General features: G+C 47.5%; 2 protein-coding genes across 2 annotated transcripts in view; one reads left to right on the top strand and one right to left on the bottom strand.

Moving 5' to 3' along the window:
* The first annotated feature begins 12,593 nt into the window (after positions 1 to 12,593).
* Positions 12,594 to 66,686, top strand: DENND1C (DENN domain containing 1C). Its single transcript, XM_083185388.1, has 22 exons — positions 12,594 to 12,816; positions 25,258 to 25,322; positions 29,906 to 29,949; positions 30,866 to 30,915; positions 32,913 to 33,029; positions 33,325 to 33,394; positions 33,483 to 33,563; positions 34,350 to 34,403; positions 35,749 to 35,859; positions 36,318 to 36,418; positions 36,504 to 36,549; positions 36,643 to 36,744; positions 39,662 to 39,787; positions 43,053 to 43,154; positions 45,229 to 45,316; positions 46,973 to 47,013; positions 50,842 to 50,913; positions 51,005 to 51,061; positions 54,220 to 54,327; positions 55,449 to 55,507; positions 56,908 to 57,100; positions 62,781 to 66,686. The coding sequence occupies exons 1-22, from the start codon at positions 12,800 to 12,802 to the stop codon at positions 63,711 to 63,713; spliced, it is 2,637 nt and encodes an 878-aa protein (XP_083041514.1). The 5' UTR covers positions 12,594 to 12,799; the 3' UTR covers positions 63,714 to 66,686.
* Positions 66,687 to 69,978: 3,292 nt separating this feature from the next.
* Positions 69,979 to 72,089, bottom strand: part of CRB3 (crumbs cell polarity complex component 3) — a 23,850-nt gene continuing 21,739 nt past the window's right edge. Inside the window, exon 4 of the mRNA XM_083185386.1 lies at positions 69,979 to 72,089. This exon is cut by the window's right edge and continues 129 nt beyond it. Within this exon, the coding sequence (XP_083041512.1) occupies positions 72,015 to 72,089 (75 nt within the window). The 3' untranslated portion in view covers positions 69,979 to 72,014.

The raw sequence follows: 72,089 nt of genomic DNA, 5'->3' as shown, positions 1-72,089 counted from the left end.
CTGCCAGTGACCCCTCCAATTGGGATTTGGGCTTCTGCGGCACTCGACACGTCGGTCACGGTCCTCTGGTTAGGTTTCCCTTTATGAGCTGGTGGCGGGGAGATAGGCAATATGGAGGAGCGGTCGTCTAGCCGGGTCGGTATTATACGGTCAGTTAGGAGCCCAGGGGAGAGGCAACGAAGGTCCAAAACAAGCCGGGTCATACACGGGAGACACTGGTTGTGGTACACTGGGATGAGACGGGAGAGTAGTCGAGAGCGAGCTGGGGTCATACACGGGAGGTCACAGGCGGAGTACAAGGGGTTAAGCGGAAGAGTAGTCAGTAACAAGCCGGATCAAATAGTAGCAATAGGGACAAACACTAAGGCACAATAACGCTGGAGTAGGTGTGAGCCTATACTCTGGCGGGGTTTGCCTGTCAGGGACTTCCTTTTATCCCTGCAGGCAAAACCCCCTAATTTCCTGTCTGTCCCTTTAAAAGTTCATGAGAGCGGCGCGCGCGCCCCTAGTGAGCGCGCGCCCGCCTGCCCGACAGAGCCCCGCTTCCTGTTTCCTCGGCACCGCCGGGAAACCACTGCTGGAAGCGGGGACTCCAGCACCCTGACGCGGCCAGCCCTGCACGCCGCCCCAGCCCTGCCGCCATTGCCGCTGACCCCGGAGGGAGCGCCCGCGCCACCCACGCCCCCGGACCCGGTAAGTGATCACCGCGGTCCGGGAGGCTGTGACATTACCCCCCACCCTAGGGGTGGGCACCGAACACCCTATGAAAGGTTTTTTGGGGTATTTCTGATGGAACTTGCGGAGTAACTGTGGAGCGTGAATCTCAGAGGCCTTAACCCAGCAGCGCTCTTCAGGACCGAATCCTTTCCAGTCGATGAGGAACTGAACACGACCCCGGGAAATTCTTGAATCCAGAATCTGCTTTACCTCATATTCCTCCTGACCCTCCACAAGGAGAGGCGTATGAGGGCGTTTGAAAGAGGAAAACTTGTTGAGAATAAGTGGCTTTAGGAGTGATACATGAAAGACATTGGGAATCTTAAGAGAACTGGGAAGTTTGAGCCTTACAGCCACTGGGTTAATTACTTGAAGGACATGAAAGGGACCGATGAACCTTTGAGCTAATTTCATAGACGGGACTTTGAGCCTTAAATGTTTTGTGGAGAGCCATACCCTATCTCCGGGTTTAAATTGAGGAGCCGCTTTCCTTTTGTAATTGGCAAAACGTGTGTAGCGGTCAGAGGTTTTAGTGAGGTTTCTTCTTACCTCAGACCATATATTCAAAAACTTCTCAACCGTGTGTTGGACGGCTGGCAGAGTACTGGAAGACTTGGGAAAAATTTCAGGAAGTTTGGGATGGAATCCATTTTGAATGAAGAATGGAGACTGACCGGTGGACTCGTGGTACAGATTGTTGTGGGCAAATTCTGCCCAGGGAAGCAAAGACACCCAATCGTCTTGATTGGCTGATATGTACATCCTTAAAAACTTTTCAAGATCCTGGTTAACCCTCTCGGTCTGCCCATTGCTCTGGGGATGGTAAGCCGAAGAGAAGTTGAGTTTGATATGAAAAGAAGAACATAGAGCTCGCCAAAATTTGGAAGTGAATTGGACTCCTCTATCTGACACAATACTTTGAGGGAATCCATGTAGTCTGAAGATATTTTTTATAAAACTGTCGGCCAGCTGAGAAGCAGATGGAAGGCCCTTGAGAGGAATGAAGTGAGCCGCCTTGGAAAAACGATCCACCACCACCCAGACAGTATTAAAACCTTGGCTAACAGGGAGTTCAGTGATGAAGTCCATCGAAATATCAACCCAGGGGTGAGTTGGGACTGGAAGGGGCTGAAGTTAGCCAGCTGGAGCTCGAGGTATGGACTTGTGTTGAGCACAAGTATCGCAAGCAGCTACAAAGTTCTTAACGTCTGTTTTGACTGAAGGCCACCAGTAACTGCGACAAATGACTTCAGTAGTCTTTTTGACACCGGCGTGTCCGGTGAATTGAGAGGAGTGGAACCAACTTAGCAGTTTGGTTCGAGACTTTAATGGCACAAACGTCTTCCCTACGGGGATTTTGATCTTTTTGGAGGATGCAATGAAACAGGAAGACTTTAGAATGGGTTTCTGGTCATCTACCTCCTCTGAGGATGCTGGCCCAAATACTCGTGAAAGTGCATCGGCCTTGACGTTCTTGTCTCCTGGACGATAAGTTAGCACCAGATCGAATCGGTCAAAAAATAAGGACCATCGAGCCTGTCTTTAATTTAGGCAATGAGCCGTCTTGAGGTACATTAGGTTTCTGTGATCCGTATAGACTGTTACTGGGAATTTTGCGCCCTCCAATATATGACGCCATTCCTGTAAGGCCAGTTTAATAGCTAACAGCTCCTTGTCCCCTACAGCATAATTTCTTTCTGCAGGTTGGAACTTTTTGGAGAAGAAACCACAGGCGTACCATTTGTTAGCCTCATCCTTTTGGGAAAGAACTGCCCCTACGCCTACTGAAGATGCATCTACCTCCACAAAGAAGGGTTTGTCAGGGTTGGGCTGCCTTAAAATGGGTGCCGAAAGAAAGAGTTGCTTGAGCAATGAAAAGGCCTGCTTAGCCTCAGCGGACCACTCTTTGGTATTCTCGCCTTTGCGAGTGAGCTTGGTTATAGGTGCTACTACAGAAGAATAACCCTTTATGAACTGTCTGTAGAAGTTGCAAAAACCCAAAAAACGTTGAATGGACTTTAACCCTACTGGTTGTGGCCAGTCAGAGATTGCAGACAACTTCTTTGGATCCATCCGTAATTCTGACCCAGTAACAATGAATCCCAAGAAAGGCATCTCTTGTTGTTCGAATGAGCATTTCTCCAGTTTGCAGTACAACCTGTGCCTACGAAGGCGAGTTAGAACTTCTTGAACATGCTGCTGATGTACATGAAGGTTTCTTGAAAAAATTAAGATGTCGTCCAGGTAGACAATTACAAACTTGTTTAAAAGATCTTGGAAGATATGATTCATGTATCTTTGGAAAACTGCCGGGGCGTTGCTCAGGCCGAACGGCATCACCAAATACTCGAAGTGTCCGTCTCGCGTATTGAAGGCTGTTTTCCACTCGTCTCCTGACCTAATGCGGATCAAGTTATATGCCCCACGGAGATCCAGTTTCGTGAAAAAATGAGCCCCTTTGATCCTGTCAAAGAGTTCGGAGATGAGGGGAAGGGGGAAACGATCCTTCACCGTGATGGCATTGAGACCCCTATAATCAATACAGGGCCTGAGACCCCCGTCTTTCTTTTTAACAAAGAACAGACCCGCTCCCGCTGGTGACTTAGATTCCCTGATAAAACCCCGCTCCAGATTATCCTTAATATACTCGGAAACTGACTGAGACTCTGCCATGGACAATGGAAACACTCGACCTCGAGGAGGACATTTCCCAGGAACTAAATCTATGGCACAATCCCAAATTCTATGGGCTGGTAGCTTCTCTGCTTCCTTCTTGCTGAACACATCCGCAAAGGCTTGGTAAGCGATTGGAAGCTTGGGGCTGGTTCCCAGTTTAGAGGAGGATATAGAACATGAATGACGTTTAATCTGTTCAAGACATCGCCCCTGACATTCCTGCCCCCATGCCAATACTTGAGGATGCTTCCAGTCCAGAACAGGTGAATGCAACTGTAGCCATGGCAATCCCAATATTACAGGGTTCTCTGCTGATGGAAGCACAAAGAAGGGGATGGACTCTTGATGGAGAATCCCTACTCTCATCTGTACAGCTGCAGTATTGGAACAGATGTTTGAAAAGGGCAGTCTATTACCATCTATTCCGATGATGTGTAGGGGATTCTTCAGTCCGTGACACGGAACTCCTAAGCGCTTGGCGGTATCTGCGGTGATGAAGTTACCATCTGCGCCGGAATCTAGAAATGCCTTGAGGATCAAGGAAGAGTTTCTATAAGTTAGGGTTACATCGATGGTAAACCCAATTGCGGATACTTGAGAAGAGGTATACGATAATGTGCCTAACCTGACCCCCTTACAATCAGTTAGGCCTTGTCGTTTCCCGGGCGCTTGGGGCAAGCGGAGAGGAGATGACCTGACTCCCCGCAGTACAGACACAGTCGATTCTTGAATCTTCGCTCCCTTTCTGCGAAAGGAAGGCGAGCTTTCCCAATCTGCATGGGTTCCTCTGACTGTTGACTTGCCCCGGAGGCTGATGCCGACGGTGGGCTACTTGGAGGAATAAATCGAGGTGCCAACTTGAAACTGTACTTCCGGGACTGTTCCCTCTCCTTGTCCCTCTCTTGGTAACGGAGGTCCACACGTGTACATAAAGAAATGAGGTCGTCCAAAGAAGTCGACGGCTCTCGACCTGCCAACTCATCCTTAATTTTCTCGGATAGCCCCTGTGTGAAGGTAGCTATCAGGGCCTCCTCGTTCCACCCTAGCTCGGATGCGAGGGTCCTGAACTGAACCGTGTATTGTCCCACAGTCTGGGTTCCCTGCCTCAGCCGGAGGATGGCCGAAGCGGCGGACGTCACCCGACCTGGCTCGTCAAACACTTTACGGAACTCGGTGATGAATTCAGTGATGTTATTAATCACCGCGTGATCCTTCTCCCAGAGTGGAGAGGCCCAGGACAGGGCTTGACCCGTGAGTAGCGAAATCATGTAGGCCACCTTCGCCCTATCTGACGGGAAGGATGCCGCCTGTATTTCGAATTGGATGAGGCACTGATTTAGAAATCCCCGACACTCTTTGGGATTTCCATCAAATTTGGCAGGATTCGGAATGCGAATCAAAGGTGCACTTGCTGCGACCACCGGAGGAAGTGGTGCCGGAGGCGGCGGCGCCGGGGGGGCTTCTATTCGTTGCATCAGGGTCTGCAGACACTGCATGATCTGTGCCTGATCCTGTTCCTGCTTGTTCACCCTGGTAAGCAGATGTTCCAGAAGCTCCTTCGGAGACGGACCGGCCGCTGGATCCATATTTAAGGGCCAGAGTATTCTGTCACAAGTTTACTAGGATCCCTGCCTATTCAGCTCGGGAATTGGCTCGACCTAACGCAGAGGTGTGGAGTCTAACCGTGCCGAGGGTTTTCTGCCAGTGACCCCTCCAATTGGGATTTGGGCTTCTGCGGCACTCGACACGTCGGTCACGGTCCTCTGGTTAGGTTTCCCTTTATGAGCTGGTGGCGGGGAGATAGGCAATATGGAGGAGCGGTCGTCTAGCCGGGTCGGTATTATACGGTCAGTTAGGAGCCCAGGGGAGAGGCAACGAAGGTCCAAAACAAGCCGGGTCATACACGGGAGACACTGGTTGCGGTACACTGGGATGAGACGGGAGAGTAGTCGAGAGCGAGCTGGGGTCATACACGGGAGGTCACAGGCGGAGTACAAGGGGTTAAGCGGAAGAGTAGTCAGTAACAAGCCGGATCAAATAGTAGCAATAGGGACAAACACTAAGGCACAATAACGCTGGAGTAGGTGTGAGCCTATACTCTGGCGGGGTTTGCCTGTCAGGGACTTCCTTTTATCCCTGCAGGCAAAACCCCCTAATTTCCTGTCTGTCCCTTTAAAAGTTCATGAGAGCGGCGCGCGCGCCCCTAGTGAGCGCGCGCCCGCCTGCCCGACAGAGCCCCGCTTCCTGTTTCCTCGGCACCGCCGGGAAACCACTGCTGGAAGCGGGGACTCCAGCACCCTGACGCGGCCAGCCCTGCACGCCGCCCCAGCCCTGCCGCCATTGCCGCTGACCCCGGAGGGAGCGCCCGCGCCACCCACGCCCCCGGACCCGGTAAGTGATCACCGCGGTCCGGGAGGCTGTGACACATGCAGTATCAACCAGCCATTGGTGCTGCATGGCCAACAGGGCTACTGTCATACACAGGAGGATGGAACTGTGGGGTGTATTGGCATGATTGGGCCTGTTTACCTTTGCTCAGGTGTGTGCACAGCCAAGTCATTGGTCAGCACCATCTAGGTCAGGGGTGGCCAAACCTGTCCTCAAGATCTACCAACGGTGCATGTTTTCCAGGCAACCTGTGGATCCATAGTAGGAATGAAAGCAGCAGGTTTGAAAATGTGACCGTTGGTATTGACTGACTACAGCTGTACACCAGCTAGGTGATCTGGAAAACATGGGCCGTTGGTAGATCTCAAGCACCGGTTTGACCACCCCTGATCTAGGTATTTTGAAAGAACTGGACTAAAGGTCCATACACACTGGGTGTTTTTGCCCAGTGTGTACGGTGAGATATGGGGAAAATCGCTGGAATGAAAACCACACATAGGTTTTTGCCTATTTTGATGATTTTTCCCATGGGGGAGGACAACTTTATGTAGTAGGACGCTATGGAAAGCTGTCCGCTCCATCTCTCATCTGCTGGTAATACCAACAGCTGGGCCAGCAATGATGTGGGAGCAGGCATCAGCGGTCATCGCTGCCCCGCACACACTGTGTGGCTTTCAGCTCAAAGTCGCCCAGTGTGTTTGGGCCTCTAAGGGTGAAAGCAAAGCAACTGTGACCCGTGCAGCACATCTTTTGGAACTTCTGCAACAGTTGGGAAGAACTTCTTGGACGGTACTTGATATTCATGTAGAAGGATTGCCACGGGTGTGTTTAGTGGTTATAGCCGCAAAAGTTAGATCTTGGACCAGTTTTTACCAGTACTCCTTCAACATTAACCCTTTCAAGTCCAACGTCTAGTCAGGTTCAACAGCCCTAGCGCTAGTAGCAGATCCACTGGTGATCTAATAAGAACATCAACATTCAATGTAGGCCATTTCTGAATAAAAAAATGACAGTTAATTTAAACCAGACTGTTTGAATTGGCAAAAAAAATTTTGGGCTGCAAAAGGTTAAGTTCTGAAAACTCTTACTTATACAGCTTCAGTCAGAAACGTTGACATTCATGATGAAGATATTGGTGACCCAGTATTATTTCCCTGCTTTTGGGGGCTATAGTGGAACCAACAGTCTAACCATGATGTTGACCATATCATATTTAGCTGTCCTTTTGGTGACAGTGGCATATTTATATAAATGAGTCAATGAGAAAATGTGATCTGGAAGAAGTGCATGAAAAAAAAATGGGGATACCTTACTGAACCTCCCAAAACAGTCTGAAAAATTACTTTGGGGGTTAATGTGAGACATCCTAATACTAGTAAAAAAAAAAAATATTTTATAAATACTTTCATTAAATTTGTAATCTAAGGAATAAATCAATGAAATACACCTTTTCCACCGACTTAAATTACAGACTTTTTTTTGCACGTGAATGTGCACCGACCTGGGATTTTTGTCAGTGTAAATGGTGACTAGGTAAAAATTCCTGGTCTAGTGACCCGGGATTCTTACCTGGAAACCTAGCAGGATTTTTAGCTGGTTAACACCGGGTAATGTTTCAACACAGACAGGGGAGGGAGGGGGGGGGGGGGGGGGGGAGAGAGAGGAGTTCCAAAGGATTCTGAAGCAAGTCATGCTATTTTCACCTCAAAATATTTTATACTCCATCAAGTTCTTCCAAAACCAGCAATGCGAGTTTGGAATTTGGTGGCACGTTGACATTATGAAAGTGAATAAGTTGCCAACCTTTTTACTACATCCTGCTTTGTATACGGGGGAAATTATCATTGGCACGGGCCTAGAAGTGGCATTGTCAACTGCAAGATATTTCCACTTTGTTGTAATTCCTTAAATTAGGGCTTATGACCAAACAATAAACATAATAAAATTAGGCAGGAGAGGGGCGGTCCTTACTGTTGTGCCCAGATGCACCCTCACCCCTAAATAGTTGTGATCTTTACACCATGTACAGAGATTTTGGCCCGTTTTCACCCTGCAGTTCTGGAGGATCGGGCTGAAAAATCGGGTGAAATTGCATGGGGTATGATCTGATCCAATCCGGAGGTTGTACGGTCTGCACATAAGATTAATCATATGTGCAGCCGTCAGTGAGGCGTACTGAATTAAGAAGAGGATTCTTCACCATTAGAGCAGTAACATTCTGGAACTCATTTCCGGTGGGGGTGATTACAGCAACTACTGTTAATGAATTGAAATCAAAACTGGATGCATTTTTGGCCAATAAGGGAATCCTATAGATAGGTCTTACTCTAGTCCAGGGCTGGGCAACACCGGCCCTCCCAGATGTTAGTGAACTACACATCCCAGGATGCTTTGCATTAGTTTTGCTATGTGGCCATGCTGAAACTGATGCAAGGCATGCTGGGATGTGTAGTTCATTAACATCTGGAGGGCCGGTGTTGCCCAGCCCTGCTCTAGTCAGTAGTTACAAGTCACATAGGTTGAACTCGATGGACTAACTTCTTTTTTAAGCCTTAATTACTATGTTACTATTCAAAAAAGTGGACGGCCACTGATTGGCTGAGCTCTCAACCAATTAGCAGCCGCCCAGTCTTTTTGAACAGGATTTTTTGTATTCTCCTGCCACTCGCCCGGACCCTGTGGCAAGCCGGAGAATAGAAAAAATCCTATTCAAAAGACTGGGTGGCCAAGGGATTGGCTGAGCGCCCAGTTTTTTTAGTAGGTTTTTTCTTTCTAGTCGCTTGCCACGGGGAACGGACTCCACTACCCGCCACAGACCCGGACCCTGCTGCTACCACTTCCGCTCCCTCTCCTGCAGCTGCCCCGGGGCCCTGCTCTCCTGCAGCTCCCCGGTTTTACATGTGATAAATCAAGCCTGGGGGAAGCTGCCGGGGGAGCTCAGGGGAAGATCGGAGCCGACTTGTCCTTAGGACAAGTCGGCCTAATGTATGGGGGCCCTTAGAGTTGGTGAGTTATTTTGTTTCTGTGCAGAGTAAATACTGGCTGCTTTATTTTTACACTGCAATATTGATATCAGTTTTAGGTAAAACCCCACCCAAATCTAATTCTCTCTGCACATGTTACATCTGCTACACCTGCAGTGCACATGGTTTTGTCCATTTGAGAAGGAATTTGCGTTTGCGAGTGAACCAGAATAAGGGCCTAAATATACTTATACTTACCATCCTAAACATTTAAAGCACAGATGGTGTAATGGTTAGCATTACTGCCTCACAGCACTGAGGTCATGGGTTCTACGCCCTAACTTGTATGGGTTTCCTCCGGGTACTCCGGTTTCCTCCCATACTCCAAAAATATACTGGTAGGCTAATTGGCTCCCAACAAAATTACCCCTAGAATGTCTGTGTGCGTGTACATGTGGTAGGGAATATAGATTGTAAGCTCCACTGGGGTAGGGACTGATGTGAGTGTCCAAATATGCTCTGTAAAGCTCTGCAGAATATGTGTGCGCTATATAAGAAACTGGTAATAAATAAATAATAATTAAGTGTGAAACAAGGAACTTTTTTTCCCTAAATGCTAGCTGAACATTTCTACCTAATGGGAGGTTGATGGGGGTGTGGTACAGGGGTCCGACAGTCGGGATCCCGACTGGCCGGATCCATACAGCATGGCGAGCGCAACAAAGCCCCTTGCGGGCTCGCTGTGCTCTCCACGCTGCGGGCATGCTGCGCTCTCCACGCTGCGGGCATGCTGCGCTCTCCACGCTGCGGGCATGCTGCGCTCTCCATGCTGCGGGCATGCTGCGCTCTCCACGCTACAGGCACGGTGGCTCACTATGCTATCCACCTATACCATTCTCCGCACGAGGGAAAATAGCCGACGGCTGTCGGTATTTTGACAGTCGGGATCCCGACGTCGGGTAAATGCCTGTCGGGATCCTGACTGACGTGACCCCGCCCGGCACCCGTTGAGCATAGCACTCCATAACCAGTAATCAAATTAACAATTTCATATTGAATTATATGTTTTTTTTTTTATATATATATTTTTAATTTAACTATTGTTACTATCAGGGCTATTTTTCAGCAGTAAGGAGCAGGAACTGAGGCCCTTATTCTAGTTCACTCTTTCTGACAAAATCCTTCTTAGATGGACAAAACCATGTGCACTGCAGGGGGGGGAAGATTTAAAATGTGCAGAGAGAATTAGATTTGGGTGAGTAATTTTGTTTCTGTGCAGGGTAAATACTGGCTGCTTTATTTTTACACTGCAATATAGATCTCACTTTGAAGTAAAACCCCACCCAAATCTAATTATCTCTGCACAAGTAACACCTGCCTCACCTGCAGTGTACATGGTTTTGTCCATCTAAAGGTGCGTACACACGGGGGCAATTTTGTGTAAAATCGCGGGAAATATGGTCGCTAAGCGACCATATTGCCCACGATGGGAGTGTGCACCGGCGATATATCGCCGGGTGCGCGCTCCCGTATTTACCCCTGTAGTGATCGCTGGTCGCAGGAACATGCTCCTGTGACCAGCTAATTACCTCTGCGGCTCCCCCGGCAGTTTCTTTTTCATCAGAGACCATCTCTGGTCGCTGATGAAAAGGATAAACTGAGCAATATATCTCCCCCGTATGTACGGGGCTTTAGAAGGATTTTGTCAGAAAGAGTGAACTAGAATAAGGGCCTCAGTTCCTGCTGGAGCCTGCTGAAAAATAGCCCTGGTTATTATTATTTGGTTAGTAAATGTATATATTTTTTAATATAATTCGATTTTTACATGTATCGTGCTTCAGCCCCAGCTGCCGTCGCCGCCGCGCTCTGTCAGATTAGAGGCTCTGAGTAGATACAGAGACGGCTTCCTGTGACACCTTGAAAGCCACAGAGCTCCTCAGTGCGGCCTGTTCTGCTGCTTTGGCTTTGCAGGTCTTCAGCAACATTTGAAGATATCTCATTAACTCACCACGAAAGAAGGGAGTCTATAGTGATAACGGTGATGACCATAGACCGGGGGAGATGTATTAACGCTTGGAGAGAGATGAAGTACCAACTGATCAGTCCCTATTTGTCATTTTTGTTTCAAAAACTGCCTGTAACATGGCAGTAAGGTGCTGATTGGTTGGGACTTTACCTCTCTCCTTAATGCCTCACATAGGTTTGAAACATCTCACCCACTGTGGGAGTGTATGCACTGTCAGATCCGAATACATAATAACAACACTTTGGCATGCTGAGAGATTTTTTAATGTTTGACAGGCAACTGGCGCTCGGTTGTAGACAACTACGTGCAATTATAGGCCCGATCAGTGTATGACCATCTTTATCGATTTCAACCATGGCCCTAAATGTGTGGAACAACTGAGGAAGCCGCTGATGCTATACACAGGCGGAGAAACGCGTATTGTGCCTGTCCACCAAGGGGCGTTTTATACAAGTAGATCACCTGTGGCTGTGGTGTGGACATCTCCCTCTCTGAAGAAAACTTCCGGAGAGCACCTCTGGTAACACTGAGTGAGGAGTGTTGCCTTAGACCCCATACATAGTGGACTGTATCCCAGGGGAACAAAATTATTTCCATTGCCACCAAGGATGACTGAATATAAAATGCGGGACTGGTAACTATATACATATATATGCCTTGCCAAAAGTGAGACTTTTATGCCTATAAGTCAGAGCCTTATTTCCAGCCTCATAGAATAAGCCTCTATATGTTGTGTGTTGTTTGTCTTGTCTGTCCTTGTTAACAATTGTAAATGAAGTGCACTTCCAATTTTTTTATGTTATGAATTTTTAAATAAATTCTGCTATTGTAGCAATATACATACTCATTATTATTCTTGCACTGAGCACGACTGCGCCCGTTGATAAGTGCATGCAATCTAGGTTGCATGTCCTTTCATTTTTTTTCTAAGGAAATAGCCTAGCCTAAATCGCTTAGCACAAAAGGCTAGCACACATTCCAGCGTGTGTATGACCCTTAACCGAATGGACAGGCTGCATTCACAGGAACCTTGGTGTTGCTGTTACTATGTCCAGGCAGCAGGGGGCGCTTTCTAAACTTTCTGTGCAAATGTGTTAGGATTTGAAATAAAGCTTTATAAAGAACACTTACTGTCATTGTTTGGTTGATTATCGCTCTCCATTTTATCACTTTTGAAGCTTAGTGCACCTGGCTCTTAATCTGATTGGCTGCCCACAGCAACATCCATCCTCAACAGAACTCTCCTCTTATTAGATAAATGTCTATGTATCTGTGATTGGCTGGTACTTTATTGCCTTCAACTAGATCTCTCTTAGTGCGTAAAACTCAAAGTGTGGAGAGATAAAGTAGCAACAAACCGGCCTGTAAAACATGACAGTTAGGAGCTGAGTTGCTGGTATTTTATCACTCTCCACTTTATCTCTATCTAAGGCTTAGTAAATAGACCCACAGTCTGCTGACCCTCTTATTGCACCAAACAGTCATTCTCCCTTTTCAGTGCTACCGGTCCTCTGTCTCTTCCCCCTCCCCCCCCCCCCCCCCCCTCCCTTGTCTCAAAAGAAACCTCAGCTTGAAGTTGCTATGGTGCCGATTGCAAAGTGCCTTTAACCATCGGAGCCTTAGGGTGCAGGTAACAGTGCCTTAGCAGAAAAACATGATGGGCCGCTAGTCCCTGCTGGGCCCCCTAGGATTCAGCCTAACAGATAATATGGCCCTGTGTCTGTCTGTCCCGGCTTTGCACAGGTACGTACAGCTACAGCATATTCTGCATTTTAATGCCATGTCACACAACTTCCTCTTCAAACCCACACAGGAAATTTGACAAGCTGCGCTCGCCACCGCTGTGTCTAAAACCTCCACAATCTGCAAACCTGGTCCAGCAGTCAGGACCATTGCCCTGGGACCTAGTGAAGAGGCTAGACTTTGCCATGACGAGCGCGCCACACAGGGGCACAGCAAGACCAGACACAGCGACGATGATATAAGCCTGTAAGATTCACACGTCCACAGGAGACCGTGCACCAACATCATGGGCTCCAGAATTAAGTAAGAACCTGTCACCCCATTTAGATTTATTTCTGTTCCCTTCTAACAAGAGCTCGCTCACATCTTCCTCTTTCACTTTATTCTGCTGATTCCTAGTCCAGCCATTGACTGTACACTGATATACATCTGCAGAGAGTTATGGTGTTCATTACGGAGGTGTGAAGCACCGTGTATCACGACGGAACACAACCGGTCACGGTTATGCTTTGCAAAATAGCCATTGCACAGAGCAAAATCCTTGGTGGTGCACCTAGATTCTCACCAAAGAGCCTGAAGTTACGGAGTAGATACTGCAGAGGGGGAGTTGGGTGGAGTAAGGTATAAGCAGTGAGTAATAGTGTCATCCTCTGGCGCTGTAAATAAAAAAATATATATAAAGTGTCCAAAAATTGTGAATACAATTTGTCCCTTTGCAGGTTTGGAGAAATTCTTTCAGTGATGAGGTTTGTTTTTCCAAAAGATGTGAATATGTCCAATTCAATAGGATCATTTTCATTAATGACTTATTTTATGCATGAAATAAAAAGAGAAAAAAAAAAAACAATATGTGTGAACCAATCAAAAGTATTAGTGCACAAACAAATAACACTTAGCACAAATAAGTCTGGTTTTCCTGTGTTTTTTAATGTCGTGTTTGTGGTTTCGTACCTTGTTCACCTCGCGGTGAGGGTCGAGGAAACATATAAAGGTATCTTTATTTCCTACAAGTATATGTTATATATATTCATGCTGATGTTGTTATCAAGGTAAGACGGGCGTACCCCACTCACGGTAATTAATGTTCTTTTCAAACAAGTAGCAAAATAAATATAAATATAGAATAGCATAAGGGTATATATATAGGTATACCTATATATATACCCTTATGCTATTCTATATTTATATTTATTTTTAGTTAAAAACTTGAGCTTTTAAACGGACCTTGTACTACTGCAAAATAGCAAGACTTTTGTTCCGATAAAAGACCTATTAAGGGTACAGTAATATTCTATATAATCACTTAAAAATGGGTGGTGATATGAACATTTAATACCAATTTTGGATGCAGAGTCTTTCTTGTTTCCTCACCTCATTCCAATATTTAAATCAACATGGTTTGCTAAATGATATGTGTATATATGCACTTATTGTCCTCTTCTGTTCTCCTCCCTCCTTCTATAAATTCGCTTTGAATTATAGTTGTAAATATGCTTATATTTGTCTTTCCTATGAAATTTTAAAATTATATTCTACTTTGTAGATCTGATATTAAATTGTTCACCCCTGATGAAGTCTCATAAAGAGACGAAACGCGTTGGGTAACCTTTGAAAACCATCACGATCTGTAAATCTAAAGAAAACGTCTGTATTAGAAAATTTGTCTCAAAACTTGCATTTGCATTTTGTTTTAAATGTTTTAATAAATGTTGTATATTGAAAAATGTTGATGGTAATTGTATTATAAAGGAAAGACTGGAAGTATCTTGATCAATTGTATAGGGCGCTACATAACACTATTGGTTTGACTATTGGTTGTGGATCTCTCTAGTAGGAGATCAAGTGTTATAAAGCGACCGACTCTGCTTAGCGCAAACTCTAGAGATATTGTGTATTATATATATATATATATATATATAGAGGGGGGGTGGCGGCACTCGTAAATAACTGGAGACCACACTGGGAATTGACCGACGTTTCTGTGCCGTCTGGCACTTTTATCAAGGTGCAGGTTCCTGCACCTTGATAAAAGTGCCAGACGGCACAGAAACGTCGGTCAATTCCCAGTGTGGTCTCCAGTTATTTACGAGTGCCGCCACCCCCCCTCTGCATTTTTGGCTACCAGCCAAGGTTTAACCAGGCGGGCACCGGAATATTCAAATACCCATTGCAACCCATCAACGATTGTTTCATCGGAGTGCCTCCTCACGAACTTGCATATATATATATATATAAATCTTGTAGGAAATAAAGATACATTTTTATGGATTCAGTATTGAATCCCGGCGGTCGGGATCCCGGCGTTCAGAATCCCGACGCCGGAATCCCGACAGCCGAAATGCCGACAAGGGGGGGACGTGGATCGCCCCCCCTTGCGGGCTCGCTGCGCTCGCCACGCAGCGGGCCCCGTGCCTCGCTACGCTCGGCACACTAATTTATTCTCCCTCCAGGGGTGTCGTGGACACCCCAGGAGGGAGAATGTGTCGGCATTTCGGCGGTCGGGATTCCGGCGTCGGGATTCTGAACGCCGGGATCCCGACCGCCGGGATTTTAACTGCATCCCCTTTTTATGTTTCCTCTACCCTCAACATGAGGTGAGCGAGGTACGATACCACAAACACAACATAAAAAAAACACAAGAAAACCAGACTTATTGGTAAAATTTAGATTTTATTTTTTATGCACTAATACGTTTGGTTCACACAATGGTTTTTTTCTCTTTTTATTTCATGCATAAAATGAGTCGGTACTTATGTATTATCTGGGCTCCCATGTTAAATGCACCCCATTTTTTCATACCCCTACTATCCAAGTACGCATGGAGTTGATATTATATAGTGTGGCGAGCGCAGCGAGCCCCGCGAGGGGACGCGGTCTCATAAAAAAAACGGGAGCCCAGATATTACATAAGTACCAATGAGTCATTCTCAGGTATATATGCAGTAGCTACAGTGCAGTGCAAAGTACAGATTGCACTGTGCGGGGCGAGGTTACTGGAAGGAGATAAAGCGATGGGGAGGGGATATTTTGAAGAGCACTCCTTAATGTTCTGGTGGGGCACAGCCAAAAAGGAGATCTAGTATCGCCCTATACTGTAATATGATTCATTGGGCATCTGCAGGTCTCATTTTTTGGGGAGAAGATAAATTGCAGGTGCATTTGGGTCAAGGCAAAAAACAAAAAAAAACCTGAGAAGTATTACAGAACAAAGGTATTTTTGCTAAATTTTGCAAAAGTACAACTGGCGGCAGTAGGGGGACCCGCAGCACAGGGCGAGGCCCTCCCACCCAACGGTCCCTCCCCACAATGTGCCCACAAAAATTTGCAGCACATTGCTAAAATGCAAGTGCTTCGCTCCGCGTGACAGTTGCGAAGACAGGTTTAAGCCGCCCCTGTTTAGGGTTTTAGCAGCTGCTCAGCCCCCACAGCCCTCCCTGAGGGGCCGGACATCCTGTATTTTCCAGGCCACGCCCAGAAAACGGTTGGGCCTGCCCCGTCAATGGTCCATTGCATCGTTGCCGCCCCTTGTTGGAACTTAAACTGCATTTGCGAGGCAAAAGCAGATTAAATGTTCTTTCTCAATAACTCCTGGGGATCTCTTTGTCAAATACCTTTTTTTTTTTTCTTTAAAAGAACAAGTGCGTAATTTTATGAGCCCAAAAGCAACATTTTGAAGGGGCCATTGATGTCATCACAGATCACAGTATGCCACAGTGCCTTCCCAGATCGCAGTATACCACAGTGCTACCCCAGATCACAATATACCACAGTGCCTGCCATTCCAAACTGCACCAACTGCAAGTGAGTCAGTTTGGAATGGCAGTTGGTGGCTGGGGCCACGCTGTGCTTTTACTGACTGACAGCCAGTAGTCCTTAATAATGATGGGGGGGGGGGGGGCGTGCCTTGGTGCACTACCCCCCCCCCCCCCTGAATCCACCACTGCAGAGAGGTACACCATAAGAATTGCCTGCTGGAATACTAAACAGAAAGAGGATAAGCAACCGACACCTAGGTGTATGTTGCTTTTAAGAAGCGCAGTTCTGTTCAGTAATTATGACACAGTGATATTTAGTAAAAAATGAAAAAATATTTATTTAAAATATCAGAAACATATATTATTATTTCATTATAGAATTGTGCACAATATCAACATAGACAGACTAGACACACAATTCTATAATGAAATAATAATATATGTTTCTGATATTTTAAATAAATATTTTTTCATTTTTTACTAAATATCACTGTGTCATAATTACTGAACAGAACTGCGCTTCTTAAAAGCAACATACACCTAGGTGTCGGTTGCTTATCCTCTTTCTGTTTCGTTTTTAAAAAGGCCACACACCTTTTGATAAGAAGCTGCAAACCTGTTTCAGTAATTAACAATTGATGTGTAAACATTACACTGTGAATCCTTTTAAGAGTATATATTCTATTCGGTGTGACTCTGTGACCCTGCTTAGCTAGCGCTCTTCAGTAGCCCTAGAGCTACTAATTTTTTCTCTTTTTTTGCTGAAATACTAGATTGCTACAATTGACCTGTACACATTATCTTCCTATGGAAACAGAATTATTGACCAGTGGATGAGCTTGTGGGTTGTGGGCCCAGGTGCAAAAATATAATTTAGGCCCCCCTTTTCCTCCCCATCCCAAGTTCGTAATATGAAACACGGCAGTGGGTGACAGGGAGAGGATGACAGTGTAAGGTAGGAGGAGACAGAGTGTGACAGGGAGAAAGAGTGGAAGACCGGCCAAACTTAAGGCCCCCATACTCTATGCGATTTGGGCCTGAATTCAAGCGATTCCGGGGGAATATGGCTGAGATATGGGGTGAAATTGGCCCTAATCAAGTATGTATGACATTTCATCCGATGTGCGGTATTAGATCGGAGTTGGAGGTCGGACATGCTGCACAGAAGATAAATCATATGTGCAGTGATCAGCAGCACAATGTGGGTGCTTTTTAGCACCCGCGATGTATTGTATCCAATATGGTCCATAGGTGTATGACACACCGCTGGCACACACCTGTCTGCAGAGCAGAGAAGTGCCAGGCAGGAGAGGCGCTCTGTCTGATCTACATCCGCGGCTGGCAGGAGATTTGAAAACTCCAATACAAAAGAATGGGCGACCGCTGATTGGCTGAGAGAGCAACAAAGTGCCAAATCGTATGTGAGCCCTCCCGGTAGCTGCCGGGGGAGCTCAAGGGAAATCGGGCCCAACTTGTCCTTAGGACAAGTCTGCCTAGTGTATGGGGCCTTGTAAATGATCAACCCTTTAAAAAAGCTCTGAGTTCGGCCAGCATCCCGCACGACCACCGGACTCGGACTTCATTACAGTTGTTTGTTGGTGTTGTAATATTTTTTTTATTATTATTATTGTGTTCCATACACGATATGTGAAATGAATCAAATCTGACCTTTAATACAGGGATTGCGCTCAGGGATAGACTTTTTTTTACTTATTTTTTTGGCCTGGAATATTCAGCTGGGCGGCGGTTGAGATCAGAATGTTTGAACTTACTGGGATTCTGGAGAGTCACATGATCACATTCTCTACAGCTTGGCGGTGGTTGAGATCAGAATGTTTGAACTTACTGGGATTCTGGAGAGTCACATGATCACATTCTCTGCAGCTGGGCGGTGGTTGGGATCAGAATGTTTGAACTTACTGGGATTCTGGAGAGTCACATGATCACATTCTCTACAGCTGGGCGGTGGTTGGGATCAGAATGTTTGAACTTACTGGGATTCTGGAGAGTCACATGATCACATTCTCTACAGCTGGGCGGTGGTTGGGATCAGAATGTTTGAACTCATTAGGATTCTGGAGAGTCACATGATCACATTCTATCATTTGGGAGGGAAGATGTTACCCCTGAAAGCCATCAGGCCTTAGGTCGACACTTGAAATAGGTCGGCATGGCTAAGGTCGACAGGGTTGGAAGGTCGACACAATCATGAGTTTTTCATGTTTTTTTAGCCAACATGTACCAACAGTCAGTATTTCATGCCCTACCATCCACTATGATGTGGTAGGAGAAAAAAAATTTGCGAGGGGACGTGGTACACTGGGGCAAAGCACATGTGTTGACCATTGCCGTGTTGACCTTTTCTCATCGAAAGATTCCAGCACTCATCAGAGTCAGAGGTTGGGGTGAGGCGTAGCCTGTCCAACAAAAACATCCAAAGGTGCAGCAATACATCCACTTATGTAAAAAAAAATTACATTAAAAAGTTTTTCACAATATTTTTTTTCCTATTTTGGACTTTTCCATACCATCCACTTGGATTACAATTGAGAACAGTAAAGCTTGCTAAGAGAGCACCAGGCCCGACCAATGGCCAGTGACGTGACCCACAGTAATTGTGGGTCCATGTCTAAAGGTGTCAACATAAACACCCCAAAAACTGAAAACCTCCTGTCCACTTTTTCATGAGTCAACCCTGAAGGGGGGGGGGCTGTGTTCCCGGCTGTGACCAAAGTGGGTCAGTAGACACAGATGGGTAACGGAACTGGGGAGACTTGATATAGATATGAGTACTGGAACATGGAGGGCACAGGTGAACAGGGAATTGGCAAATACTCTGGCAGAGGTGCGGAGTCTAAAGCCACCGGTGGTCTTAACCAGGAAGTCCCACAGGGACTATGGAATCTGCTGCTCCCAACAGGCAGGTCGCAGCCCTCAGCCTGAGTCCAAGCATGTGTATGAGAAACAGTCTTTGAAGTGATATATTCAGATAACGGTAGAATTCTATGAACCGATGATACAGGAATAGATTGAGTGGTTACCTATGGTACTGGGTTGTATCGGGCTGAATAACAATGGCACAGGTAAATCAGGCTGGGTACCGATGGCAAATGTATATCGGGCTGGGTACCTATGACACAGGTATATTGTGCTGGTTATCGATGACACAGGCAACTCAGGCTGGATAGCGTTGGTCATAGGCGAATCTAGAATTATGGTAATGGGTGGATCCAGATCTAGACATAACAGTAGGGGGACCTTTGCGCGGCCGCGCGTCAAAAAATGGGGTGTGGCCTCATGGGAAGGAGGCATGGCATCACAAAAAGGGGTGTGGTATTACACTTTAGACCAGTGATTTTCAACCTTTTTACCTCGCGGCACACTAAATAAGACTTTAAATTTGCCAAGGCACACCATGAGATCTCCACAGGGCAAAACACATTGGCCACCACAGGAAAAAAAAAAAACCTATTGGCCCCCACATTAAAAACAATCACACTGATCCCCACAGGTAACAAAAATAAAATACATTGGCCCTTTACATGAAAAGAAGAGACCAGTCAATAACATTTGAACTGGTGGTGGCTGTAAACTGGTTTGGGTATCTCTAGATGTGGGGGCACACTTGAGAACAGCTCAAGGCACACTAGTGTGCCACGGCACACTGGTTGAAAAACACTGCTTTAGACCATACACAGTAATGCCCATTACACATTTTAGCAAACTCCGTAATACCCATTACACATAAAGCCACACGCCGTAATGCCAATTACACATAAGGCCACACACCATAATGCCCATTACACATTGTGCCACACATCATGATGCCCATTACATACTATATAACAAACCATAATGCCCATTACATATTTGCCACATAAGTGCTGCTTACCTACGTGCTCCTTGCTTGATGGCACCATAGTACCCATTACACATGATGCCGCACACCAGAGTACCCATTACACATGATGCCGCACACTATAGTACCCATTACACATGATGCCGCACACCATAGTACCCATTACACATGATGCCGCGCACAATAGTACCCATTACACATGATGCCGCACACTATAGTACCCATTCCACATGATGCCGCACACTATAGTACCCATTACACATGATGCCACGCACCATAGTACCCATTACACATGATGCCGCACACCATAGTACCCATTACACTTGATGCCGCACACCATAGTACCCATTACACATGTTGCTGCACACATAATGGCCCTTACACATGATGCTGCACACCATAGTACCCATTACACATGATTCTGCACACATAATGCCTCTTACACATGATGCTGCACACATAATGCCCCTTCCACATGATGAAAAAGGGGAGTGAATACTCACTCAGTAGCGCTGTCTGTTATAGACAGGGGGATCAGACCCTTAAATATATCATATGGTTAAGTGGGGCTGCAGTGTATGTGTGACTCTGTCAGAAAAAAACCAAGGAAATGTGTGGGGATATGGACTATCATCACTAGGTGGCGCTGCTCCACTCAACAATGAGACAGTATTGAAAATTAAAAAAATCCTTCTTTTAATAAAAAGGTCATATATTATATACAATAAAAATGCGCATTTCATAACACTCAAAAAGGACATACAAGACATACAACATGAAACACATAAAACATGGGCTGGCTGTGAGGCTTACATCAGGGTTGCCGACTTGCATAAAATTCTCTCCGGGAGAAGCCCGGAGAGGAATGTTTCATGAAGAGTTTGGGGGCAGGGCTTAACATTGCAGTCATTAAGCCCCGCCCCCATTACGGCAAATAGCCGAAATAACTGATCTCCATGGAGGGGCGGGGCTAAAATGACACGATTGTGCCATTTTAGCTCCGCCCCCTCCTCTGAGACCCGCGGATTGCGGCATTTAAATGCCGCGATCGGGTGGGGGGCTCAGTGGGGGTCCCCCTGATTCCGGGAGGGTTGCCCACCCTTCCAGGGGCCGGGAGGGGGGACCCGATTTTCGGGAGACTCCCGCAAATTCCGGGAGGGTCGGCAACCCTGGCTTATATGGCTGCACTATTGGCTAAGACAATATCACATTTCCATAATGAGCAATAGTTACCAGTCCCGCATCTACTGTAGTTCTCCCTTGTGGGGGGGAAAGTGGAAGTCCAGGTCCTATATCTGAGCGCTGCTTTGTGCTATCTTGCACTTGATGGTTTTCCTCTCCTTAATCAGGGGAAACAGGCTCCAGGTCTGGGTCCACCCCAAGCAATTCCAAGTCCACAGTGGGGTATTTGTAATCCAATGTGCAGGTGGCAAAAAAACAGACAGAGTGAAATATGGGGCATACAGCTGAGGAAGCCGCCGAGTAGGAGGCGGAGAAACGCGTTCTGCAGCCCGTGTTAGCCCCCTTTTTTGTTGCCAGCCACCTGCACATTGGATTACAAATACCCCACTGTGGACTTGGAATTGCTTGGGGTGGACCCAGACCTGGAGCCTGTTTCCCCTGATTAAGGAGAGGAAAACCATCAAGTGCAAGATAGCACAAAGCCAATAGTGCAGCCATATAAGCCTCACAGCCAGCCCATGTTTTATGTGTTGTATGTCTTGTATGTCCTTTTTGAGTGTTATGAAATGCGCATTTTTATTGTATATAATATATGACCTTTTTATTAAAAGAAGGATTTTTTAATTTTCAATATTGCCTTATTGTAAATTCATTGTTGAGTGGAGCAGCGCCACCTAGTGGTGATAGTCCATATCCCCACACATTTGCTTCCACATGATGCTGCACACCGTCATGCCCCTTACACATTAAGCTACACATTATGCGTAATGCCCCCACATACCGCCACTTGTAGCATCCCTTAAGCAATGCCCCCAAAAGTGCCACTTACTGTAAATTTTTATATGAGCCTTCTCTGCTGCTGCAGGGAGAGATGGAGAGCGATGCAGCTGCTTCTATGGGGGGAGGAACAGAGCGCAGCGCAGAGCACGCTCCCACTCCCCTCCTGGTGTCCCCTCTAGCCGAGTGGACATTTGAAATATTGTGCGCGCTGTTGTTGTGCGTGACGTCGGGGGAGCACGCCGGGCGCCGGCACCACATGATTAAAGGGGGGGCGAAGGTGAAAGCGGGGAGAAGAATTGGAGCAAAAGCTGCAGGGGTGACAGCTGGGCAGAGAGCAGGGGGCTGCCCGGCTGTATTCAGAGCACTGCAGGTCACGGCTGTTTGAAATAATACCCCTTTCACAACAGAAAATGCAGGGATTTACCCAGGAATATGGTCCCAGGATCATGCAGGGACATTCCCAGGCTGACCCCTTATACACCAGCCTAGTCCCTGCATTTCCTGGTGTGAGGGGGAGAGACAACCACTCCCCTCTCCCTACCCCCCTTTAACCAACCAGCTATATCTTCGGAACCAACTGACCCATTTACATGAGACCAGTATCATATTGAAGAACTTTTGAGTTGGCTTAGAATGATTTTGGTCCTGTGAAACTGGGCTGTTTGGTTCCAGAGAAAGCTGCCCTCAAAGAACATAAACAGTCATGAAATTACATTTAAGAAATGAAAAAAAAAAAACGGTTTAACCTCAATATCCCTGGAACCAATTAACTCAGGGCTGGGCAACACCGGCCCTCCAGATGTTAGTGAACTACACATCCCAGGATGCTTTGCATCAGTTTCAGCATAGCCACATAGCAAAACTAATAGAAAGCATCCTGGGATGTGTAGTTCACTAACATCTGGAGGGCCGGTGTTGCCCAGCCCTGAATTAACCCATATGGATCCAGCCTGGTATCAGATTGAAGGCCCAGCGATTTGGGTTCGACTGAGATCAACTTCGAGCTTCAGTGATGCCGAAGGGGGAACTGGCAGCCGTTGAACTAGGTGGGGGTCGGAATTACCGGGTCCCATGTTATCCTATAGGGAAAACGTTCCAGCTTTGCCTCGCAGTATCTCCGGTTCCCAGGGGCCTAGAGACACGGGGCTGGGCTCGTTGGAAAGCCCCATCCCTCAGCTACAAAATGGGTGGTCCTGTGCACCCCCGGACTACCCTCTAGATTCGCCTATGGCGATGGTACAGGCTGGTCTGTGCTGAGGAACCCTGGACCAGGCACAGTCTTGCAAATACTAAGCAGGAATGGTGGAGCTCGTCAATCTGTCGGCAGGAGAATAATCAGGAGGTAAGCAGCAGCAGAATCCGAATACCTTGTATACTGGAAAGAGCCTGGAGCCTTGGGAGAACTTCACTGGAACAAACACAGGATGAAGACAACATTTCAAGGCACTGGGGGATTGTGGGAGGCCTACTTACATCCCCATAGGTGCCTATTGATTGGTTGCTGGGCTTGGCAGCAATTTGAGCAAAACCAGGTAGAGAGTTTACTTGGTTCTACCTGTGTCATGTGATCACACCTTGGTTCACTGGGGTTACTGGATAGGTGAGCCGCGGGTGTCATGGCGGTGTTCTGTTCACGCCCAGTACTGTTTGGAAATTATGTTGAGCGACATGTAACCATGTGAGAAACAGAGAAAGGGACATCATACCAAACAACTCCAGCGGTCACTCTGCGGCACAGAGTGCACCGGCGGTAAGTGATGCGCGCGGACAGTGCAATTACTGCGATAACCGCAATTCCTGACAGCTGGCCATTAAGACGTGCAATAAATCCGTCCGTTTGGCTATGCCATGTTTATGGATGACAATGGTATTGGTGTGTCTTCTGTATAACTGCAGACATAGGTCTTTATTCTGGTCCGTTCACATGGACCAGAATCTTCGCATAGGCGTCAATGGTGGGCGTATTTGCATGCGCAGGGTCATTTCTGCACATGTGCATACGCCGGGTATGTGCGTCCATGGTAAACCAGGGTTGCCGACCCTCCCGGAATTTGCGGGAGTCTCCCGAAAATGGGGTCCTTCCTCCCGGCCCCCGGAAGGGTGGGCAACCCTCCCGAAATCAGGGGGACCCCCACTGAGCCCCCCGATTGCGGCATTTATATGCCACAATCCGTGGGTCTCAGGGGAGGGGGCGGAGCTAAAACGGCACAATCGTGACGTTTTAGCCCCGCCCCCTCCATGGATATCAGTTATTGCGGCTATTTGTCGTGATGGGGGCGGGGCTTAATGATGTCACAGTTAAGCCCCGCCCCCAAAACTCGTAATGCAAGATTCTTCTCCGGGCTTCTCCCGGAGAGGATTTTTTGAAAGTCGTCAACCCTGTGGTAAACAGGATGTTCGCCAGGTAATGGGTGGAGAGGGGTGTCAGGCGGTGGTGCACATGGGCACGCCCATCATTTCAGGTGCGTTTCCATGAGAACGCTGGGAGTTCTCATGCTAATGGGCCAATGACGCGGGTGCGGGGGGGGCGGGCAGCTGACATCACCGTATGTCAACTGCCCACCCACTTCCTCCCGAGCGTCCACGCATATATAAGTGACTTGAGAGTCGCTTTACTGCGTTACTGTGCAACATCCAGTCGCTGGCCCTGCGCACGAATCGCCCTTGTGAATGGGTGGAGGTCGGGCCACCATTCGCAAGGCGGGGTTTGGTGGACTCGCAATCAACCAGAATGACCCCCATACTGTATGCAGAACCTGGTGTTTCTCATACACCAGTGGTGTAACTATAGCACCGCAGCCCCCGCCACCGTGGGGGGGGGGGGCGCTGTGCATATGGGGGCGCCGGGGGCTGCGGTGCTATAGTTACACCTCCCCCCCAATCCCCCGCAGGCTTACCTATTTCGCTGGTCCCGGCGGCTCCGTTCTTCTGCTGAGGACCACCACAAAATGGCCACCCCCATATAGCACACAGTTCTCTGAAACTATCTGCTGTATGGGGGCGGCCATTTTGTGGTGGTCCTCAGCAGAAGAACGGAGCCGCCAGGACTAGCGCGAAAGGTAAGGCTGCGGGGGATTGGGGGGGTTTGAATGGGCGGCGGGGGGGGGGGGGGGGGGGGCGCCCAAAACGTAGCTACGCCGCTGTCATACACTATTTACTCTATTGCAGGGAGAACCCAGAGAAAATCTTTGAAGGATACTTCGAGGTTTTGTGCCCCACATCTTTGGACAAAGGTAGGTTCTTCCCACTCTATTTCTTTGTATATTCCACCCCTATAGCACTTTATTTTTCTGTGTATACTGTGGCAAAGAACAATGCCTTTTGTGGTCATATTTTTATAGATCTAACTGTGAAAGCCATGAATGGTTCTCTATGTACAGGAATGTGTTTTCAAGTTAAGATTGGTAAATCCTGTTTTAGCAGGTTATACCTCGTTATGTAAGGAGCACGCGGTGCCTTGCAATGCTATAATAATAACTGGCACTATGCTCCGTGTCCTTACACTTTGGATAAAAAAAAAAGAAGCAAAACATCGTTTTGCTATTCCATCGATGGAGGGAAACCATCTGGTTCTCCCCCATTGATGGCAAAAGTATTCGACATCGGCCATGAACCATCGATGATTTTAAATCATCGATGGTCGATGGCCATCCCTACTGGTCATTCAGACAACTCGTACCACACCACACAGCTCTGACTGACAATGTGGAAGATATAGCAATATATAAACGTTAGGAATAGTTTCCAGAAAGGTCATGTTTTAAAAACAAGGGGGACACTTTTTTTTTAGCTTGGAGGTCGTAGACTGAAAAGTAACATTAAAGAAAAATTTTTATCATTAAAAATGATAACAGATCCATGAAATAATCAAGATGAAAATATTCTCGGTGCCCTAGGCAAAGCTAACGGGATACCACCTCATCCCCATTACCTTATACACATTACAAAGCTCCTCACATATGTCAATTTTATGAGAAAAACATAACTGTTACCTCCTACTGTCTGGTTGGTAAGGCTGCAATCTACAGTACATCGTACAGTAAAAGACTTTAAGAAATGATGGTACAGACATACAGCTAATGTTACAGCTAATATACAACAGCAAAAAAATGGCATTGTTTAAAAAGTGCCAGCCAGAAGGACTTGTAGGTTTATTTCCATACTGTTCTGAGGGGTAGATTTATTAAGCTCGGTAAAGTGATAAACTGTTTGAGTTTTTAACACCGGCCAATCAGCTCTTACCTGTCATTTTTCAAACCAATCCTGTAGCTTCACAGGTAAGAGTTGATTGGTTGGTGAAAAAAAACAGACAGTTTATCACTTCACCGAGCTTAATAAATCTACCCCTGAATGCTTTTCTGGGCATTGAATCGAGTTCATCTCACCTCAAAGGATGGTTCTGCTGGGAGACAGAGAAAGACAATATATACAGTATATATAACAGGGTTGCCGACCCTCCCGGAATTTGCGGGAGTCTCCCGAAAATCGGGTCCTTCCTCCCGGCCCCCGGAAGGGTGGGCAACCCTCCTGGAATCAGGGGAACCCCCACTGAGCCCCCCGATCGCGGCATTTATATGCCGCAATCCGCGGGTCTCGGGAGGGGGCGGAGCTAAAACGGCACAATCGTGACGTTTTAGCCCCGCCCCCTCCATGGATAACTGTTATTTCACCTATTTCTTGTAATGGGGCGGGGCTTAATGACGTCACAGTTAAGCCCCACCCCCAAAACGAGTAACGCAAGATTCCTCTCCGGGCTTCTCCCGGAGAGGATTTTTTCAAAGTCGGCAACCCTGATATATAATATGCATGGAAGGGGGTGTGACTAAGGCATAGTTACCTCCCCTCCTGCATTCTGCAGGAGACTCCCTGAAATAGCAGCAATCTCCCTCTCTCCCTCATTAGTCTAGCAATCTCCCACATTTCACCTAGCCCACATTATACTGTTACATTTTTGGGGAAAAAAGGAATGAGAGATAGATACATTTACATTGAATAAACAGCACCATTTCCCAGCACTTTACCAAGTATAGTAGCTCTTACTAACTGCTTTGGGGCTCATCTACATTTGGATATAAGTCATTTTAAAAGATTCCTCTCAGATGTAGCAGTGCACACCCACGCTTCTAGGTACCACGTTCACAATCTCTTTTCACAATCTGTCCATATATGGTAGACCCACTCGAGGGAAAATAGCCGGTGGCCGTCGGGAACCCGGCTGTCTGTGTTTTGACAGTCAGAATCCCGACTGTCAGGACCCCATCCGGTACCCTTGTGTGCTCACTGATGCTTCAGTACTGTACAGCATTGATCGTTTTCTTACAATGGTTTCCTGTCATTGATACAAAATACTGATGGGGCCATCGATGGTGAACAATTCCATGGCCATCCCTAACTGATGTGACTGTATGTAACTCTGTGCAGTCACTAGATGGTGCTGTGTCTGCTACTTGCGACATCAAGTAAATGCATTTTGCACAAGCACCAGCTTTTCTGGGCTAATTGGATAGCTCCGGGTGGAATCCATTAGGCAGAGCTCATTGCACAACCACGTGCGTTTCGCAGGTAGCGAGTGACCGCTTGCATCAAGGACAGAGTGAGTGCGATGAAAGGATTTCTAGTGCCTGATTCAGACCTGATCGCTGGGCTGCACTTACTCAGGGCTGCGGTGGACGCGGGGAGAAAAAGGCTGCTGATTACGTCATTGACCCTTCCCCCTATTGGCAGGGTCAAAGCCTGCATTTTTCGGGGGACTCCCAGAAAACGATGGTGTGCCATCCCCAAACGCCCGGCGTCTGTCACTTAACTTGACGACAGCCAGCGATCTACCATTATTTAAAACAGTAACACTACTATATAAACTACTACTACTGCAAAACGCACCTGTTCTGTGTTCAATATTATTGCCGCTTTGAATTGTAGGGTGAAAGCTAAACGGTGGCACTTGTATGCCTGGAGGGCACTGGAGGCCGCATCATGTGTTGCCATTTGCTTTGTGAGTGTGATGTCAGCATGTAATGTGAGAGGGTCTGTGGTTAGCCCAGGGAAGAGGAAGCACTAACCGGCAGGAGTACTGCCACACTCTCCTTCCCGTATTGTCTGCATGTGTCAGCGTCTGCTCTCCACCTCCAGTGGGCCTGCACTGCTCAATCTCTGAGCATGGGTGTCAGCTTGCTTTAGCCCCTGGCTACGCTACGGTCTTCCATGATGAATCTCCTCTGCAAGATGTGTGACGAGTCATTCTGCTGCTGCCTGAGGTGGCACCTACAATGGCACCTTCAAACCACACTGAATGTGCTTTTTATAAAGCAGCTTTGGTACTTGTTTCTTAGCACGGCGCCCATCGCATCGTATACCATAAGCCTTACAATGGTATGCGATGCGACGCGATCGCACCCGATGTCATACAATTTTAAAATTGTGTACCATTGTATATGCCATACAATGGCATACAATGCGATGGTATACAATTTTAAATTGTATAAGCACCCTAATGGGTGCTTTCAATGTTAAATGGGCCCCCTATAAGATTATTAATTGTATAGGCACCGTAATGGGTGCTTACAATGTTAAAAGCACCCCCACGGCACCCCCACTATCAACGCCAACCCAAAGCGTGGCGAGCCCGTGAGGGGCGGTGGTACGCATCCTCCGACCTTTTCATACCCCCACTATCCACATCGGCGTGGAGTTGATTTCAGATAGTGTGGCAAGCGCAGCGAGCCCCGTGAGCGGACGCGGAATACATGTGAAGTAATACGCGTCCCCTCGTGGGGCACGCTGCGCTCCCCACGCTTCGGGCTCGGTGGCTCGCTGCACTCACCACACTATATAAAATCAACTCCACGCCGACGTGGATAGTGGAGGTATGAAAAGGTCGGAGGACGCGTACCACCGCCCCTCACGGGCTCGCCACGCTTCGGGTTGGCGTTGATAGTGGGGGGTGGCGTGGGGGTGCATTAAACATTGTAAGCACCCATTAGGGTGCTTATACAATTTAAAATCGTATAGGGGGGACATTTAACATTGAAAAAAGCCATTGGCGTGCTTATACAATTTTTAATCGCATCGCATCGCATGCGGGCATATGGCATGCGATGCGATACAATGCATACAATGCCATACGAGTGAATATCATGGGCGCCGTGCTAGAAAACAAGTACCAGAGCTTTTATTATGGCATGACTGTATAACTGCAAATATATAAATGGACCTACTGTATATTTACCCATTAGCCTCGATGCCTAAAAATGCGAGCTTGATATATAGGCCTTGACATACAAACAGCTGCAGCACCAGGCTATTGCCCACAATGGCCTCCCTGTATCTCAGCGCTCCTGCTGGTGCTCCCCCTATCACACCTGGGCTCCCCCAGGGCACATCTGCCTCAGATTGGCTCCTAGTAGGCACATCCCATCCCGTTTCACCTGATACAGACCACTAGGCGGTCATCCTCGAAGTGTGGATCACCTAAGGCAGGAATGACCAAACTATGGCCCTCCAGCATTGTGAAACTACAAGTCCCATCATGCATTGCCACAGTTTTGCTATTAGGGAATGCTAAAACTATGGCACGGCATGCTGGGATGTGTAGTTTCACAACAGCTGGAGGGCCACAGTTTGGACATGCCTGACTAAGGGATCTGTTTACTAATAATTGGAAAGAGTTAAAGTGGGCAGAGATAAAGTACCAACCAATCAGCCCCTAACTGCCATTCCATAGGTTGTGTATCAGTGTTATCAGGAGCCCACACCTCTATTCTCAGTCCTATCAGCCCTCTGACTGTAATCCTTTCACTATGGTTATTTTATTTTTCAGATCCAGTGCTAAAAAGACAATTCCCCGAGCATTTTGATGACCAGGTGAGAAGATGCATTTTGTATATCAGGGGTGGGGAACCTCCCGCCCGCGGGCCGTAAACGCCCCCCCCGTAGCGGGTCTGAGTGGCCCTCCCTGCCACCTGCCCGGAGGCCTTGCCGGGAGTCAAGTACAGAGGAGTTCACGCGATAAGTCGGTAGTTCTCGCGAGATTCCTCTTAATCTGCAGCAGTTGGAGACTGTGAGCTCCATTCAGTGGCAGCCGTCGGAGTGTGGGACGGCTGCAGTAGGATAATTAGTAAGTGACATTTTTACACATGGCCCCAGAAGGATTTTTTCCCCGTGCAAACAGCCCATGGCACAAAGAAGGTTCCTCACCCCTGGTGTATATGATACCCTATGAGCTGGTCTTGGTTTATTTTATTTGTGGCATGTTGACCGTTTGGCAACTCACAGTTCACAGCATTGCAGGTTTTTCAGCAGACAATATACAGACGTGGGTACAGCACGCCAGGGTTCCTAGCGTAGTCCCCACACCCTAAGCCTATTGCCCAGCCACTAACTGACATTGGGAACCCTGACCCTCTGCTCTGAACAGACTTTTAACAGGATACCACAGGTGACGTTAATTAGCCAAACCATGATTCCAGCAGGTTTTTTAGGAAAACCTGGACTGGACCTAATCAGTCCAGCTGCTGCTCTCAGTCCTAATCCTGTTGTTCCACAGTCACTTCATGTGGAACTATGCTGTCCCTGTCACACTACACAGTAGCGAGTACAGTCCTACAACTGACACTCGCCATTAGTTACTGCTTGTTGACGATTAGCCGTATACAATCTGCAACAGGACCACATAGGAGTCACTTCAGTTCATACTGCACACAGAGCCTATGTATTAGTACGTTATATAATATGCACTGTATAAATGTCCTCCACACTGATGCCTCTGATTCTGTCCTAGGACTCTGTAACAACGCTCACAAAGTTCTGCTTTCCCTTTCATGTACAAAGGTAAAAACCATTGTGTCACTCTCACTGAGCCTCCTGTGTTCCTCACCTTGTTCCCGAGCATCTTCTACATCACCTGATTCTCCTGTACTTCTCCCTAATCCCCTTCTACCCTAACCCCACCAGTCTATAGTCCAGAGGTTCACAAACATAACATATGCTGCTTTCACACCGCAAAACCTGCTCAGACCGGGTATTTAAAACGTTTTTTGAAACGGGTCAGAACAAATTTAACCCCTTTCACACTGCATGTAAATACCTGGTCTAAAGCAGGTTTGCGGTGTGAAAGCTATAGTGAAAAGCGGTACAGCCCCCCCACACACACACACACACACCTACTATGCTCGGAGAGACGGCGCTGAGACACAGGCAGCAGCAGCGCAGGGTGTGCTGATGATGAGAGGGACAGAGAGCAGGCAGCCAGCGGTGCAGCTGATGGAGAGCGGGCAGGGGGGGCGCATGGTGAGGTGATGGGGGGCATCACCTCACCATGCGCCCCCCTGCCCGCTCTCCATCAGCTGTACCGCTGGCTGCTCTCCGTCCCTCTCATCATCAGCACACCCTGCGCTGCTGCCAATGTCGGACTGTCTCTCAGCACCGTCTCTTCCACCACCACCCCACCGCAGAGGCAACGGGACATCCACATCGTGCTCCTGCTGCCCGCACTCCGCTGCTCGCACTCGGCTGCTGCCCCACTCTGGAACTGGTGAGATAGGGCAGACAGCAGCCCGCACCTCAGCCAGAGCCGCTCACCTCCTCGGCGCAGTGCAGCAGCCCCCGCTCTCACCCAGGGCAGGGCAGGACACAGTGCCCTGGAGTTGCAGGGACCCCCTGCCCCCAGCGCGACCATTCCCTTCCCTGCGCTGGAGGGGGGGATACCATTTCAGACCCGTTCTAGGCACCAAATAAACGGGTCTAAAACGGGTAGGACCCTCCATATTTACCATTTCCAAAAAACGTTTTTTTGGAAACGGTAACATCACTCAGCACCTTTCAGAACGCACACATTACCGTTTTGAAACGGTAAAAAAACAGCAATAAAACGGTAAATATGTGCGGTCTGAAAGGGGCAATAGTAACATAGTAGTTGATATTGAAAAAAAAGTTTGTTCCGCAAGTCCAATCTTTACATGACCCATTAGAGGGTAAACTCTAGATGTGATATCCCTACTTGAATAATTTTACCTTTGGGCTAAATACTGATTATGGGTTATATCCCTGTATCGTTTTTTTTTTCCAATAAAAGCTTGATCAACCCTATTTTAAATGTATTCATTGGGTCTGTCAACACTACCTCTTCTGGCAGAGAGATCCATACTTACTGACCATAATAAAGCCTTTCCTTCTGAGGGTTCAAAATCTTCTATCCTCCAGTCTGAGCGCATGCCCACATGTCCTAGTCACTGACCTCAAAGTAAAAGGGTGCCGGTAGTTCATTATATTGCCCCCTGATAAATATTTGTACATGTTAAGCATGTCTCCTCTTAAATGTGATCCTCAAGGCTCCCTAACCGCCAAGGTTTCATAGAAATCCATGACTAAATACAGATGTTGTAGGTACTAATTAAGACACCTGTACCCAAGCTTGGTTATCCTCCAAACCTTGACCTTTGGGGTGCCTTGAGGACCACGTTTGGTATGGTCTCACCCTCTCTCTATCTCTACTCTACTGTCCTTCTCTTTCCATTCTCTGTTATCTTCTCACCCTCTTCTCTTTCTCCTCTCTTCTTCTGTATCTCACCTCTCTTCTCTCTCTCTCTATCTCTCTCCTCAGTCTTCTCCTCCTTTCCTCACCCCCATCCACCCACTCTGCTCTCCCCATTATTTTCCTCCATCTGTCTATCTTTCTTTTTCGTTTTTTTTCTTCTTTTCTCTTTTTCTCTTTCTATTTGCTTTCTTTCTTTTTACTTTATTTTTTGTTTTTTTCTTTCTTTTTTTTCTCTTTCTTTCTTTTTTCTCTTTCTTTCTTCATTAATCACTCACTCAATCCTATGGTCCAGATGGCAGAACTCGTCAGTCCAGCACTTCAGCTTTACTCTGACCGACCTCCAGGGCTACCAGCGATTCGGGTTTTGCCGCCTGTCTGTACAGGCCAAAATCTGCACCTGTATCCTGAGGTGGGTGCGCTATTAATCCGTACTGACATCGCCGTCTATTTGAGGAAGGGGGGGGGGCATAACAAATATAGTAAACTATAAAGCAGAGTAGCCATTGAGAATATGATACAAAATATAACAGGGTTTGGAATATGACTGACAGTCATGGAACTTACATTATATGACATTTAAATCTGTGTGCAGGCCATGACTGGGATGAGAGGGTGGCCCTGATGTGTGGGACATGGTGCGATGAGATTGGACGTGACAGACAGCGCTGTTCTGTACATTGCTAATGGCTCTCTCTTGTTTTCAGCTGTCTGCCCTGGTTTGAATTTTTCTATAAGCTCCTCAACAATTTTGCAGAGTGTTTAGTGAAGGACCAGGTGAGGTATCTCCTCTTCTTCTGTTACACCCATGTCCACTGCATGTTGTCTCCATCTCCTCACACCTTCCCCTCTCCCGCCCTGGCAGGTCAGTGAGGTAACTGACAGCCTGCAGTCCCTCTACAACCACCCGGTACCGGAGGTGACCAAGGTTCTGGACCTGGAGATGGTGCGTCTTCTGATATCATCCAACAGGAACTCTGACAGGGCAGGAACCAATGCATATCGTACATAATATAGAGAGAAATAGCCTTTTTCTACATGTCTGACTGACTGTATATCACACAGTGCAGGCTCTGTAACTGAGGATGCCTCATTCAGGGTAGATGTATCAAGCACTGAAAAGGGATAAAGTGGAGAGAGAGATAAAGTACCAGCCAATCATCTCCTGACATTTTTCAGCGCAACCTGTAAAATGACCGTTAGAAGCTGATTGGTTGGTACGTCATTCCTCTCCAAGGCTTGGTAAATCTCTCCCTTAAGGCTCATACTCGCTGGGCGATTGAGTTGAAAGCCGCTCAAAACAGCAGGTTTGAGCGGCTTTCAGCTCAAGGCCTCCCAGTGTGTATGCCCCGGCGATGAGCGGTGAGCACTGCTGCGGGCTCCCGCATCATTGCCGGGAAAGCCGCTCACCTGCTGGTAATATGAGCAGATGAGCGGCTTTGAAGACAGCTTTGCATAGTGCTGCGCTATGCAAAGCCGTCCCCCCCCCCTCCGTTGGCACCGGGCAGGGGGGAAAGCCGCTCAGTGTGTATGCACTGAGCGGTTTTCCCCACAGCGATGATTCTCATCATCGCTGTCCATACACACTGGGCATAGTCGCCCAGTGTGTATGGACCTTTAGATGGACCTTTAGTCTCTTATGAAGTGTAGCAGCTTAGTGTGCATTGTATGGTATTGCATGGTGTTTGGGATAGCGGGGTGTTATACTGTTCATGTTTTTCTTTATCCACAGGTTCCTTATTTCATTGCTCCAGATCCTGAAAAACTTCCATCAATTCCTGAAAACGTGAGTTGCTCCTCTACCGCTGCCCAGATGGGTGGCACCTTCCTGTACATGTGCTACTTATTCCCTGTGGTCTGTCTCATGGTGTGACATCTGTAGGTCAGGAACCAAGTGTTATCCCAGAACCTGATTTTATTTTTAGTATTTTATGGTTAGACGTGCAAACCGTTCTTTGGCAATCACCTGTTAGGGTCAAAGCTGTATCTTGATCACACTTGGGGTCCTAGAGCCGTAGTATATTTACAACTGGGGTCATAGTTCAATGTTGCACTGTCACTTGGGGGTCACAGGATAATGGTGCACTGACACTTTGGGTCACACAACAATGACGCACTGACACTTGGAGTCACAGGACAGTGGTACACTGACACTTGGAGTCACAGGACAATGGTACACTGACACTTGGGGGTCACAGAACAGTGGTGCACTGACACTTGGGGTCACAGGACAATTACGTATGGACACTTGGGGGGAAATTTACTAAGATGTGTATTGTACTTCACATGTGATAACCAATCTGATCCTGACTACTATCTTCTAGAGGGTGCTAAAGAAATAAGAAGTAGCTTCTGATTGGTTACCCATAGCAACATCACGTGTGAAGTAAAATACACATCTTAGTAAATTTCCCCCTTGGGGTCACAGGGCAATGGTGCACTGACACTTGGGGTCACAGAACAATGGTGTACTGACACTTGGGGTCACAGAACAATGGTGCACTGACACTTAGGGTCACAGCATAATGGCGCACTGCTGCTTGGGGTCACAGGACAATGGCGCATTGACACTTGGGGTCACAGGACAATGGTGCACTGACACTTGGGGTCACAGGACAATGGTGCACTGACACTTGGGGTCACAGAACAATGGAACACTGACACTTGGAGTTACAGAACAATGGTGCACTGACACTTGGGGTCACAGAACAATGGTGTACTGACACTTGGGGTCACAGAACAATGGTGCACTGACACTTAGGGTCACAGCATAATGGGGCACTGCTGCTTGGGGTCACAGGACAATGGCGCACTGACACTTGGGGTCACAGGACAATGGTGCACTGACACTTGGGGTCACAGGACAATGGTGCACTGACACTTGGGGTCACAGGATAATGGTGCACTGACACTTGGAGTTACAGAACAATGGTGCACTGACACTTGGGGTCACAGAACAATGGAACACTGACACTTGGAGTTACAGAACAATGGTGCACTGACACTTGGGGTCCCAGCTGGAAATGGTTGAACACTACTGTCCTATCTGATATATTCAATGTCTCCATTCCTCTCCATGCTGTCTCATATTTCACTTCTGTAACTTCTTGTCACATCTTGTGTAATCTCAGAGAAATCTCACAGAGTTCCTCGTGGCGGCCCAAGTGGACACCATGTTGCAGTTATACGCCAGCTTGTTGTGTGAGAGGAGGATCCTCATTACCTCCAGCAAACTCAGCACGGTAAGTGTTACACCCCTGCCGTCCTCACTGGCGGCATAGTGCCCCTGATGGCAGCTCTGCCACCTTCACCAGTTACCTCTCTAGTAACGATAACACTGGAAGTTACTGAAATCACATTGTCATGTTATAATCAAGACAAACAAGACACATGAATTCCCCCCATAGAGGCGAGGAGCAGTGTTAGCCTTTTATTATATAGGATAGAGATTGTCCTAACAACATTACTTTGCAGTTTACATCTTAGTCCATGCAAGGAAAAGAGAGCAGCCTACTGGCGAGATAAAGTATAGACCAATCAGCTTCTACCTGCCATGTCGCAGGCCGTGTTTGAGAAATGACAGTTATGAGCTGATTGGTTGGTACTTTATCTGTCTCCTAGCTATCATGTATCTTGTATGTTTAATGAAATGACGTCTCCCAATAGATACTAACATATATGTCTCGTGTCTCTCATGCAGCTGACAGCCTGTGTCCACGCCTCTGCTGCCCTCCTGTATCCCATGTACTGGCAACATATCTACATACCAACACTACCACCTCATCTGCTGGATTACTGCAGGTCAGTCAGTCAGGTGGCCCTGTGTCAGTTTGGGCCCCTGTCCCCCTAGTCTTACCCTGACCGCAGGTTATCCTTTCTTCCTCAGCGCTCCCATGCCTTACCTGATCGGGGTGCACAGCAGTCTGATGGAGGTCAGTGTATTATATACTGTAGCGCCTGGTGCTGCCGCCGGGCCTACACCTCACATCCAGGCCTGACTTCTCTGACCTGTGTCTCTTCTGCAGCATGTCCGCACCGGCGCTCTGGAAGACGCTGTGATATTCAATATGGACACAAACAACCTGGAGACTCCGTATGAAGACCTGGATACTCTCCCCCCACATGTGGTAAGAAGGATCAGAACCCCCACTATAACAGTAGTGTGGAGGGTACAGTGAGGTGCGTGTTGTTTAGGTGTGTGTGCAATAGTATAGTAGGGTGTTTTTGAGTCAGCGGCTCCCCACTGGCGGAGGTCACGACACAGGAAAACAGGAGGCTGGGTAGTGATAGGGGTGTGTGGGCATAAGGGGGACTAAAGAGGAGGGTGGGAGATACTGTGCAGCTTCTGAGGGTGAGGGTCCAGTGTGGCAGCACAGGAGTACAGGACGGTGCCCCTGAGTCAGTGTCTCCTCCTACTGGGTGGGAGTTAGGGTGCATGAGAGCAGGAGGTTGGGTGGTAAAGCATGATAGGGGAATGTGGGCAACACAGGGTGAGCGGGTCCCCACTGGCGGAAGTTACGGGGCAGGAGAACAGGAGGCAGGGCAGTGATAGAGGTGTGGGCATGAGGGGTAGTAAAGGTTTTTGGCTGTTGCGGAGTAGGGATGGGCATTGGTGCAGACGTCATCGATGGTTGGCATTGATGGCGATTGTGCACCCTGCCATCGATAGTAGTAAAATATTACTTGGATAACCATCGATTGTTGTAGCTATCGATGGTCATCCATTATATCTGACTGAATAGGCCGTGGGTCAATCAGAACTCGGTGGCGGGACTTCCGGGTGTGGGGGGGGCGGAGCTGTGCTCCATGTACCGACACCATAAAAAAATTTGAAACTTGATCAGTTCTTTTTTGCCATCAATGTAGGGAAAGCATCTGGTCCTCCCACATTGATGGCAAAAGTATTCAACATTGGCCATTAACCATCGATGATTTGAAATCATTGATGGTCGATGGGCATCCTTAGAACTGGAGGAGGGTGGGGGACAGTATGCAGCTCCTAGCAGTGGGTGTGCGTCTCACTGGGAGGGAGTGAGGGTGCACGAGAGCAGGAAGCTGTATAATAGTGGTATGTGGGCAAGACATTGATAAAAGTTGTAGCGCTGGTGCAGAGGACCGTGGGGACACTTCTGGCAGTGGGGGAACCTGCAGCGCGACAGCCAGGGAGGATTTCCCACCTGCTTGTGGCGGTACAGGATCCCCCATTCTCACGGGGGTACGTGAAATGCGGGAGCGGGGTCGCGGGAGTCCACTGTTGGGGTGTGGGAATTGCTAGAAGGGGGTCAGGGGGGTCTGCAAATTAATGGAGGGGGGCACGGGGGTCCGCAAATCGCTGGAGGGGGGGGCGTGAATCGCGGGAGGGGGGTCGCGGGGGCCGCGAAGCGCGGGAGGGGGGTGCCGTGAATTGCGGGGGGAGTGAATCTCGGGAGGGGGGGTCGCGGGGGGCCACGAATCGTGGGAGGGGGCTCAGGGGGTGCCGTGAATCACGGGCGGGGGGGGGGCGCGAATCGCTGGAGGGGGGGTCGGGGGGTGGTGCCGCTCACCTACACCAGGTGGATGGTGGGCGTGTACTGTAGCCCTGGCTGGGCGGGGGGAGGTGATGTCAAGGGGGTGGTGGCACTGGTCTTTTCCCTAGGGGGGGGGGGGGTTTGTGTATCCCACTGGGCAGGAACGTTATACACACAGGGGATGAGTGACAGATCTGGCTAAATATATAAGAGATATATATACAGTATATATACATGAGATTGCAGCCTTATGCCTAGATGTCTTACACAGACCTCCAACGTGACCCCTTCCACCAGGTGCAAAATGCTCTGCCCCATGTCTTCTCTTGAACCATTACTGTCACCTGCGTTGAACTTATTAATTGTAGAGAAGGCTGCCATCAGAAATAGTGGGGCCTGGGACTGACAAAATAGACAGGGCCCCCTCTACCTTATCTCTCATTTTGGAACCTTGCTGTGCAGCCCGTCAGCCCCTTCTGTCTCTCCATCCCTGCACTCCATCATTTCCATCCCACTTCTGTCTCTCCAGCCCTGTACTCCATCATTTCCAGCCCCCTTCTGTCTCTCCATCCCTGAACTCCATCATTTCCAGACTCTTCTGTCTCTCCAGCCCTGCACTCCATTGTTTCCAGCCCCCTTCTGTCTCCCCATCCCTCCACTCCTTTGTTTCCACCCCCTTCTGTCTCTCCAGCCCTGCACTCCATTGTTTCCAGCCCCCTTCTGTCTCCCCATCCCTCCACTCCTTTGTTTCCACCCCCTTCTGTCTCTCCAGCCCTGCACTCCATTGTTTCCAGCCCCTCCTGTCTCTCCAGCCCTGTACTCCATTGTTTCCAGCCCCTTCTGTCTCCCCATCCCTCCACTCCATTGTTTCCAGCCCCTTTCTGTCTCTCCAGCCCTGCACTCCTTTGTTTCCAGCCCCCTTCTGTCTCTCCAACCCTGCACTCCATCATTTCCAGACCCCTTCTGTCTCTCCAGCCCTGCACTCCTTTGTCTCCAGCCCCCTTCTGTGTCTCCATCCCTCCACTCCTTTGTCTCCAGCCCCCTTCTGTGTGTCCATCCCTCTACTCCATTGTTTCCAGCCCCTTCTGTCTCTCCAGCCCTGCACTCCATCATTTTCAGCCCCCTTCTGTCTCTCCAGCCCTGCACTCCATCATTTTCGCCCTCCTTCTGTCTTTCCAGCCCTGCACCCTGTCCTTTCCAGCCCCCTTCTGTCTCTCCAGCCCTGCACTCCATCATTTCCTGTGGTAGGAACAGGGTCGTCTGTCTCTGTCAGAGTGGCCAGGCTAGGCACTGTAGTACTTGCAGTCCCCTCCATGATGGCAGCCCTGGATGTCTTATGCATGTGACTGCAAACATAAATTAAGTGGGAATTCCAGTAGCTAAGCATTGTGTACCCAGTAAAAGGGGTCATGTTAGCTATCACCCAGATCTATAGGTGCATCGCGTAGTGTACCAGATGTATACAGTGTCTCCATGTTACACCATGATACAATGTCCCTCTGTACTGACATGCAGCCATCCTCCTCCTTCTCCCCAGGTCTCCCTGCTGAGGCTGCGTCTGACAAAACAGTCAGCATTCATGGGCGACAGGGTGTCCTATGCCTTCCTCGGTGCGCAGGCTCTGCTGTTTGGAAGCTACAGAGATGCCCTCATCTGTACCCCGGTATGTGGGAGTAATTCAGCTTTCCAGGCGAGATATCTTTAAGTGATGCGTTACGTCTGGCTGCTGCGTTCTGATAAGGGCACTCACCTGTCTGTGAGATTATTATAGGCAAATGTCTAGCCAATGTGCCTACCAATTACCATGTGACCACCAGGGGGCAGTCATCCATTGCAGTACATGGATACCATTTCATTTTGGCCTCTGTTTGGCCATGAGCAGTGCAGTTCCCTCTAGTGCTATACAGGAAACATACTGTACATCAGCATCAGATTTAACAACAGAGATGTTATTTATCCTATTTCAGTGACACTCTTCTTACTGTCCCACCTTCCCTGTCAGTTACATGTGTTATATACAGGGGTGTAGCTACCATAGGTGCAGGGGGTGCAGCTGCTAAGGGGCCCAGAGCTGAGAGGGGCCACCTTCCCTGTCACAGTTACATGTGTTATATACAGGGTGTAGCTACCATAGGTGCAGGGGGTGCAGCTGCTAAGGGGCCCAGAGCTGAGAGGGGCCACCTTCCCTGTCACAGTTACATGTTATATACAGGGGTGTAGCTACCATAGGTCCAGGGAGTGCAGCTGCTATTGGGCCCAGAGGGGCCAACTTCCCTGTCACAGTTACATGTGTTATATACAGGGTGTAGCTACCATAGGTGCAGGGGGGTGCAGCTGCTATGGGGCCCAGAGCTGAGAGGGGCCACCTTCCCTGTCACAGTTACATGTGTTATATACAGGGGTGTAGCTACCATAGGTGCAGGGGGGTGCAGCTGCTATGGGGCCCAGAGCTGAGAGGGGCCACCTTCCCTGTCACAGTTACATGTGTTATATACAGAGGTGTAGCTACCATAGGTGCAGGGGGTGCAGCTGCTATGGGGCCCAGAGCTGAGAGAAGCCACCTTCCCTGTCACAGTTACATGTGTTATATACAGGGGTGTAGCTACCATAGGTGCAGGGAGTGCAGCTGCTATGGGGCCCAGAGCTGAGAGGGGCCACCTTCCCTGTCACAGTTACATGTGTTATATACAGGGTGCAGCTACCATAGGTGCAGGGAGTGCAGCTGCTATGGGGCCCAGAGCTGAGAGGGGCCACCTTCCCTGTCACAGTTACATGTGTTATATACAGGGGTGTAGCTACCATAGGTGCAGGGGGTGCAGCTGCTAAGGAGCCCAGAACTGAGAGGGGCCACCTTCCCTGTCACAGTTACATATGTTATATACAGGGTGTAGCTACCATAGGTGCAGGGGTGCAGCTGCTATGGGGCCCAGAGCTGAGAGGGGCCACCTTCCCTGTCACAGTTACATGTGTTATATACAGGGGTGTAGCTACCATAGGTGCAGGGAGTGCAGCTGCTATGGGGCCCAGAGCTGAGAGGGGCCACCTTCCCTGTCACAGTTACATGTGTTATATACAGGGGTGTAGCTACCATAGGTGCAGGGGGCGCAGCTGCTAAGGGGCCCAGAGCTGAGAGGGGCCACCTTCCCTGTCACAGTTACATGTGTTATATACAGGGTGTAACTACCATAGGTGCAGGGGGTGCAGCTGCTAAGGGGCCCAGAACTGAGAGGGGCCACCTTCCCTGTCACAGTTACATGTGTTATATACAGGGTGTAGCTACCATAGGTGCAGGGGTGCAGCTGCTATGGGGCCCAGAGCTGAGAGGGGCCACCTTCCCTGTCACAGTTACATGTGTTATATACAGGGTGTAGCTACCATAGGTGCAGGGGGTGCAGCTGCTAAGGGGCCCAGAGCTGAGAGGGGCCACCTTCCCTGTCACAGTTACATGTGTTATATACAGGGGTGTAGCTACCATAGGTGCAGGGAGTGCAGCTGCTATGGGGCCCAGAGCTGAGCGGGGCCACCTTCCCTGTCACAGTTACATGTGTTATATACAGGGGTGTAGCTACCATAGGTGCAGGGAGTGCAGCTGCTATGGGGCCCAGAGCTGAGAGGGGCCACCTTCCCTGTCACAGTTACATGTGTTATATACAGGGGTGTAGCTACCATAGGTGCAGGGGGTGCAGCTGCTATGGGGCCCAGAGCTGAGAGGGGCCACCTTCCCTGTCACAGTTACATGTGTTATATACAGGGGTGTAGCTACCATAGGTGCAGGAAGTGCAGCTGCTATGGGGCCCAGAGCTGAGAGGGGCCACCTTCCCTGTCACAGTTACATGTGTTATATACAGGGTGTAGCTACCATAGGTGCAGGGGGTGCAGCTGCTAAGGGGCCCAGAGCTGAGAGGACCCCCCTTCCCTGTCACAGTTACATGTGTTATATACAGGGTGTAGCTACCATAGGTGCAGGGGGTGCAGCTGCTATGGGGCCGAGAGCTGAGAGAGGCCACCTTCCCTGTCACAGTTACATGTGTTATATACAGGAGTGTAGTTACCATAGGTGCAGGGGGTGCAGCTGCTATGGGGCCCAGAGCTGAGAGGGGCCACCTTCCCTGCCACAGTTACATGTGTTATATACAGGGGTGTAGCTACCATAGGTCCAGGGAGTGCAGCTGCTATGGGGATCAGAGCTGAGAGGGGCCACCTTCCCTGTCACAGTTACATGTGTTATATACAGGGTGTAGCTACCATAGGTGCATGGGGTGCAGCTGCTATGGGGCCAGAGCTGAGAGGGGCCACCTTCCCTGTGACAGTTACATGTGTTATATACAGGAGTGTAGTTACCATAGATGCAGGGAGTGCAGCTGCTATGGGGCCCAGAGATTAGAGCGGCCACCTTCCCTGTCAAAGAAACGCGTGCTATATACATTTTTCACTATTGGGTGGTATATAGGGCTTCTTGCAAACTTTTGCTATGGGCCCTACAAGTATCTAGTTACACTGCTGCCTATGGGGATAAGTGTTACAACAGTGGTTCCCAAACTGTGTGCCGTGGCTCCCTGGGGTGCCTCGGGACACATGCAGGGGTGCCCTGGGTTGGTGGTCCAGGACCAATTCAAATTATTAATGGTTAATTATTTATGAGCAAAACCGGTGCTGGTGGCTGCCAATCATAAAATGTGGACAAACAGAAGCAAATCCTGCCCTTTACCACATTTTTTATTTGGGGCCCTAGGGGTGCCATGAAAAAAATTCTGATACTGTAGGGTGCCGTGAATCAAAAAAGATTGGGAACCTCTGTGTTACAATAAGATTTGCCATGTCAATAACTTGTTACTGCCCTGGCGCTTCCATTCCTCTGCTCTGTAACCCATTGAGCTGCATCTTCCAGCGCCCAGTGACATCTGCCCTGGTTCTTGTTGCCCACACAGGGGGAGCCGCTTTCTTTCTGCCAGGACACCTTCCTGAAGCACAAGTCCAGCGCGATGAGGAGCTTCCTGCAGAACGCGCTGCATCTCCAGCTCTTCACACAGGTGTGGGGGCAGCCTGGCGGGTGGCCATGACACAACGTTCCTTACCACATATATCAGCACGATGCAGAGCACAGGGGTGTGGGAAGTACTGTTGACATCCAAAATGCCGAAACTCAGGGACTGATTCAGACCTGTTTGCCCCGGGCCGAATTTGGGCCCCACGAACTATGTGCAAGGCTTGCGAATGGATGAGTAGAGGAACAATCGTTGGATTTTTTACTCGACATCGAATGATGTTTCCTCTTGTCCCTGGTGTTCACAGCCGCCGGTTAGCCCTGGACTTACTCACCGGCTGCTGATGTCACCCCCCCCCCCGCCCCCCTCCCCCTTCCCAGCAGACATAAACACGCCTGTGTTTTCCCGTACACTCCCAGCATTACATTGGGCGTGCCCACCATGTTTGCGGGTGGCACGCCCATGAAACAGCCGGGATCCACCCACACGCGCTTACTCTCTGTCAATCACGCTACGATCGGCTTGCAAATGGTAATATTTGCCGAAGACGATGGCAGCCTGGCCTCGCACACGTGCATTGCGCAGTAGCCCAAACATCAACCAGCGTCCAAATTCGGACCCGGACCATCAAGTCTGAATCGGGCCTTTGATGTGGATATGTTGACAGTCGGCATGTCCACATAACATTTTCCCAGTGTCAGAGCCCTAATATTAAACACAGGCTAACCCTACCCTCATACATAAAGCTGGTTACACACTATACCCTCCAGCTGTTGTGAAACTACACGTCCCATCATGCCTTGCTACAGTTTTGCTATTAGGGAATGCTAAAACTATTGCAAGGCATGCTGCGATGTGTAGTTTCACAACAGCTGGAGGGCCACAGTTTGGACATGCCTGGGCTAGTGTGAACTCATAATAAGCATTCTCTTACAATGTTGCCATAGTGACTGTGTCAACATTATGTCAGTGTCAACTTTGTGACACTTTGGGATATATTTAATGCTGTTCAGTGCTTATTGCTCTCCGTCATAGCCCGCCCTCAGTTTTCAACCTACTGCACCAACTGCACTCGCCGTTTCCACCTCGCTGTTTCTAAATATCGAGGTAGAAACGGCGAGTGTGACCATCAAAACAGCGAGGCTCGCGGCTATATGCAGGGGGAATCCTCGCTGTCCTCTGATGGCGAGGATTTCCCCAGAACATTGCATATGAGCGGCTGGCGAGATTATGGCTTTTACTCGCCAAAAAATTCGCCCTGCCCGTGTAGTGTGGCGAGTCCGGGAGGGTACACGTTTCTACTCATTTGGATTACATTTTGTTAAACATACAAAATTATATAGATAAAAACTTGTGTCAACCAATTTCCCTGTTTCGAACTTTTGTACCATTTGATCTTTTGTAGTGTCTACTTTTTTTTCACGTCGACCGTTTGACCCCATCGACCTACTCCATGTTGACCATGTAGTCGACCTTTTGGCTGTTAACCTCTTTTTGGTTTGACAAGCACCGACGTTGTTACGTTTCAATCTTGGTGTAGGTCATCCCCTGACAACGCTTTCTATAACACCGCAAAGGTTGCCCATAGCAACCAATCAGGTTCTGCCTAACATTTCAGACATGTACAGACACTGTCATGTGACTAGTTTCCAGTGCCTTCATAGGCTGCCTTCACATGACTAGCAGGTCTACCCACAAAATGGCTGCCTGTGCTGTTTAGGCCACAGATGCACTTTATTAGCTCAACCTAGGGGTGTTTCCCTGGGGCTTACGTCAATGCCAAAAACCATTTGTGCATTAGCTGGTCACATTAGCAGACAAGCGCGCCGCAGTCCTGCGATATCCAATGAAATAAGGCCGCAGCTGTTACCCACCACGCTGCAATCTCCTCATACATTATACAGGCCCTGGTCTCTGATCTCTGGTAAGAGTCTTATTGGCAGTAATACCCAGAGCTGTGCCCCATGGCACACAGCACTGCCAGCTATCCTGCCTAGATGGCTGCTGACGGGCAGCAGAGAACTCAATAGAGATGACACTCATGTATTACTTCTCTATTACACCAAGGAACGCTAATATTTATAAAGGTGCCAATTAGCATCATACGTTTCCTTCTCAGTTCATAGACAGCCGGTTGGAGAAGCTGAACTCCGGGGAGGAATTCACAGATGTCTTTGAACAGGAGGTTACCAGCCGCGGTCTATCAGGTACTGTGTCTGCACCAGGGTCTCAGGTATTAAAGACAAGGGCCCTTTTTCTGGTTGACTCGCTCGGATGTGAATTCGCACCCTTGCAAGTCTACCAGAATGGTCCCCCATTTGCAAGCCGTGCACGTTTTACATAAACATCCATTTGCAGGCCGGGGGGGAAACTCCCACATCTTTTGATGGTCGCCGCCCATCGAAAGATATGGTTCGTTAATGCATATGTAAATGACTCTCAGGTCACTTATATATGCGTGCACATTCGGGAGGAACGGGGCGGGTAGGTGTGACGTGCCCACGTCACCCGGCGATTTCCATGGGAACGGCCAGCGTTTTCATGGAAACGCCCATGAATCGCTGGGTGTTCCCATGGGTGGGTATGGGCGGGTACCCCCCCGGCCTTGTGTGAAGAACGAAGGGGAGCTTGCGAATTGGACCAGAATAAGCAGTGGCGTAACTATAAATTTTGCTCCCCCCTGCCAAAAAGTTTGTGCCCCCCTCCAGGCTCCTCTCCGGCATGTTTCCCCAGTGTGTCACACTCATAACGGAGAAGCTGAAGCAGGATAGAGTAAGAGAGACCAGCAGACACTGCTGCTTCCCTTGGCTCCGATATATCCCAAGCCACCCTAGCACGCCCATCCGCCCGCCCATCCTGTACACAGTAGCCAATAGCTGGCTCTGTGTACAGTCAATTGAATCAGTGGCGGAATTTGACATCTCTGCCATGGCCCCACCTGCGCTGCGGCTGACTCGCCTCCAGTGCTCAGTCAGTGGGCAGCGGCAGGCAGCAGCATGTCGGTGCGTCGAGCTGGTGCCGGCGCCCACACAGACCCTGCTGCTGCTTGCTCCCCCAAGCGGCTGCTGGGGCTGCCTTACAGTACTTACGCCACTGAGAATAAGGTCCAATATCTCAGGGTCACTCTGGAGAATGTTATTACCTGTTACTCTCCTCTATTTGTGTCCTTTTACCTTATATGCAGCTAGTGCCAGCACCACACACCCTAATCCCATTGCACACATACGCCCGCTAGCCGTGCAAATACATTCTATTTTTTGCATGCAGGGTAAATACTTGCCTTAGCATGCAGCTCACAAATTCCAAGCTGCTTTACTTTGACAGGGTGCCGGATGGGGTCCCGACAGTCGGGATCCCGACAGGCATTCACCCGACGTCGGGATCCCGACAGGCATTCACCCGACGTCGGGATCCCGACTGTCAAAACACCCGTCGGCTATTTTCCCTCGTGGGGGTCCACGACCCCCATAGAGGGAGAAAAGAATAGCAAGGGGCTTACTTGCGCTCACTATACTGTCTGGGTCCGGCCAGTTGGGATCCCGATGTCGGGCTAATGACTGTTGGGATCCCGATTGTCGGACCCCTGTACCACACCCCTTTGACACTGCAGTTTATATTTGAATTTAGACACGCCCCACCCCTATTTAAATCTCTCAGTGCAGTTTACATCTGCCCCACCTGCAAGGTGTGCACCGTTACCTGCTTTGCTACCAGCTCACACTCAGCCCCTACAGTACGTGCGACCTTCAGAGGCGCCGAAGTCCCATCTTACCGCTCTCAGACACTGTAGCATATGGAATTCTTGTTCAAATACCGTTCCTTCATGTATATTTTTGTGGATTTATTTTTCTGTTCACCTGCAGGAGTCTCCAAATCTTACCAAATGTGGCTGGAAAACCTCAAGGTAATATGAGACCTCTGTACCGACATTGTACAGCCTGTTAGTAATGTTTTATATTGTGCCCAGTTCCTATTCTCTTACAAATAGCATCAGCAGAGATCAGATGCACCACGCGTTTCGCAGCAGAACAGGCTGTGCTGAGCTGCAACGTTCCGGACATACAATTGCTCACCTTTGCTCTTCCCATGGTTACTTCTTTACACAATGGGCCCGATTCAGACTAGCTCGCTGTCTGCAAATTTGCAGCCCGAGTGATTATCGAATGACAGTGCAAGTGCAAGCTGTCCGACTGAAGGCAGCAAGTGAAGAATGACATCCTGCGGGCGGTTGGGGGCATGCCCTAGGCATCTTCTGGGCATCCCCCAGATAACCCAGGCTATCCTCAGCCGTTAGGAAGGATGGCCCCTGACATCATCAGCGGCCTCCTCCTCCCCATGGCCCAGTGAGTCCTGGCTTACTCAGCGCCGCGAGAAGGGGGGAAATAATTTGATTTCCCCACATACGCGTATACAGCCGTGTACAGGTGTGGAGAAGTGCGGTGGGAGTGCCCTTGGTGGGGAGGCCTCTACCTGCTCGCTGGTAGCGATACAGAAGGCTAAGAAGTGACTTGCGTACCAAAGCATTAGCGTCGCAAGAGTAAGATGTCATTTCTACAAATGTCTTTATTGGACCACGCCAGGGCTATAGAAAGGATTCCTGGGCCTCGGTAATAAAAGGGGGTGTGGTCTAATCGTGCAAGTGTGGCCACATCCCCCTTAGGGAATAAGCATGGGGAAATACTTTTCAAGCATCGCAAAGAGACGCCAACCTGCGGTAGGGGGTGCCATGTTCCCCTCAGCTAGGGTCAGATCAAATGCTGGGCAGGTCTTTTCATGATAGCCAGCCTTGGCCTGTGATGAGCAGCCCCAGCATGCGAAAGACTGCATTTGTAGTTTTGCTATTTTACCAAAACGGCAAGTGCCGCTGAATCAGCCCCATAATCCATTGCTTACATTCATAATGCTTTGAGGCTGGCAGTCTCTTAAGATATGTATTTACTCCCTATCCCTGAGTATTACTTATGTGATGAAAAGCCAGTTTTATTTGAGGTAAGTCGTATAGACAACAAATGGATCATTTATTGCAGGAATGTCCAAACTATGGCCCTCCAGCTGTGAAACTACAAGTCCCATCATGCCATGCCACAGTTTTGCTGTTAGAGAATGCTAAAACTATGGCAAGGCATGCTGGGATGTGTAGTTTCACAACAGCTGGAGGGCCACAGTTTGGACATGCCTGATTTATAGGGAGGAAGAGGAGGGGACTTTGCGCAGTTCTGCGCACATTTGTGTCACCTTATAAATAAATGCTGATAATAAGAAAAGTACCGCTTTGTATTTTTAGCACCAACCTATAATAGCTGCAGCTTCACACATAAAGGCCTCTGTTTCGCACAGTTAGTCAAATGCTGCCAAATTTTGGAATATACCCTCAGAAAAACTGTAAGTCAGACAGAACCTGAAATACTGTATCTGACTGGGAAGAGCAATTAACAGGCTTGGATGGGGACCACTGCTTTGAAGTCAGATATCTCCGCAGTGGCGTAACTATAAATTTTGCTCCCCCCAGCCAAAAAAGTTTCTGGCGCCCCCCCCCCACCCCATGCCCCTTAAACATTACATCACACATCATAATGCCCCTTGCACTATATGCCACATGCCGTCATTAACCTTACACTCCACACACCTAAATGCACCTTACACTATGGACGGAATTAATGCCGCCCGAGTTCAGTGCAGTGCGAGATGTCCGCTGAATTCTTTAAAGGGGAATTAACTTACAAGGCATGGTTTTGCCTTGTAAGTTAATTCCCCTTTAAAAAACCATCAGAATTCAGCGGAAATCTCGCACTACACTGAACTAGGGCGGCATTATATTCCACCCTATACTGTATGTCACACACCCTTATGCTCCTAGGCGCAAAATGTCTATTCACCCCTGCTCTGCCAAGCAGAGCACAGAGTGACAGAGCGTCTCCCAACTGCCCCTCTTCCCATCGCAGGACATTGCTGCCCTTGGGTGGGACAGAGAGACAGTCACAAAAAAATCCCTGTCCCACGAAAATCTGTACAGGTAGGAAGTACTGTATACTGACAGATGCTAACGCATGGACACGTAGGCGCTGACAGATGATGACAAATGGACAGATCCTAAAACATGGGCGCTGACAGGTTGATACATGGATGCTGACACAGACACATATGTTGACACATCGACATTGCAGATGCCTATACACAGGGATATGCTGACACACAGACTGCATAAAGAGACACTGATGCTGACAGATGCTGACATCTAAAGACATAACACAGAAACCCAGACACTGACACAAATATGCTGACATGTGATGACACACTGACTGTTTTGCATCCCACTGTAGAAAACCAGGGTTTGAAAGGGTTAACCTTATTGTTGTGTTCAGCTCCTGTGCTGAAGCCTGTAGAAGGGGAGGGCTCTGTAACCGGAGTGCAGAGTGCAGGGGAAGAGAAGGCAGCCGCTGGAGCAGGACGGTGACGATAGAACAGAAAGCAGGGAGAGGGATGATGCTGCAGCTGCCCAGCCTGCGCGGACGGAGGTTGTGTGTACTGTACTGTGTACACAGACGAACTTCCTGCCTGTGTGCTGCTGCTGGTAGGAACGGAAGGGAGGGAGAGACAGGACGGACCTCACCTCAGAGATGTGCAGGTTAGAGTGAGGGGCTTCCGGCGCCCACGCAGCCCCCGCTCCTCCAAGCAGTGGCGGGGGCTGCCTTACACAAGCTACGCCCCTGTATCTCCGGTTCCCAAGGGCAGAATTTTTTAAATTCTTGTACCCATGGAAATAGGGGACCCTCAGCTTTCAGCCTAGGGCCCTTAGACTCCTGGGGGGGTTTCTGTGTACTCAGAACCCCCCCCCCCCCCCCTGTGTGTGCCACTGCAAATAGGTTAATAGTCCCTATAAAATTCCTGGCCTTACAGCATTTAGAGCCTGATTCATCTTGAGCTGTAGATTTGAGGGGATTTGCGGATACTACAACTCTCCTCAGCAGCACACACGCCGGGTCCCGCACTGTGATGTGCCTGCAATGTTTTTGCGGGTGAATCGCTATTGTGCAGTGACCTATTGTTTATGGGTAATTTAACCCTTTGAGTGCCAGCGTTGCTGTGAGAGATCCTCAAAATAACCGCTAAAAATGCCAGCGTCGCTCACAGCGACTGTTCTTTTCTTGGGTGCTATATATAACTAATCTTCAATTAATTGACTTGGCTGCGTTTGTATTTATTTATACTAAAAGAACAGTCGCTGTTCATTTAAGATGGAGGGAATTGAGCGACATATTCTATCACGTGTGTACTCTGTTCATACTTATGTATGTGTAAAGTTTTCTTATGTATGATGGTCCTGATTCAAATGGTTTCGCAACTGAGTGATTATCGTCAGACTATGCCACACAAGTCAGGGAACCTGCATGATGTCGTTTGCAGCGAGAAATCAGTTGCAGAGTGATTGACAATAAGAGGCCATTTTGGGTGGCAATGTAGTGTCTGCAAAAACGTATTGGGGCGTCTCAATGTGTGGGAGAAATCTCAGCCAGCGTTGCAGCAACCGCGGCCATTATGCAGTGAATGTACCTCGCAGTTGTTGAGCGTTACGATGTCTTCAGGGGACGTCTCTGTTTACTCGTGGGTGGTACTATAGCTGCGTTACCTTGCGGTTCCATCAGCCACAAAGATCGCTGCTGCATCAGCATTGCCATGCCATCTGTACATTGTACATTACAGTCTCATTCATGTGTCTGTATCCCTCACCCAGAAAGGAGGTGGAACCGTGATCAATAACATGAAGAACCGGACCCACCCCACAGTCAGGAACATGCTGAGATATGTAAGAGTATTTCTGCTGCAAATGGCAAATGAACCTGCTCAGCTGTCCTCATTACCTGGCTGATGACGATCTGTCTTCCTTCATCCCTCAGGCTAAAGGACAAGCCAAAACAGGTCTGCAAGGAATGAAGAGGCGGATAAAACCCAAGGTACTCGCTCAGCGTGTAACACCTAAAGCTTTTACCAGCATCTCCTAGCGCAGGGATTCCCAAACTCAGGTCCAGGTTTTAGGATGTCCATGCTTAAAGAACAGGTGGCTTCATTAGTACCTTATACCCCTTTCACACTTGCAAAAATATCCTGGGTTTTTGTACAAGAACGCGCATCAACCTGGGATTTAGCTCAGTGTGAAAGGGTCTTGAAAGAATATCCCGGGATGAACATCCCGAGATTGCAACCCAGGTCATGAGCTGGGTAGATTCCGGAATCGACCCGGGATGCGGTCAGTGTGAATGGTCCCGTACCTGGGATTGGGTACACGGGACTTTAAATAAGTTGCTGATTGGAGCTTTCTTGGGCTCACAAATGCTGATGTCATCTTTCAGAGCCCTGGAGTCCATTTCTAATGACATGCATATGTATTTGCAGAGATTTCCCGGGATCAGTTTGAATGGGGCTGTCCCGGGTCGGTCCCAGGTCTGAGTGCAGTGTGAAAGGGTACATTCCCGGGAACACATTCCCGGGTATGACCCGGCTCTGCGAGTGTGAAAGGGGTATTAGTCAGTTTGATTTAGCTTAAGCTTGGGTAGCTTAAAGGTGCGTAATCACTGGACCGATATATATCGATGCACCATCGACCAGTGTATACGAGGGATATATCTGTGAACGGCATCTAAAGATATATCAGCTGTGTGTACAGCTGATCCGCCCGTTCAGCCGCTACAGGAGACACCGGTGATTGACAGCTCAGTGGGCGGATGCATTTGCATGTCAGCTTTTGGATGCCAGTCCTGACGGATCAGGCATCGTTAATGGAGAACATGCTGCCCAATTCGTCTGTAGATATACCTGCAGAACAACTGATCTGCAGACAGTGGAGTAACAATAGTCCCACAGATCCTGCCGTCTTGGGGAGGCACTAAGTAAATCAGGGCGCCGGGCGTCTGCGGGGCTATGGCTGCACGCTTCTGCCTCCCAGGACCTGCAGATCTACTTGCCTGCAGTTCCTACTCCCGGCGCTCCTTCTGCTGCTGCTGCTAATGAAAAATAGCCCTAACAAAATGTCCGCCCCCTTACAGCAGACAGGTTTTGAGGATGCTAGAGGAGGCAGCCTCCTCTAGCATCCCTAAAAACAGTCTGCTGTTAGGGGCAACCATTTTGTCGAAGGCATTTTTCATTAGCAGCAGGTAGAGCCGGCCGCGGTAAGTGCATGGGTGAGTGTGGGTAAACTGGGGGGGCGGAGGGGCACTGCCGAAAGTTTCTGGCAGGCAGGGGGGCTGTCAGCCGATTTATCTACTAGTGCATACCCAGCTTTAAAACCTTGACTGTTAGGTTGCCCTGAGGGCCAAGTTTGGGAAACCCCGATCTAGTGTTTTAAATTGCAGCAAGATTCAAGTCTTTTGGCACCTTCCAAATCCTTAAATGTGAAATGATTGCTTAATAACTTAAAATAATGTGCTTTTAATTAGGTCAGAGCATGTGGCAATCAGACTTCCTCTCCTGCTCATCCAGGGTCACCCCAATTTGATAGCTACAGTAGATAGATCATCAGACAGTCTGCGCAAGGAATATAACATAACGCCGTAGCAGGGCCCACGCAGCCATAGGTGAAACTAAAAAGTTGGTAATGGATGCACGCGACGTAGTGCAAAAGAGGGGTGTGGCCTCACTGCATGGGTGTAGCCTTGCTGCAAAGGGCAAAGGTCTTGAAGGAAATGATTACCTTATACTCCACACATTGGCCAAAACTTGAAGATCAGTGTACTGTTTTGTCCCAAGTTCTTTAAAATTAGACATTTTTAATCCCCTGACATTAAAACACTAATATCAGAGACACACACTGGACTATGGGGTCAGCTACCGGAAGCCGGAGTGGTGGGCGGCAGCCGGGAATGGCGGGCGAGCGGTGCAGGAAGGGCGGGCAGGTGACCGGGAAGGCAGACTTTTATGAATGTATGCACAACGCTAGTAATGCTGGGGAGGGTAATAAAAAATAATAATAATTAAAAAAAAACTATGTTTTGGGTTAAAGGGTGGTCTGGTGCACCCCCGAACCACCCCCCAGTTTTGCCTATGGTCACAGCTGCTGGGCCACTACTCTGGGACCTGATGCCCACTCAGGAGAATAGTGAGCGGTCTGTGGTCAGTAGACAGGTTCCTGATATCTGGCCACCAACTCCATGCAAAAAAAGCAAAATGCAGGTACACACTCTAAAGCTGTGTACACACGGCAGCGATAGGGGCTGATATCGCTGGGAATATGGTTGCTGGCGACCATATTGCCAGTGATGGCAGTCTGTCTCGGCAATAAATCGCCGGGTGCACGCTCCCGTTTTCAGCCCCATTCTAATCGATGGTCGCAGGAGCTTGCTCCTGCGACCAGCTGATTACCTCTGCGGCACCGCCGGCAGAGGTTTCTTTTCATCAGCAACCATCTCTGGTCACCGATGTAAAGGGGGCATTGAGCAATATATCGCCCCGTGTGTACGCACCTTAAGCACTAAGAATACTGATGATCAAAACAATTATAATAAACTCTACAATTAATATGGAATATAAATTAGATTCTTAGTAAGTTTGGCCAAAAAATGCAGATGTGTCCTCTATGGGGGTTATTCTGGTTGTGAGTCCACCAAACCCCACCCAGCGAATATGAGCAACATCACCTCCGATAGTTCATGGGATGTGGTAGGAAGTAGGCACATGTACTCTTGTGTGATTGTGTAAGTGAGGGCATGGGTCCATTTGACAGGAACAGTGTACCGAGGTGAGGAAAGGAATTAGGTTATGGAAAATAGCACGGTCCTCTCAACAGCACATTGGTGATGTCATTTCCATGTTAAACTGGAACAAGTGATGTCAGAGGAAACACTATATCATACCCTCCAACATCTGAAGAGCAAAAATAGGTACAAATTCGGAAAGGAGGCATGGCCATGGGTAAAAGCTATGTCCCTTTTTCCTACACTTACAATGGGCAGTTGGAGACCCAAAGAAAGGTACAGGCAATACAACTGTACCTGCCAAAAAGGTACAGTTGGAGGGTATGCTATATGAAACAAAGTTCATTCATCCCACTGTTTCGGCCATGTCCAAAATAAACAAGGCCACATTTGTTTCTGGCATTTTGACCTGTGTTTCACACCAGGAACTGCAGCAGATTCAGCGTGTGGGGTCATTGAAAGCTGACCAAAGTCCTACCCAGCACCACGAGAGGCTGCAGAACCGGCTGCCCATCACAGAGCACTTTGGACAGGTAAGACAATCAGTGTGTGAAAGAAGACTACACAGGAGACACAGCAACTATCATTTTCTAGACTGCAAGAGAACATATAGCTAGAATCTGATTGGTTGCTAGGGGCAACAGCACAACTTGTCTGTTTTGTAGCTTTAGGAAATGCAAATGCATTGTGACCGCAGTTTAAGTAGCAACTGGGTGTCAACAGGGCAATAGACAACCGTTGTGACTGGGACAGATTCTAAAACCATGAAGTGGGCGAAATGCGCTTTGTAGACAGCTGAGTTATGAGCTTCATAACTGGGCCATATAGGAGGTAGATGTATGAAGCAGTGATAAGGAAGGAGGAGTGAGCCACAGGAGAAGTGGCCCATGGCAACCAATCAGCACTGAATTAACATCTATAATTTGCATTATATAAATTATACAGAGCAGCTGATTGGTTGCCGTGGCCCACTTCTCCTCTGACTCACTTCCCCTCCTTCTTACATCTATCCCATAGTGAGGAAACCTCCCTGACTGCCTGTTGCTAGGCAATAAGAAATACACAGGGACGATTACCAGTTTAATATTGATTCCTTTAAGCGGGAGACACCTCTATGTGGGGTGTTAGGGGTCTATTTCCCAATTACTGTTCATGTGCTGTGAAAACACAAATAAGTACCCTCCAAAAGATATCGACAGGTGAACACAGCACATAATTAACACATTGGCCCCGTGCAGAGATAATAAAACAGTAATTAAGTAAATGGAACGACTGCCCATCATGGTACTATTGGGATTTTCTTCCATGGGCACATTGGAGCAGATGTATTAAGCCTTAACAAGAGATAAATGCAAGTGTGATAAAGAGAGATAAACGTCCAGCCAATCACCTGCCAACTGCCATGTTACAGGCTGTGTTTGAAAAAAGTCAGTTAGCAGGTGATTGGCTGGACATTTCTCTCCTTATCACATTTGAATTTATCTCTTGTTAAGGCTTAATACATCTGCCCCAGTATAACTGGGCTCAGATGTGAGGGCTGGAAGCTAGGGGTGCACAGTATGATGCGCTTGGCAGGGGAGTATGTGAATTACAGTAGCAGTTGGGGTCTATATTTCTGTAGATGTTTGTCAGTGAGTTTTGCTGTCTCTTGCAGTCCCGTCCCAAGCGACCGGAGAAGACGAATGTGGAGGGGAACTCCTTGGAATGCCAGAGGTGAGTGAGGTCCAAGTATTGAGTAACCAAACCAGCACAACAGAGACAAGGGTGGATGTAGGGGCCAGGCCACCTCTAAGCATATTATTGGTCGCTCCCTCCCTCCCCATAGTGACATTGCACCCTTCATTTTGGGACAAGTCTGGATGCCTTAAAACCACCATAGCAGCCCCTACCACAATTTGCTTCCCACTGTTCCACTCCCAGCAGTTGCAGTTTAATGAGATGCAAAAATGTGAATTTTGCGATATTTTCGCCAAAAACGTTGAAATCGCACTTTTTCCCCAATTCGCATATTTAATGAGTCCTGTGTTAAAAAAATGTGTTAAATATTTTTTTTTATTTTTTTTTAAACAGCGTGGGGTCCCCCCTCCTGAGCATAACCAGCCCTGGGCTCATTGAGCCGGATCTGGTTACAAAAATACGGGGGACAAAAAGCGTAGAGGTCCCCCGTATTTCTGAAACCAGCCCCGGACTCTTGGACCGGTCCTGGTTCCAAAAATACAGGGGACTAAAAATCTGGGGGTCCCCGTATTTTGAAACCAGGCTTCAACAGCCCGAAGTGTCATACCACAGCCGGAGGACACTTTTTATTTAAGGTTCCCCGGCCGAAACATGAGAACCGTGGCTGGTCAGCCTTGGATGGGGTACCTGGAGGAGAGGGGAGCCCCCCAATAAAGTGGTCCCCCCCCCCCCCAGGCTTCACCCGTCCAGGGCTGAAGCCTGGGGCTGTCACCGGTGTCCGTGGCCAGAGGACGCCGGCCTGATAGGGTTAAATCTCACATACGTAACATTGCTTTATGCAGGAGAACTACAAGTGCCAGCAGACCTCCCCCGCATGCTGGGACTTGGAGAACCACAAGTCCCAGCATGCGGGGCATTAATGGGCCCGCTGGGACTTGTAGTACACCTGTAAAAAGAATGTTAAAAGAAAACACACACACACAGAAGTATAACTTTATTTCATACACACACCTCACTTTTACACCAATATACCTACCAACCCAGGGTACAGCGCTGGTCTGTCTCCTGCATAGCCAGCTCACCCCACACTGACAGCGGGGTGAGCCGGCTTTCTCCTGTGCAGCTAACAGCCTCTGTAGCGCTGTCCCAGCACTACAGAGGCTGAGAGCATGATTGGCTGATGCGTCTCCATGGAGATGGATAGCTCAGCCCTAATTGGCTGAGCTATGCGTCTCCATGGAGACATCTGTCCCACCTACGGACACATTCTTTTTTTGGGGGGGGACAAAGCTGAATCAGGTACATAGATTGTAAGCTCCTCTGGGACAGGGACTGATGTAAATGATTCTTCTCTGCAAAGCGCTGCGGAATACGGGCTATGTAAATAACTGGTTATTATATAATAAAACCCCTGTGCCCCTTTATTTTTTTCTCAGCTATGTTGAAGGTGAGGAGGGAGATCCTGAGTCTAGTGAACAAATGGAGATCCCCCTCCTAGACGATGGTATGGATCTACTAAATGAAATCTTTGAAACCCTGAACACAAGATCACCTGGGGAGAACTGTGCATTATATGGGGCGCACAGCCTGGACTGCTTCAACCTGCAGGACAGTCAGTACTTCACACAGGTGAGTGGCTGCTGGGGAAAGGAGAGCCATATATCTCACAGGTAGAGGGGAGTACAGGTAGGTGAGCGCTAAATAACAAGTCACAGCCTGCAGTACCTCAAGCAGGGGCAATGCTGGCCAGGCAACAGGGAGGGAGAGAGGTTAGCCAGTACCTCTAGCAGAGGCAATGCTGGCCAGGCAAGAGGGAGAGAGAGAGAGAGAGAGAGAGAGAGAAGATAACCAGTACCTCAAGCAGCGGCAATGCTGGCCAGGCAAGAGGGAGGAAGAGAGAGAGAGAGAGAGAAGATAACCAGTACCTCAAGCAGCGGCAATGCTGGCCAGGCAAGAGGGAGGGAGAGAGGTTAGCCAGTACCTCAAGCAGCGGCAATGCTGGCCAGGCAAGAGGGAGGTAGAGAGGTTAGCCAGTACCTCTAGCAGCGGCAATGCTGGCCAGGCAAGAGGGAGACAGAGGATAGTCAATACCTCAAGCAGGGGCAATGCTGGCCAGGCAAGAGGGAGGGAGATAGAGAGATGTTAACCAGTACCTCAAGCAGCGGCAATGCTGGCCAGGCAAGAGGGAGACAGAGGATAGTCAATACCTCAAGCAGGGGCAATGCTGGCCAGGCAAGAGGGAGGGAGAGAGGTTAGCCAGTACCTCTTGCAGCGGCAATGCTGGCCAGGCAAGAGGGAGGGAGAGAGAGAGAAGATAACCAGTACCTCAAGCAGCGGCAATGCTGGCCAGGCAAGAGGGAGGGAGAGAGAGGATAGCCAGTACTTCAAGCAGGGGCAATGCTGGCCAGGCAAGAGGGAGAGAGAGGATAGCCAGTAACGAGATAGATACAAACATTGGCAAGAATAAACATAATACATGGTTTTCCCGTGCTGATCTTCTGCTCTCCCGCCTACAATCGGTGCGTAATGCAGGTGTAATGACTGATCTTCCTCTGCTGCACCTCCCGACCCACAGCTCCTCTCTGTAAATACATCCATTGACTCCTTTATTCCTTGCAGAATTAAGAGATAGATGTATTAAGCTTGGTGATGACTAAGTCAACTGGTTAACCCGGACGGGATACGCTCATTTACTGATATCCAAGGTTCATGGAACCTACCAAGTGGTGAATTTTGGAAATCTCTCCAACTACATACATTTTTTACATCCTCGTTTAAACTATGCGAGTTAAGTAAGGCTCTAACTTCTTTCCAACAACTATTTGTGGACCCTCAGTCCCCTCTGCATACAATTTCTCAACTCTATGATACCATTAAAGACAATACTTTCCCTCTACCCACCTCCATCACAGGAGCTTGGGAGAGGGAACTACAGGGGTTGTATCATGAAATAGATTGGGGAGAGGTCTTTCACAATACTCAGGCAAGCTCTCTTACTCTAGACCCCCTAGAAAATCTATACAAGATTATTTATCCATGGTACCGGGTTCCCACAAGACTAAACAAGATGTTTCCAATAAATGCTGGATATGTAATGCTGGTTTGGGGATCTTCCTACACATATGGTGGGGATATCCGATCCTTACCCCCTTCTTGGTCTACTATTCTTAAATGTTCAGAAGAAATTTTAAAAGGGAGCTGTAACAAAAGGCCCAGATTTCTGGATACTTAATATTACACTAAAAACTTTAAAAATTATCATCTAAGACATCTTAACAATGCGGCAAAAGCTATAATACAGTACACTGGAGATCAGCTAAAGATCCCTTTATTATAGATTGGTGTAGAAAGATTATTATGTGGAAATGGAGGATCTAATTTCTTTTCCCTCTCGTAATCCTTCTAATTAACTTTAATTGTCACAACCTGACCATCATCATTATACTTATCCCTCCTTAGACATCCATAATTGCCTCTACATTTTCTTCTATGATCTCCCATCACCTTAAATCCTGCTTCTAATAATGATCATACTCATGTTGAATAATGAGATTCTGCCCTTCTCCATATGGAATTACAGTCTCTCTCTTTTTCTTTCTCTTTATAGATTTCTCTTCCTTTTTTTTTCCTTTATACTTTTCTGTTCCCTTCTCCCTTTTAACAATATACCTTGCATTGAACCGTTTCTTGTTTTGAATACAAAAGTATATTTTCTCAGATGGAGCCGCTGTCATCATTTTTGCCAGACGCTGGTAACTGGCGCCTGGCATGTCGGTGAACATGGAAGCGCGAGTGTGTGAGACTCTCACGCTTCCATGTTCACCGACATGCCAGCCGCCAGATAGTCCATTGCCGAGAATGGGCGCGTGAGAGTGTCTGACGTGTGCGCACCCCATTAGCCGGCGCAGGCTGGCTATTGGTGCAATGGGAGCCGCTCAGATAAGAGAGGCTCTATCTGTATATTTTTGTTTGATGTACTCGCTTGTCCATGTAAAGACGGTTTGGAGTTATCTCCTTCCACTTTCTCTTCACCAGGCTTAATACATTTGCCCCTAATATCCTGCTGCTTGCGCTCACCTACACAGCTCTCCCCAACGCTTCCTCTTCATACACCTCTGACCTCATCACTAGATACACCCAGGCGTGTCCTCACTGCTCTACATCTAGGCAATGTCTCCCACCACCACTCATTGAATCCCACCTCTTAGACTTCTCCCACCTATGGAACTTCCTGATCACCCAGCCAGCACCCCCCGGCTTCTTCCCCCTCACCTTACAATCTTTCGAGAGTTCCCCTCAATACCTACCACTTCACATCTTGCCCACATTACCCCCTTATACATCATTCCCTATTAGAAACATAGGAACATAGAATTTGACGGCAGATAAGAACCACTTGGCCCATCTAGTCTGCCCCTTTTTTAAACATGTTACCTCAAACTATATTTGATCCTTATTTTTTTGTAAGGATATTAATATGCCTATCCCAAGCATGTTCAAATTGCTCTACTGTATTTGCATCTACCACCTCTGATGGGAGGCTATTCCACTTATCTACTACTATCTCTGTGAAGTAATTCTTCCTCAAATTTCCCCTGAATCTTCCTCCCTCTAGTGTCAGTGCATGTCCTCGTGTTCTGTTGCTCCTCTTCCTGTGAAGAATGTCTCCCACCTGTACCTTGTTAAAACCCTTGATATATTTGAAAGTTTCTATCATGTCCCCCCTTTCCCTTCTCTGCTCTAAAGTATACATATTAAGATCTTTTAGTCTTTCCTGGTACATTTTGTGATGTAGGCCATGCACCATTTTAGTTGCTCTTCTTTGTACAGTCTCTAATGTATTTATATCCTTCTGGAGATAGGGCCTCCAGAACTGAACACAATACTCTAGGTGAGGTCGTACCAATGACCTATACAGTGGCATTATTACTTCTTTCTTTCTACTGCTGATACCTCTCCCTATGCAACCAAGCATCTGACTTGCCTTCTTCATCGCTTTGTTACATTGCCTACCTGCCTTTAAGTCCCCTGAAATAGTGACACCTAGATGCCTCTCTTCCTCAGTAGTTTCCATTATAGTACCATTTATACTATATTGAGTCTTTGGATTTCTGAGACCCAAGTGCATGAATTTGCATTTTTTGGCATTAAACTGTAGTTGCCATGCTCTTGACCTAGATCCTCAATCATTTGTTTTACCCCTCCTGGTGTGTCTACCCTGTGCATACCTTTGTGTCATCTGCAAAAAGGCACATTTTACCCTCAATTAGCGCCGCTGCATCATCCACCTGGGTCCCACTCCCAGCCAGATTAAAGGGCGGACACAGAATATTGTTCCCCAGGTCCCCCCTCTGTCAGGAGCCCACCCCCCCCAGCCTGGGCGCAGTACCATCACTAGCTCTCCTGATTTCGCCCAGTGTGTAAGTAGTACAGAGGCTGTGGCTAGTCTTGCATGTGACAAGATGATACCGTACATTTTATTTGTCCATGTATAGATTTGTTCCAGTACAGGAAAACTTCATAAAATAATGGTCTTTCAGTTAAGAGCTAGAAACAGGCATTTATAGCTAATATACTCCAGTAATTTAAATGTAATGTACACAATCCATACAGTGCCTTTTTACAGGACTCATTCTAAGAGTGTAATGTAAATTAAATAGTTCAACATGGCACCAACCCTATATTGAGGGAAGTCCAGATAGAGAACATTTTGTCCCTAGTGGAATCGATCATGGTGGGAGGTATGCACAATCTAACATACACCCCGGTCCCCAGTCTTTAATGCACCCACACCACCCACCTTAATTCAGCCCAGGCCACTGTATTCCTCTGCCCTCCTCCCTCCAGCTTGTTACCCCTTAAGGGCAGAATTCTCGTTACCTCAAAGCCCATGTCTGCCCCTGTTCTACCTATTGTTTTGGAAGGCAAATATGGACCTTATACCGGTCCGTTCCCACGGCCGTGTGCATTCACTCTGCGTAACCTTAGATCTGCGTGCGCGTTCCACATCATTCGATGTGGGTGTGGGATGTGGGTGTTACCCCGCAGGCTGCCAATTAATGTTTATGTAAAGCATCCATTCATAGCCAGTGCGAATGTATGCACGCTTTGGTAATGGTGGGCCGGCGAACTACCATTCGCAAGATGGGATCGGGTTCACTCGCAAGGATGCAAATTCTCATCCGCGCGAATGAACCAGAATTCCCCCCTATATGAAGGTACGATTCTGCTACGTTCACCTTACATTTACAGAATATCTCATTGATTTGTGCAAGGCAGAGCATATAGTATATAGCACTTACCGCATATTTATTGCAGCGTTAAGCTGTGTACACACGGTGCGATTTGGGCTATCGATTTTGGATTATATAGTCAAAAATCGATAGGAAGTTCGTGCAAATGCCGCATCCAGCCTGGATTCGATTCCTATGCACAGCCCCACGGCATCATGGTCTAAAGTAGCAATAGACTGTGCAGCACAGCCCATTCCTACTATCCCGGAACAAGGTCCATGCTGCTCAATGCAGCATGACCACCCCCCCTACCACCGCCTCCAGAATCTGTGATGATCACAATATGCCAGGATATATAGGGCCTGATTCTGGTTGACTCTGTAAACTGCGAAAAATCAGTTTATCGAATGCCAGGGCACCCGTCCCACCGAAAGTCTGCCCTCCACCGCCGAATCCCCTTACTACCATGCAAGGGGATGTGTACTGAAGACACATCCCCTCTCATGTGTCTGCTGCAAGAAAAATCATTGAATGAGTTCTGCTGGGCTCGCAAATAAAAGTCAGTGGGACAAAGACAGGGCGGGTGGCTGATTTCCTGTGATGTCAACCGCCTGCCCCCAGCGCACATCGGCCTGTCTGCGTAGCCATGGGAATGCCCAGAGTTTTCATGGGGACTCCCATGAAACACTGGGCGTTCCCATGGGTAACACCCATCCCCACGCACCCTCGGCCCGCTCCAATCCCTGCAAATGGCTCGGCTGAAGCCGTTCACAAAGGGGACCTGCACATGCACATGCACATAAGAGATCATAGTTTCCAAACCATCGGAACATGGCTGAATTCAACCCTGCCCGAACCAATTAGAATCACTCCCTTACTGGGCACTGTATCTTTTCATTACAACTTTAATGACTGTATTTAAAGAGGTTCCAGCTTTGAGAGGTTTATACCAAATTTGCATCCTTGACAACCTGCTAAAGCTCTGACTTGGACTGTTGTTGATGATTCTATATTTCCCTATGCAAAAAGCATATTCTGATTATACATATAATGAGCAACTGCTCTCTCTTCTCCAGTTCCACTCCATAAACTCCCCCAGTGATGAGGATCTCAGCCTAAGTTTGAGCCATCCTAGAAATTCTGACCTCTGGTACCTACAAGAAGAGGATGAAGACTCTTTGGACCACCAAGAATTCCTGGAACTCTCCACCCCAGCAGCTGAGGACATTTCAAATACCGCTCAAGTCAAATCATGGACCGTCAAGGCACCCAGCCAAGAAGATGCTTTTCTGGCAGTAGAAGACATTGCATCAATCTCCGAGAGAACACACCAGACTCCTGAGGTGCCCATCCCTGAGATCACCACTTTCACATCTCCAGAGGTTATATCAATAGCCCTTAAGCGGACTTTGCAGGAGCCCAAGGTCACAGCTGAGAAACATGCAGCTGTTCCTGCCCAAGAGCCGGAAATTGTTCCTCCACTGACAGAAGCTGAAAATCAGAAGAATCTTTTACCAGCAGTGACCAATGAGGATAAAGGGGACAGTAACCTGTGTGGGGACACCCGCCGCCCTGTATCTGGATCCTTTGTACGTGCAGCACTTTCTCATTTTCAGCCTGGCCCATTGGACCCCAGATTGGTATGGACTGGGGCTAAGAGAGAGTCCACAGAGTCCCCAAGATCTGTATATAGTACGCGCTCATTTAACACCCAAAGGGCCATCTTTCAGACTTTGAGCAACCCGAACCCCAGCACTCCACCACATAGTATCCGTCCACCTTTCCTCAGGACACGGAGCACACCCAAATTAGAAACAGAAAGCAGTCCTACATCTGCTATCCCTATACTCCCAACCCAATTACAAGGGCTAACATCTGCAACAGCCAACAGAACCAATGCTGACCAGGACAATGTCCTACCTCAACAACCAGCAGACTTCAGCTCACCCACTCTGGTCAAGGTCTCGGAGCTAAAGAAGAAGTTTGAAGCAGAAGTACCAAAGATTTAAGCTGGGTACACACTTACCGATAGATTATTCGTACAGCCAACAAAATTAAAAAAATCGGTAGGACATCAATTTGGGGGTACAAATGTTAAGTCTATGAACAACATAATTTATAGATGTAGAAGTTTGGCATGCAGCATGGGCAATGCCAATATATCATGCAGATATATCGGAGTCTGTACAGGCGGCCCATCAACTAGGTAATGTTTTGGCTTCAGACCCCATTGAATAGGTGGACAGGCACATTCAAACAAGTCTGCTGGACCGAAATATTGGGAGTGTATGCCCTTTACCATTTGTACATAAAAGTCTATGCTGGTTTGTGATTGGGTGACCAGCACAGCCTGGTCGGCGAGGCAGCCAATCAAGTTGAACCAGTGTGTACCCAGCCTTTGAAACCAGCAGCAATTAAGACATTTTCAACTATTATGTTGCCCCTGATGTGATACACTATTAAACTTGAAATACAGAAAGCTAATACCTGAATTCTATCAACACCCCCCAAAAATTGGTCTGATACATCCTACCACAGTGTTGGTAATAAGCAAAAGTGTGATAAGTACAGTATATCCTGCATTCCCCAACACTAACAATACCAAGTTTATAGTAACTAAAAGTTGATCACAAAAGTATTCACAGCGCTTCACTTTTTCCACATTTTGTTATCTTACGGCCTTATTTCAAAATGGAATAAATTCATTTTTCCCCTCAAAATTCTACAAACAATACCCAATAATAACAATTTGAAAAACGTTTTGGGGAGATTTTTTCCAATTTAATAATAAAAAAAAAAAAAAAAACACAGAAAAACGAAGAATTCACATGTACAGAAGTGTTCACATCCTTTGCTCAATACTTTGTTGATGTTGATACACCTTTGGCAGCAATTACAGCCTCAAGTCTTTTCTAATACGATACCACAAGCTTGGCACACCTATTTCACCCATTCCTCTTTGCAGCACCTCTCAAGCTCCATCAGGTTGGTTGAGTCAGTGCACAGCCATTTTCAGATCTCTTCATAGATGCTTAATCAGATTCAATTCTGGGCCACTCAAGGACATTCACAGAGTTGTCCTGCAGCCACCCCCCTTTGATATCTTGGCTGTGTGCTTAGGGTTGATGTCCTGCTGAAAGCTGAACCGTCGACCCAGTCAGAGGTCATGAGCGCTCTGGAGCAGGTTTTCATCCAGGATGTCTCAGTCCATTGCTGCATTCATCTTTCCCTCTATCCTGACTAGTCTCCAAGTACCTGCCGCTGACAAACATCCCCACAGCATGATGCTGCCACCACTATGCTTCATTGTAGGGATGGTATTGCCCTGGTGAGGAGCGGTGCCTGGTTTCCTCCAAATATGGCATTCACATCAAATAGTTCTATATTTGTCTCATCAGACCAGATAATTTTGTTTCTCATGGTCGAGTCCTTCAGGTGCATTTTGTCAAACTTCAGCCTGGCTGCCATGTGCTTTTAACTAATGATTGGCTTCCATCTGGCCACTCTACCATACAGGCCTGATTGGTGGATTGCTGCAGAGCTGCAGATATGGTTTTCCTTCAGAAAGGTTCTCCCCACTCCACAGAGGAATGTTGTAGCTCTGACAGAATGACCATTGGGTTCTTATTCACCTCCCTGACTAGGGCCCTTCTCCTCCGATAACTCAGTTTAGATGGCCAGCCAGCTGTAGGAAGAGTCCTGGTGGTTCCAAACTTCTTCCATTTATGGATGATGGAGGCCACTGTGCTCATTGGGACCTTCAAAGCAGCAGATATTTTTCTGTACCCTTCCCCATATTTGTGCCTCAAGACAATCCTGGAGGTCTACAGACATTTCTTGGTTGTGCTCGGACATGCACTGTTAAGTGTGGGACCATATATAGACAGGGGGTGTGTCTTTCCAAATCATGTCCAATCAACTGAAATTGCCACAGGTGGACTCTAAGCTGTAGGAACGTCTCAAGAATGATCAGTGGAAACCGGATGCACCTGAGCTCAATTTTGAGCTTCATGGCAAAGGCTGTGAATACTTATTTGTGAGGTCTAGTGCTGTCCACACATCAGACCAACTTTCCTCCAACTAGTTGCTTGGATGGAATAAAAAATATGCTACTGGATAGGAGCAAATGTAATATTTACTTCAGAAATTTGCTCCCAAAATCTGGAAAAGGACAAAAACTGTTGCTCAGACACGGTACTGTAGTTGAACCAGTTTGATTTAAACAATTTGACTGAATGTTTTTGTCCATTTTCCTGGGTTTGTGAGCACATTTCTGATTGTCCTTTGCTCCCATCCAGTACCAGATTTTTATTCCATCCAAGCAACTAGTTGGGTGGTTGGAGGAAAGTTAGTCTGATGTGTGACCAGCATTATTTTATTTTTTTTATATATTTTTAATAAAATTTGAAAAAATCTCCCCAAAAACCTTCATGTTGTCATTATGGGGTATGGTGTGTCGATGATTTTGAGGGAAACATGCATTCCATTTTGGAAGAAGACTGAAACATTACAATATGTCGAAACAGCGAAGTGCTGGGAATACATTCCGGATGCACCGTACATACACACGTCTCAACATAACGTATAAGTTTCCTGCTTTGAAAGTGAATGTAACAAGCTCCTGATACTGTACATACAGGACAACTTTGGAACTATAGCCTGGAAGATTCTTGTTCCGTTTAAAATAAAAGGTATTTTTATGAGGACACTTGCTGTAATATTTCTGGGCGTCCCAACTTTTAAATAAAATTCATCCGCCTGGAGATTTAAAAAGCTGCACAACGCAGGTAAGTCAGACCTGAAGCTCCTGTACTTTCCAAAGCAATTAGTCCTTATTGAACTCTTTCACAAGCAGTAACACACATTTGGCAGGGAGGTGTAAACACTAAACAGGGATTTCACATCTGTTGTGAAACATCCATAATACATAGATATTAACAGCCAACATAGCCCTGCAATGCCCTTTGGTATCCTCCTGTAAATAAATTTAAAAAAGATAACCATGATCCATAAACTTGAATGCAACGATGTACCCAACAAATAAGTAAGGCAATGAACATGGCTCAGTCAGTTTTTAGAATAAGCTTCCATGTAAAAATAATTATATAGTCCTGTTTTTGCCTTGCACTCTCTCCCAGTTGGTCAAGACATATGTTCCAATCACAGAGAACATTACCCTAGCTATTTCCCATCCAGAAAGACTCAATTTCATAGTTCTGTGTGTCTTGTATGTGATCTTGGGGGTTATTCTGGTTAATTCAAAGGCAAATTCCTTCTCAAATGGACAAAACCATGTGCACTGCAGGTGGGGCAGATGGAACTTATGCAGAGAGAATTAGATTTGGGTGGGGTTTTACTTCAAAGTGAGATCTATATTGCAGTGTAAAAATAAAGCAGCCAGTATTTACTCTGCACAGAAACAAAATAACTCACCCAAATCTAATTCTCTCTGCACATTTTACATCTGCCCCCCTGCAGTGCACATGGTTTTGTCCATTTGAAAAGGAATTTGCCTTTGCGAGCGAACCAGCATAAGGGCCCGTGTTCCATGTACCGTAAGCAGCTTCCGAAACATTACACACTCAATTACTTACTTTGATCCACAAGAAAAGAACCTAAAATCTACCTTCTTTCATTTGGGGGGTCCAGCTTTTAGCTTTGCAACTATTGAACTTGCTCCCTTGCACAGTTCAAGAGGCTTCCACTTCAGAAACCGTCAAAGAACAAAAGACTCACGACTGAACTAGTGGCCAACGCGTTTCATCACATCTCTAAAACCCATAAATGCTTTGCTCTTTCTGTAGTCCATTAACACGTATGTTTCGTTTCTATCATGGGTTTAATTAAAATGAACATGGCAACACATTCAGTTTTACTAGAAGCAAGGGGGAATAGGATTTAAAAAAAAAAAGTTTTGCTCCTTAAAGACATAAGCAAAAGGAGAAAATCAAATGGAGGAACAAGAAGACTTAAGATGAGCGAGTTTGGTGGAGGAAGAGAAGATAATAGCAGATCACCAAAATAACAACATTTGCTCAGTATTCACTACAGAAGGGAAGGGTCCACAGTTAAGTTGCAAGGACATTTATACAAAGAAAGGTAGATAAAAGTACATTTACAGAGGAGGTACTAACAGAACTCTCAAAACCGAAAGTAAATCAAATCAATAGGGCCAGATGGGATACATCCAAGTATACTTAAAGACTCTTATGTGCTAGTAGCATCAATAACAGAATTATTCAACCAGTCACTAGGTACAGGTCCAGCGGATTGGAAAAGAGTAAACGTAGTCAAACTGCCCAAAAGTGGAAGCAAGGAAGAACAGAGCTACTACAGACTAACCAAACCATAGAGTAGAAAAAGTGATGGAAAACACTAATTAAAAAAAAAAAAAAAAAAAAAACACTAATTAAAAAAAAAAAAAAAAAAAGAGAGTTGTATAGATATTTGAGGCTATATCGCTAGAAGGATGTAAAAACCATTACAGAGTTTACAAAAAAGGGCAACTAAAATGAGGGCAGATTTAATAAGCCGTAACAAGAGATAAAGAGAGGGTGATAGAGATAAAAGGACCAGACAATCAGCTCCTTAACTGCCATGTTACAGGATGTGTTGTTTGAGAAATTAGTTAGTAGCCGATTGGCTGGTCCTCTCCACTTTACCTCTTGTTAAGGCTTAATACATTTGGCCCATGGTCCATTAATTACATCACAAAATGTATTATTTTTTAACAGTTTCTGATATAGCGCACACATATTCCGCAGCACTTTAGAGAATATTCCCTACCACATATACACGCAGACATTCTAGGGTTCATTTTGTTGGGAGCCAATTAACCTACCAGTATATTTTTGGATTTTGGGAGGAAACCGGAGTACCCGGAGGTCACACGCAAGCATGGGGGAGAATATACAAAAGAAAAAACGAGAAAGTAAAACACGTAGAAGTTTGGCGCACAGAAGGAAAAGGGGGGTGGAGGGGGGGGCAGGATACAAACTTTCACATACACCTAGGGTTTTAACAAGGTCCAGGAGGGAGAAGTTCTAGAACCATAGGACATGCACTGACACAGGACATTTAAGGAAAAACGACTTCACAGAAAGTGTAGTGGATAAGTGGAATTGCCTCATCAGAGTTGGTAGAGGCTAAAACTGTAGAGCAATTTAAACATGCTTGGGATAGACATGAATATCCTTACCAAGAACTAAGGATCAAAAATAGTTGAGATTGTCTAAAGGATAAAAAAATAAAAAATGAAATAAAAAAAACGGGCAGGAATAGGTGGGCCAAGTGATTTTTATCTGCGGTTAAATTATTATTTCCTATTGAAATGTCTGCAGCCACACACAGTGATCAGCCTGTTAAATGGGCCATACACTATGGGCAGTATTCAATCGCTGCCCCTGACCGGCGAATTTGAGCTCCTGCGGTGGACGACGCAGGGAGCCTGAGGACGGTGGCAGGCAGGGAGATGGAAGTCTCCCTGTCTGCCCCAGAACGTTTGTGGGGGAGAGGTGGGCTCCCCGGGTGCCAGGCAGCACAGTCTGCCCCCCGGGGGTGCCAGCAGGGGACCAGGTATATTCACTACACCCGATCATGCATATGTAATGATCGGGTGAAGTGAATATATGAATATCTAATGAGCGGCTCGGCTCCGGCCCGCTGCTGGCTGGTCTGTGGTTTTTTTTTAATTAAATATATATTCATGTGCTTACAGCACATGAATAAAAATAGCATGCCCCTCAGAATAAAATTCCAGATTTTTTAAAACCAATTGTTAAAAAAACAATACACTTTATTATAAAAGTTCACCTTCCACTTCACCATAAAAAGAAAGCGATTGCTACTTGGTGAATCATGGCGAAAAAACCCTTGAAATGTATTCACGATCTGGTCATTGAATAGGGTGATTCACTGTTTTAGTCAGAAATTCGCCTTCCAGCACAAAATCGCCATAAAAACCTGGCGAATCAGCCTCATTGAATACCGCCCTATATTGTGACATACTGGTCACAATATCATTCAGAAAGGGTTTTCTGAATGATATTGTGAACAATATCGTCCAGTGTGAATGCTGTGCATCATTAATGATGCACACTCCCGTGCATCGGTAATGACCCCCCCTCCCTTGTCCAGCATGTCGGGACAAGGGAGATAATCGTTAACAAGCACCGTGTTGCAGGCGGCAGCACGGCCATCGCTCCCTTTGTGTGCGGCATTGCCAAGTGTGTATGCACTTCTAGAAAGATTTGGAAGCAAACGGACACACAGGGCAACATTTGATAAAATACTTTTATTGTCTTTACAACTAAAATTGTGTAAAATCACTGGATCAGTACAAAACGACTTACACAGATTGGACATACAGCGGAGAGTAAATGGTTATTTGGCGAAACAGGATGAGGGGACTGGAGTGCAGATTCCCAGCATGCAGTAGCTAAGGCACGTGTGATATGGACGCTGTGGAGAAGACAAACCCTAGGCTTCAAAGTTATGAACGTCAAATTATGTGGCAACTTGAAGTTTCTCCCCCCTCCAGATTACTCGAAGGCACCGAGGTGTAAGTGGCGAAAGCACTCTCTGTACCTAGAAAAGACTTGTACCCATAAAGCAACTTGCAAAACCCAACTACCCTGCCTCCTGGTGTAATGGATTTCCCGGAACACCACAGATGAAGCCTTGGACGTAGAAGAGCTGAGTACGATGTACAGAATGTGATATCGAGGCCAACAGATTAGAGCCAGCTGGAGGTGGACATCACTAAGTGGTCACCATCTCAATAAGACTTTAGACAATGATTGCGTTTAAGGTTGTTAATGTGTCAATACCTTGCGACTGTCCAACTGAGGTTATAAAAGTAATTCAGCCAATAACTCCATGGAAACAAAGCAAGTGGAACACAATGTACACAGCCAAGATCCTCCTGAAGGTCAGAAGCCATCGTGAGTAGGTCACTTTGGACCTCTAATTAGCAAAGCTCAAACAGCTGCAAAGTTGTTGTTAACATCACAATGTTTGCTTTAGTGGTCTAACTTGACAATAGACAGATAAGAGAGTGTGATGTGTGGGTCATTAGCTGTGTTTATAGTGCTGATCTGCACTCTTGAGAAACATTAATAAATAGCCCTCATGTATTTGTCCATGATGAGCGCTTTATCCAGGTGCTCCCATAGCCAAATCTCTCTCAACTTTCCTAGTGGTAAGAAGTATAAAAGGACCAAAGCAAGAGACCACCACTCACGTTGTACGTTACTTTGGGAATGTCATCCACCGCCGTGCGGAGTGATCTGCTACTTGTGGCTGATCCATTAAGTTTACGGCACCTGTGTGTAACAGATTAGACTGAAAACTATGCATTTGACTTCCTGCTCTATAGAAAATGCATTGGGTTTTGGGAGATGTAGGAGGTCAAAAAACACAGGAGGTAGGCCGATGGTTGTACGTTGACCGGCAGCCCCCACCCTACCCATAAAAACCATATCTCCAGAATAGATACTTTGTGAAATAAAAGAATGCACAGGATTAAATAAAGGACACTATTGTAGGCAGTTTACCCAGAACGTGTAGCTTCAGAAGGCTCTTTGTGCAAGCAACCCCTCACCTTGTATAGTATATATTATTTGATATTTTATCTGTGGATTTTAGGAAAAAAAAAAAAAAAATGTTGAAAGATTAAATATACACTTCAATATATGTTAGCATTAATACCTTGATTTGGGGTGTACAAATACAAAAACTGTTTTGCTATCTACAATTATAATACCACTAAAAACCTCATTTGAAAATTTTGGGGACGGATTACAAACCTTTTTAACCACTTTTTTGCCCCAGCGGTCGTTCAGTAGTACGTATTACCCTCATCTAATACTGCTTCATGAGAAATGGAGGCCACCACACACACATCTTTCTTCTCATTCAGTCCATGGGACAGCTTTGTGGTGCTAGGAAGTCAGTGACCTTTTAAACCGTAATTGCGGCCATGATATTTGAAGAGCTCAGTGGCTATATGCAGTTCTCCTCCGACTTCGCCCACATGATCGCACATCTGGCCTGAGATTACGTTGGCCGAGTTTGCACGCAGTCACTACATGAGCACAGTTGTACTTGCCGATGGACTCATCAGGACTTTAAAGGGAGAAGACTCTTCTCCAAGTACATTGCGGTAATCAACATCTTGGGTTGGTCTCTTAGGTTTAGTCACCTCCCTGATTTTGAGTTGAAACTGGTCTCAGCAGAGTCATTGTACAGAATCGGGGAGTCTCCAAGGCTTGGTCACCTACTCCTGCTGCCGATAGCGGAAGGCCTCCAGGTTAGATCAGCCTTTCCTCAGGGGGAAGTTTTAAAGCCGCATTAGGCTCTGTCCTGGAACCTGCCTGCTCCTCATT

Source organism: Crinia signifera, chromosome 4 (genome assembly GCF_055691185.1).
Source record: "Crinia signifera chromosome 4, ASM5569118v1, whole genome shotgun sequence".
In the NCBI taxonomy this organism is placed as follows: domain Eukaryota; kingdom Metazoa; phylum Chordata; class Amphibia; order Anura; family Myobatrachidae; genus Crinia; species Crinia signifera.
The sequence above is the reverse complement of the archived record's forward strand: the minus strand, read 5'-3'. Positions and strand labels throughout refer to the sequence as shown.

Coding starts and splice junctions, on each gene's coding strand:
- DENND1C (XM_083185388.1), top strand. Junction 43,155..45,228: donor ATCTCCAGCTCTTCACACAG/GTGTGGGGGCAG, acceptor TTTCCTTCTCAG/TTCATAGACAGCCGGTTGGA. Junction 45,317..46,972: donor TACCAGCCGCGGTCTATCAG/GTACTGTGTCTG, acceptor GTTCACCTGCAG/GAGTCTCCAAATCTTACCAA.